A 72089-nucleotide genomic window follows, 5' to 3' on the forward strand; every position below is an offset into this window, starting at 1 on the left:
ACCCTGTAAACCATGGTACCAAACATTCAGGGAAAACCTGCGAAACACTGGCGTCAGATGTGAAGATGTCGAGAATGCTGCTTCAGATAAGACTCTTTGGAGGAAGCTTTCCGCCCTATGCACCTTGTGCTGAAGGAACCGATGATGATGGTGTTATGAATGCTTTGTTGTGCTAAGTCAATAATCTGTTATTGGTGGAGGGAATGCTTAGTGTGTTTAGGGCCTACATGCGAATGTTTTTGCCAGAGTGTGAGGACTGGGTTTTGCCAAGGTGTGAAAGTCTGCCTGGTGCCAGTTTATTTTGGCCCTCACTCTTTTTCTTCTGTATGTGTTGGCATCTTTTCTCACGCAGTATTATTCTTACTGTAATGGATCCTGGTTACTACTGCAGGCAATCCTGAGTAAAACTTTATTAATGTATAAACCTTTACATAAACATGCTGGCCGTAACAAACCGAGTCTAATATTTTGATACACTTGGTTAAGATCACATTTATACACTTTTTTACATTAGGAATCACTACATTGATTTAGCTTTGATGAAAGGTTGCATAGTTAAATGCACAAGAAATACTCTGATTTTCAGTGCTACTCGAGCTTCCGGAGTAGTTGTCTCTTATAGCAAACTTGGTAACAAACTCAATCTGTCATAATTCTTAATCACAACTAATTATATTCTAGTATATTATGGCCTGGTTTCACAGACAGGGCTTAGATTAAGCTGGCGTGCATTTTGAGCCAATTCAACAGCTCTGACATATTTTACGATATATTGTGCATGTTGCTTTCAGTTAAAATAGCTCAATAATGCATTATAGTCTGGGACTAGGCTTCAGCCTTGTCTGTGAAAACGGGGGTAAATTTGATTATCTATAACAAATGCAACATCTTAATAAAATATAACTTAGTAAAACCAGGAAACCTCAAGCTGTTAAAAGCATAGAGTCCATAACACCGTACCCTAAAACAGTTCGAATGAATCCCAGTGTGTTGATAGTCCTTTTGCAAGTGTCCAACAGTGTATACAATCCAAGTGATAGTCCAAATGCTTTTAACTGGAAAGGTAAGAATAAAACTCCACAGTCCAAGTTCGGTGATCTCCAGCACACTTGTTAGTGACCCCATAGATATCCATATAAGGCTAGATGTCTTGAACGGCATCACCGGCGGCCATCTTGTCACAGGCAGGCTTTCTGGCAGGCTCTGTGGTACCTGATGTAAGGTGAGTGATCAGCACGAACACAAATACTTTTATCTCGCTGAAATCTTGACGGATTTACAAACGGTTTGGTTTCTTACAAACGTTATTAACGTGGCTATAATATTTTCATATGGAAGTCCATGGTTATAATTATTCATATGTATATAGTGTCATAACTACATCTCTGATGTTTATAACAAACCAAACCGTTTGAAATTCGGTAGAAAATTGAGCAAGTTACGGTTATTTAAAAAGTACATGCAGCATTAAAACACAATGTTACGAATGAGCGAGCTGCCTGTGGCAAGATGGCCGCCACGTGCGGACGTCGACCTCCATTGGCCAGCAGCGCGCACGAGACATCTAGCCTTTTTTATATGATATCTATGAGTGACCCTGTTTGTTTGCCATGCTGCTTCCTTTATGCTGGCTATTTCCTGTTTCCTGTCATGTGATTAGTCACATGACTGGCAGACCCAGTAACATTTAAAGACATACAGACATTAAATGGTTAAGAGGAATAAAAATGGATAAGAAAACAATTAAAACTCTATTATACATAAAATCATTGTAATAAACAGAGCGATAAAACATGTATCTTATGTGACAGTGTCACAAGCATAACATTTTTCCCAAAATGTACATATTCTGGAATACACCGTAAGTTGCGGTGGCCACTGAAGCTACATGCCGAAGCAACCGTGCATAGAGCCCATTGCTAGTGTGATATTGCTTTGATTGATATGAATGGTGAGTAACTTACATGTTATACACAATATTGTTACAGTTACCAACAAAAATAGTTTCAAACTAATATTCAAAGCAGGACTAAATATTCAAACTAATCACTCAGGAATCCAAGGGTTGGCTAAGCTTGGAAAATGGTACTTTTCCCCATATCACAGACTTTTAAATGCCTCAAACAAACCGCTTGAATATCTTTTAAAGTTTTTAAGCTGTGAATTTCACAAACCTTTTTAAATCCAGCATTTATTTGCTCCTCTGAAGCCTCACACCAGTTGCGGAACTTGTAAACACTGCTTTTGTTTCCTGGTGGACCGTTAAAGATTCCAGCACACTAGGCTCTCGGAACACCTGTTGAAGTCAGCCAATCAGATATAGACTTTTGCCTTCGTCCCAGTTCTCTTATACTGTTATATCAACTCTCCTTAGCCAATCAGATTCAAGAATCATAAATATATGTTGTATAATTGAAGATGTTGTGATTCCGCTTGCAACGTTATAGTCAAACATGACGTCAGCCCGAACCTAAGTCAACATCTAATTCAAATTAAACACAAAGTTTCATAAAGGTATCATTATAAGCAATTAATCTGCCAGTGAAGTCAAAAACAAAGTTTGGGTGGTTCACAGAAGGAACAGGTTGTCTTTCTCATCGGGGTTGCCTTTCCTCAGTGAACAAGCCTCTAATTTAGGGCCTAGAGGAATGTGTATGAATGTATGTGTGTGACTGGGTTTAAATCAATCTGGCAGAGACAGTGCAATTAGAGGTTTTGACTTGGTTATCTGGCTCTCAAAGACAGACTGTCTCCATGACCCACTGAACAAATGCTGATAAAAAGCTGGAAAATATTATTCTTCACATAAGTGTGTCTCTGGTTTGGGCTCTGGTGACCCAGTCATATGGAGCTCAGCCTCGCCGTCTCTGCCGGTCAGGAAGAGAGATAGGAAAAAACACGCAACACTCAGATAACCAAACTATTGATCTGCATTCTGCGACGCCAGTCTCCAAAACCAACTATGTGATAGAGACACAGCGCAGGTGTCCTGATTTGATTTGCTTCCCTTGTTCAAGTATTAATTAGTCGTGTTTCCCGGGACTTGTTTATGTATACGGGGACATTTCTGATTTATTAGTCACTTTTTAGTGTGTCTTTAAAGAGCCATTCCTGCCTTTCTGGGGTCGTGACTTCTGACAGCGGCATGACAGAAAGCATGGGAGGAAAAGGTGCAGTGTGAGGAATGTTTACAGGCAAGCTTGGAAGAGCAATGTACTACAAACCTAAATTATTTCCAGATTTATTACTCGATCCACGGTTCCAAACTCAGAATCACATTGCAAAACATTTCATCTTAAACCTTTGCTCTTATAAATCTACCTAACATTTATTCAGTCCGAGTCAGTGTGTCATAAAAAACATAAAATATACAAATCTACATTTCATTTTTTTTTGTGTGTGTGTGTGTGTGTGTGTGTGTGTGTGTGTGTGTGTGTGTGTGTGTGTGAAATGGCCTACATTCTTAAACCTGCCCTGAATTAAGGGCTCGTAGTTCTTTAGAGGAGCTGTTGAAGGCAAATGATGAAAGTTCTGTTATCATTTACTCACCCTCATGTTGTTTCAAACCTGTATGACCTTCTTTCTTCTGTTGAACATAAAAGGTTTTGTGTTTTTTATCCATACAATGAAAGTCAGTGGGGTCCAAAACAGTCATTGAACCCCATTAGCTTTCATGGACAAAATATGTGTTCTACAGAAGAAAGTCATATAGATTTGGAATGACATGAAGGTGAGTAAATGATGAGAATTTTTTTTTAGGTGAACTATCCTTTTTAACTGTCCTTTCCTAGTGTGTTTGAGTAGACCATCCCAAGCGTCCCATAGTAATGCAACTGTAACTTTGATTCCCTTGCATTCCTTAAGCTCCTTCATGGACCCAGAATAAGTCTTATCGGCAGGAATGTGATGGTGAAGCCAGGCCACTGACAGCCCTCCCCTTGGGGCATGAATTACCCTGACTGGTACAAAGAGAAGATGACACACGCAGCCTCGGGCCCCGTCTGCCTGGTCTACCTGTCTCCAATACAACCTAGTGAATCAGATTGCTTCCAATTAAAGATTAAACCATCTTTTTCCCCCAATACCCACCGTGCTTTGTCTCATAGCAGAGACATGTCTTGTGGCATTTACAAAGAATGGAATGATTGTACAGTATTGACTATAGAGGGATGGGGATGTGTAGCATTGAGTGAATAGATTATCTGCAGAATCCCCTCCACCCCCACTGCATCCACGGGCCTAAGTGTGTGAACCTGTTTCTCATTAGTATCTGTCCGTACTGAACTCCCTTGCAATTTCCTCATGGAGAATTAATGCCTTCTGCTCTTTGAATATATGACTGCTGTCACAGGCTGGTGCATTTTATTGTTATGTTGCATGTACTCTTTTTCTCCACTGATTTTCTTCAAACAGTCCTCCACACACTCCTCTATAGCGTTTCTCAGACGTTTGTCTTCAAGAATATAATATATACCAAAAACGGACGGTCTCGCAGGAACACAGACCAGAAATAAGTTTTTTTTTAAAATGATTATACCCTAATATACTGGATGTAATTTACCATTATTAGTAAAGTAACATCTCTATCTATCTATCTATCTATCTATCTATCTATCTATCTATCTATCTATCGTTCTATCGTTCTATCGTTCTATCTATCTATCGTTCTATCTATCTATCTATCGTTCTATCATTCTATCATTCTATCTATTGTTTTATCGTTCTATCTATCATTCTATCTATTGTTTTATAGTTCTATCTATCGTTCTATGTATCGTTCTATCATTCTATCGATCGTTTTATCGTTCTATCTATCGTTCTATGTATCGTTCTATCATTCTATCGATCGTTTTATCGTTCTATATATCGTTCTATCTGTCTGTCTGTTTATTGTGAGTGACAGACTCATTAAAGGGGGGGTACAATGGTGTTTCATGTATTCAGAGTTGTTTACACTGTTAAAGAGATGGATTCTCATGCTAAACATGGGCAAAGTTTAAAAAAAATATTTTGGACGAATAACGGAGAATTTCTGTGCCGAAAATCTTACTTCCGGGTTGGTGCAAGTTTCGGCTGGTTTTTTTTCGATCGTGGATCTAATGACGTAGATCAGAGTGGAACTCCTTATATGAGCATTTCTCTCGGAAAAGCTCGCCCGCGCACACGTCGACCAGAGGAGAACGAGACCGCGCACATCAACGCGCTTCAACAGGAAATCATCGGCAGCGCTGCATAGGATTTGTTCAAGAATGTCTCCAAAAAAGTGTGTATTTGGATGTGAGGGAAAGCTTACCGTGTTCAGTTTTCCAAAGAACCCAGTGTTACAAGAACAGTGGATGCAGTTTGTTTTTCCGGGGCAGCAACGGAGTGTAGGAAGTGCGGTTGTGTGTTCTGGCCATTTCAGTGACGAATGTTTTATTAACAAGGCTCAGGTCGACGCTGGATTTGCAAATCGTTTGCTATTAAAACGTGGAGCGGTCCCAGTGATAAAAGACCCCATTCATGTAAGTACAACTGGATCAGATTTCTGTCTTTTGCTGGAAATCATGCACTACCGCTTGACTCTATAGCTCCGCCTCCAGGACCTCGGCTTTTCCCGGAGAGAATCGGAAAGCTGTTTTTTCTTTTAAAATTATAATAAAACTAAACACTTTTTGGAGATATTAAGGATGCACTACTACTCTATAGGTACTCAAGATTAACATGAGATTAGGTGAAACTGTGCATGTTATGTACCCTTTAAATAATTACATTTTCTTCTTCAACAAATGTATAAAAGGCCGGGACATAACACACCATTTTTCTTTTTACTTAATTTTATATATTGAATAAATAAAATATATTACTTGTTATAACTATTACTAATTGCATAAGTGTCCCATGAGGTGCTTGGACAATTGGATGGGAATGTATCTCTCGGTTGTGTTTAATTTGATATCCTCTCCCTCTGAAGTGTCAGTGCTGTACCAAGCTTGCGTGACCACTGGATTCTTACCCCGGGGTCTCCAGTGGTGCGGACAGTCTGCTTTGCTGGACATATAAGAGCGGGGCAGGGGGACAGTGTGTGTGAACAGCTGGGCCCTGTTTTCAGCCCTCTGACTCAATTACCTTGTCCTCTTTGAAGAGCTCTTTTCTTACACACTTTCACATATGCAGCAAACGTTAGGGTCAATAGAGTATACACTCCTAAAAACAAAGGTTCCGAAAGGGGTTTTTCACAGAGACCATGGGTTTCCCAAAGAACCTTTCAGTGAACAGTTCTTAAAAGAACCATTTTTGTTCTTAGTGTAAAGAACATTCTAATAATCTAAAGAACCTTTTTCTGCTATAAAGAACCTTTTATGATAAGGCTCCATGAATTCATTAAAGGTTCTTCATGGAATCATTGATGCCAGAGTGTAGAGGATTTACAGTATTTCATACTTACTACTTACAAATTATTTTAACAGTATTTTTATTGTATGAAATTGATTTATTTTACAATAAAATTTCATGCATTGTCTTTACAATATGAAAACAAAGCAAATGTATTTTGAATTTAAAACTCTAATATATAAAGCAATATTTAAAACAAATTTTTACTATGTAAAGGCAACATTTAACAGTTAACATGTAGTCATTGCAAAATTGGTATACAACCCCTAACTTTTGTAGGATAGAGGAGGAATTATTCAGCGGCAACCTCAGGAAATAACTTTTTATGATAAAAAAAAAAATGATTTTGACAACATATGTTTTTACATAAACTCACCAAGATAAGCAATTTTCAACTTTTTTTGTTATATACAAGATCATTCAACTCATTTTTAAGGTCGGTTTAATGTAATTTAATTTAAGTTGAAATGACTTAAATATCCAAATTGATTGTACTTAAAAATGTAAGTACAAAATATTCCAATAATATGTAAATTACACTGAATATGTGTTTTGTATTTAAACAAAATGGACATCATGTCCATGAAACCACTAATGTCTTTCCTTGGCCAAAAACATAATCTTAATGCCATTCCTTGTATACTTTTTTGCATAACTCTCATAATTTTCCCTTAAAAATGCTCTCTTTTCATTTATCATCAAGTGACTGGAATTGAGAAACGAAATAATCACTGCCAAAGACATTTGAATGCCAAATCTCTCCAGGCTTACATGGTGTTGGACAGAAAACAAAACTTGCTTTATCATTGTTTGAAAGGTAAAACTTTGCCTCGGGTGAAACATTTTATTTGAACAACATTAGTGTATTGCAATAGCCAGTGAATGAAGTCACTAATCATTTATCACAGAACCTCCTGCAGGCACAAAATTGTACAATATGATCATAAAGAAACAGTCGAAAAATATGGTCTGAAAATGCACTTCCTGAATAGCTTTAATTTTAAAAATAGTGGCATTTTTCAGATATCCTAGCTAAACTGCTACCTGTCAATGGACAGGTGGGAGAAAAGCTATCATTAGCACTATTATACTGTGAGTGGGGCTTTCACAGATTTTTCAGTAAAGTGTGAGAATGATTGAACATGGAGTGCAGTGCTGCAATAACAGTTTTCTTTGCCCTGTCTGACGTGTGATTAAGTTACAAAAGAGAATGTATTTGCAACAGGTGCCTCTAATACAGAGCAGGCGTGAGGGGCTCCATGCTCTCTCTCTCTCTCTCTCTCTCTCTCTCTCTAACCTCCATGAACCTGCCAGGGAAATCCGATTCCCACTTACACACAGGCAAATACTACTCTTAGTCACAGAGCAAGGGGCATAAGTAGAGGACAGGTGTGTGTGGTGTGTGTGTGTGTACATCACTGTGTGACTAATACTGGACGTTTGGGATGGTTGATGATTAAATCTGATGATTTTTCATTTATTTATAGTTTAATAAGAGTGCACTTTATGCCCATGTTAAACTGACTTACTATAACTTGTTTGACTATGATTGAGTTGTCAGTCTACATTTTATGAAGTGTTAGTAATTTTAACATTATAAAGTAAGATGTTAAATGTATAGCATTGCCTTTTTATTTTATTTTCAGTTTTGCATGTTTGTGTTTTCGTTGCATTGTTAATGTTTATTGCATTATTTTAATAAGAATTGTAAAATCACTAAAAACCACCCTGTAATGCTTAAATATATTGTATATGTATCTTAATGGTCCAGTTTTTTTACCATGAATATTAAAAAGTAAGATTTTTTTTTCTTATTTAGAGAATAGCTAGTTTCATGAAGAGTTAATCACCTAGTAAATGAAAACGTATTTGCTTTAATTTTATTTATTATAATTTTTGATATATAGGTATATTTTGGTAACACTTTATAATAACTTTCATTAATTAATCATTAACGAATATTATATAATGCTTAACAGATAATTAGTTAATATTTATTCACATAGCTAGAAATTTGAGATGATGTGCTTGTTAATGTTTACTAATAAACTTATTAAACATTACATCATGATTAACAGATCATTATTTAATGTAGACTGAAGTGCTAAAAAATGTCATTAAACTTTCAATTCATATGATAAAGCATTTTTTTTTTAAATCTTCAAATGATTTTGACAGATGGTTTACAATGATTAAAAGAATCAGTAATAAATCATTAACAAACATTATATAACGCTTAACGGATTTAGTTAATATATTCAAATAGCTAGAGATAATATGTGTTAATGTTTAAATCAACTTTTTAAGCATTACATAGTGATTAACAGATCATTATTTAATGTAAATAAAATGTTATCAAATGTCATTTAATTTCAATTAATAAATTACCTATGCACATTTTTTACATTTACAAATGTTAATTAATTAGTCGTTTTAAGCACATTACACACTATTCATGTTAATTTTCTTCATCAACTCATAACCACGGTCTACCAAGTTATAAAGTTGGTATTCATTTTTTTTTTTTTTTTTTTGTGGTGTATGCACTTATACTACTCACACTTTTTTTACAAATCATTTATTAATTATTTGTTCATGTTTTTTCAATACCCAATCTAAAGTTGAAACTATATTCATTATTTGTAAATGTTCATAAATGTTTACTAATCATTTATAGGCAGTCATCTCAATGGCAAAAGTGTCCCAAATGAATTCACCCTTTTTACACATCTTTTCAAATAATTTTTTTCATTATTTGTTCATGTTTTGAAGTACCCAATCTGAACTGTTTATCATGTGTAATGTTTATAAATGTTTACTATTATGGGCATTGGACTTTTAGCTACTGTAACAATGTTTGTGTAAAAGATGGTTAGGTAAATGCTTGCTAAAGACAAAACACATTGTTTTTGTTATTATAATTTGGGTGCAAAACATGTTTTTATTGCTATAACTTTATCCTTAAACAGGATATTCTTGGATCATACATCAACAGGAGAAAGTTCTTGTTCATTTATTAAAACAATGTTATATAAACAGTTTGAACCATGTTTCCTTAGTAATCAAATTGACCCCTGCACTGTAAAAAAATCAATAAGTTATGTTTTTACATTGCTTTAAATCATCAAAATAAGTTTTTATCATTTTTTAAAGTCAGTTTAAAGTTGAAATGAATTAATGTACTTAAAAATTTAAGGCAGCAACTTTTTTTTACAGTGTGTACACTGTTGATAAGTACATTGTACCTCAATTTTTATTTTATTTTAACACAGGTATAGTTAAAGACACCTACCTGTATATAAAGTGTGACCAGTTATATTGTTAATTTTTCAGTTGATCACTCATAGCTACCAAACGCCTTTTTGCATTTGTACACTTGCAAATGCAAGAAAGTCGATTAATATATGAACTTAAGTTTACTGACATTTGTAAGCATTTTGATTTACATTAAATAATGATCTTTTAATCATTATGTAATGTTTAATAAGTTCATTAGTAAACATTAACAAGCACATTATCTCATATTTCCAGCTAATTTAATATTTAATGATCCATTAAACATGTAATGTTTGTTAATGATTTATTAATGAAAGTTATTAAGCGTTACCTATATTTTTCATTTTAGGTTCCTTGGAGTTCTTATTGGTTGATTTGGATTGGAATTGGATCTCCTCCCACACAGTTTAATTTCACATCCTCTTGATCACTTGATAAATAAGGCTGTCAGCACAAGTCCATTGTTAAGACTGTATTTACATAGCTTGTTGCCGAATAAGCGTGTCAAATACTGTGCTCTGCTTGTTGGCAAGCTGCCGGGAAATTTATTTCATTCACTGTCAATTGTAACAACAGTGGGCGAGTCTATTTGCATTTTTTTTTGCCTCTTCTATCCAATCCCTGTCTCCGAGGGACATGTCATAAATGTTGGGGAACCAATCGGCAGGGTTTATTGCTGAACTTTTGCTACTTTGAGCAAGTTAATACACTGAGAGTCGTCGCCCCGCCTGCTCTACTCCAGCCAGTCTTTAACCCTTTATGTGCATGAGTGAACAAAATACTAAATAGCACAGAAAAGTGATAGTTTGAATATATATATATATATATATTAGGGCTGTGAAAAGATTAATCGCGATTAATCACATCCAAAATAAAAGTTTGTGTTTACATAATATATGTGTGTGTATGTGTATAATTATTTTGTATATATAAATACATACACATGCATGTATATATTTAAGAAATATTTGCATCTATATACTGTATATATTTATATATAATTTATATTATATATTATAAATGTAAATATTTTATATATAAATAACACATTTTTCTTAAATATATACATGCATGTGTGTGTATTTATATATACAAAATAACTATACACAGTACACACACATATATTATGTAAACACAAACTTTTATTTTGGATGCGATTAATCGCGATTAATCTTTTCACAGCCCTAATATATATATATATATATATATATATATATATATGTACACATACATATATACATACATATATATATGTATATATATATATATATATATTTTTTTTTTTTACACTTTATTTTAAGGTGTCTTTAACTACATGTGCTATAGGATTAGGGTAGGGTTTGGTTGAGGGTTACTTGCATGTAATTATACATCATTTACTGTTATTACTAAGTACATATTACATATGTAACAAGGACAAGGTAAAACAAAGTTTTACCATGTTAAAGGGATACCATACCAAGTAGCCTATACATTAAAATTGAAATGACTCAAACCAAAAGGTCAAAGAACAAGGTGCATTGGGTTTACATCTCAGGGTAAGGATAGTATAGTATTTTTAAGGGTTTTTTTTAGGGGTGTGTGTGTGTGGGAGGGGGGGGGGGGGGGTAATTGCACCTCACAGTCTCTGCATGACCCATTGCGAGAATTCACACCTGAATGAGAGTCGCTTGCACCTCATGAGGTCATTCTATGGAATTTGCAAGCTTCCCAGTCCACTGAAAATTCCTCATGTGCAGGTAATGCACACTTTGCGTCACACTAACAAAAACTGTTGAATCTGATTTGGATGTATTTGCCAGGTACTTTTATGAGGAACATGGCAGTTATTGATATAAGACAGATATTAGATATGTAGAAAATAAGAGCAGTTCTCAACTATAAATTAAAAGAAATGCAAGAAATTCAGCTAAATTGTGTACAAGTTATCAGTGGGACCTTAGAAGATACAAATGTTTTTACTCAGTAATTCTTGCTAATTAAAAATGTTTAACGGATAATGAAATGAATAGCACATTTGTCACTCATGTGAAACTAAAAAGCTGTTTTATTCTACATGGAGAAGGTTGCCCCTTCATGGGCACCTTCATGTTGACACCACGTCATCCAAGTGAATTAAATACTACAAGTAATAGTAATACAAATAATAATACTAAAACCGTAGCCACCACATTGCTAATTCTCTCTTTAAGAGGTCATATTTTTTTCCATATTTTCATGTGTAATATGAGAAAATATAGACAAAAAATAAAGATGGACAAACTTAATGCATCCAAGCCTATAGGTGTCAGTATAATGTCCAAAACTTATTGTACTTTTGCAGTAATTAAGAGGCTGCTAAATATAAATAAAAACTTTCTGAGTGCACCTTTAAAGACTTTGAACGGTTTGTTATTATCCTGTGCAGATCCCATTGTAGAATATCGTATGCTAAATGATCTTTTGTATTAAAAAAGAATAATTGTAAGTTGTAGAATGTAGACACATGCAAACAGCTTCCGACTCCACAAAACTCGAAATAAAGTTATGACCGCAGTGAAGTCGCATTGACATCATCTTGGAAATGTTTGTTAAATAATTCTTGGATTTTTACATTAGTTCTAATTTACTCGCAATTCTTCTTCTGCTTAGAATAAACAATCATCTTAGGATATATGAAGAAATAGAAGTAGATGGATGTTACGCCTTTAAGAGTTAAGAAACTTGAAACCTTGTTTGCGCAACAATCAGTGCAGCTCAGAGCCGCCAAAGTGTCTAGACTAGCACATGATGGTAGTCAGCCAATGGCTCCATCGCTCTCCTCGGGGGCCCTATGTGTGTGTGTGTATGTGTGTGTGTGTGACAGGGAGAGAAAAAAAGGAAAAAGGGAGAGAAACGGAGAAAGAGAGAGAGATCTGGGTTGCAGTTTGACCAGGTCTGAACACGGAACCAGAAGCACACTATAAGTCCACGGATTGTTCCTTTTTCTGGCCCCGGCGCGCGCATAAGGATATTTTTGGATCGCAAAAAAGAGTGCGCTGGAATAGTGGAAAACAACCGGAATAGTGAATTCTGTGAGGAATTGTCTGTGGATTTAATTCGCCGAGGAGCAGCTTCATTCATGTCACCAGACCCGCTGTTGAAGAGTGGATTTGAACGTGTTTCAAAGTCCGAAAACATTTGAGAGCGCGCGACTAGTGTAGCCTTTCGCGTAGCCTTTTTTTTTTTTTAACAACAAATGTATTTGCTGTAGTTAAAACCCTTAGTGCATTTAAAATCTAAAAACTTTCCAAACGGTGTTCACATGTAGGCTACTGACAGCGTTCTTCTAGGATGAATGCGTTTCTGTGTAGCCTTGCGGTTGTTTGACGTTTTCTGTTTTTAATGCAATATAACATTGTGCCTTCAAAACTAATGTTGTGGTTTTGCCACCAATATATGGTGCTCGGCTGTGTGCACGCGCTGCACGGCATTCGACCAACATTAATGTTGCACGAGCTCAGAAATAGTTTTAAATCGCTAAGATCTGAACGTAAATAACTCATCTAGAGTTTCAAGTTGTCGTATGTTCAGGACGAAACGCTCAGGTCTTGTGCGGCGACTCTGGAGAAGCCGTTTGATTCCAGATAAAGAGGGGGGCGATGGATATGGCAAAAGCGGCGAGGGGTCTCGAGACGATCTGCTTGGCACCAACCCAGAGAAAATTCCCAAGACGGAGTTCAGACCGATGACCCCGAGCGGGTCGCCTGGCGTGGACTATGGGGAAGTGTGTACGAGGAATCCCACTGAGAGCAGCGGTGGTGGCACCTCAGGGGGCGTTTTGGACCAAGATGGGGGTACGGTGTGTACGATGGGAAGCCCTCGGTCTGTGCAGGACAGCGATTGTAGAACAGTCACTTGCTGTTTATTTAAAGATCGGGACCATCATTCTGGATCTAGAAACCCGGAGCCTGGCTCGTGCCAGTTCGTGCTGAGGAACATTGGTTCTTCTCGGGACCCCGGTCCTCTTGAGAGCCAGGAGACGAAACCTCGCTCCGTCATGGAGCAGGAGCTCAAGACCGCCACCTATTCGCTATTAAAAAGGCTAAAGGAGAAAACCTTGGATACTTTGTTGGAAGCCGTGGAGTCCAAAGGAGGGATGCCGAGCGACTGCGTGATGGTATCGCGGACCGAGCTGCGGTTAGGCGGCCACATGGCTCCTCCACAGCTGCTCATCTGTAAGCTTTATCGGTGGTCAGACCTGCAGCACACGGCCCAGCTTAAAGCGCTCTGTGAGTGCAAGAGCTTCGGAGCTCAGGACGGTCCGGTGGTGTGCTGCAATCCATATCATTACAGCCGACTCTGTGGGCCAGGTAAGCGAAGATCCCTTTGGCGATTATTATGGCTAAAACTTAGGCTATATTTCTCATTATTATGCTTTGCTTTACACCTGCTGCAATGCCAAAGCTCTTTCCTCAGGGTTTCCCCAACAGTTGCATTGGAGCTGTGTTGTTACAGTGATTCATATACTACAGAATGCCATTGATAAAATTGAGTGCAGTAGCAAAGAAGAATTTAGCGTTGCTTTTCAGTGTAAAAAAAAAAATTGGCTAGTGTTCTTATTAAAAAGTAAGCAATTACGTTTCGGTGCTTTAGTATTGACAACAGTGACTTAAATAAATACATTTTGAATTTGCACATTATCCATAATGTACAAGCTCTGTACTGTACTGTTTTAATTTTCTGTTTCTTCATTGTATTTCCCAACAATCAAGTTGTTACCAGGAAACTACATTGGCAGAAATAAAATACAAACATAATTAACCTACATAAAAATGCATGGCGTTTTTAATCGTCTTAATTGCAGCTACTGAATTGAAGATTTTGTGACCTTATCCTTGATACAATTACTCTACTGGGTTTATTAATTTTCTGCTGTTCAATAGGTAATATTCTCCAATTAGTTGCCTCAAATAGTTGAGCAGTAGAATAATTGGTTAGAGTGTAGTTATTATAGCCTATAGGCTATTTTTTTAGAGAATTTTCCTTGAGAACCAAGTGGTTCAAGAAGCTTAAAAAACGTTTTCAATCCTACCAGTTCCTTAGTTAAGTCATTTAGCAATAATAGGCTATAGTCAACTGCTGGATTATTTCCTCTCACAAGGCCCATAATCACCAATAATTGTTCATTTCTACATTTCAGATGTTATTGTGACATGTTTAGTCTATCTCAACCAAATCTCTAGTCTCAAAAAAGGGGGGAAAAAAAGCAGAGTAGAGTAAAATTCCACAGATTGATGGGTTAACGGTTAGAATTCCTAGCATTCATTGACAGTATAGATTGACATCTTGTGAAGATACCATTGGAAACCTGAGGCACTTGGCAACCTATAAGTCAGTTTCTCCATAATAAATCCTCACATATTAAGAGATACTTTTTAATCAAAGGCTTCAAGCTGACAATTACACTCTTTGCTCAGCGTTTTATTGGAGTTTCTCAGAGCAGAGACGCTTGAGGGAGACAGCAGCCCCTCTCTCTCCCCTCTGTTCTCTGTAGAGACACACATAGCTCACAGGCGCTCATGCGTGTCCCCATGAAGATGGTATTTCTTTCATGCGATTGAACAACAGAGCCCTCTCAATCTTCAAACTCCATCAATGGCTGTGACGGGTTTTTTCAAGGTTAATTTTCACAGACGACGTTAAAGAGAGAAATCCTATTGTTCAGGTGTTGCCCTATGCCCGTGACAGCATTTATCACGTAGCCTAAAACAGTGTTTAAGCAAACATTTCCATGTATTTAGCAAGGGCTATAAAGAAACTATCATTTACTATCAATGTTTAGCGATACATACTTTTATTTTGCTTTGTGTTTGTTGTAGCTTTATTAGATGGCAGTGTTTAGGCTACGTTTCCTTTTTTTGCAAAGACTTTATCGCTTTGAAATGATATCAGTTTCAAGTTGAGCTTTAAAAGTCGCTTTTTTCCTGAGGAGGACCCCTCATGCTATTTAGGTGAAGGAGTGGCGGTAATATACAGTTTGCATACAACTGGCGCCAGACTGACTCGCTGTGTATCTGAGTGACTGAGTTTAGGATCCTGGCAATTACTGCCGCCACTCTTAAAGAGACAGTCCACATTATGCTTTTCTTTTTCCCCCACTACCATAAGGCGAGGTCATTACTTGTCCAGAGACTTTTTTTTCCCCTTTGTGCCGTCGAACTTTTAGTGGTTTCCATTGTTACTAGATGAGGTTTTATGATTTTTAAAAGATGAAAAACTTAATTATATACAGGCTTATACAAGTAGGCTAGATTTTGTATTAATTTTAAATGGAAAAATCTTTGATTGATGTCCATGCCATTAAATGGTGAATCACCTAAAACAGGCAGTGTTTTATTCAGCTTCAGATGAGATTTGCCTCAAGACTAAAATGAATGAAATATTTTTATATATTCCTAGGCTATTTAACTGCTGCACATTATTATTGTGTATGCGTGTTTACAAAAAGTTTGTTTACAGGCCCACCGAAATTCAGTGATAAACAGGGTTTTTTTTTATCTGAGGTTTTTTATTTTATTTTATTTTATTTTAGTAATTAAAAAAACATAGTGGTCAGAATATAGGCTATTCACCAGATAATTAAAGTTTTAAACTGAGCTGCTATTAAGATATACATATTAAGTTTGAGCATTTGAGATTTATGTTTTTCAGGTGTAATATTTGTTGCAAAATGTTGATGTATAACATGCAGCCTTACGTTTTTTTCTCTCACACATTATCTGCTCTGATTTTAGTGAAAATCTTTGTGATTCTGGGGAATTGAACTCCGGAATGGTGTTAAACATGGTAAAATGTGAATAATAATATGAATAAGAGTAGTACACTCTTAATGATATTTCAAAGAATTATAAAATTAGCAAAAAATGTTTAATAATCCTGTACGTGAGCAGGGGATGTGAAATACTTTCTATGTAGTTTTGTGTATGCAGATTCCATATGGACCTATGCATACATTTTCCACAGTGCCGTAGAAAATACTCCATGTTGTCAACATTGTGTATTTTTATTTAAAATAAATGTTTTTTTTTTTGTTTGTTTTTTGTCATAGACCCTATATAATCTATCAGGATTAAATAATATATCTATAATTAATTTCCCCATATTTTTCTATTCCAATTATAATCATACTCTTGTCATATTTTAGAGTCACCCCCTCCTCCATACTCAAGACTTTCCCCCAGCGAAGAACACAAGCCACTGGGTAAGTTTCACACACGCTCTAATTGCTGATTAAATATGTATTTAAGTTGTTGTGCATGTACATTCTGAGGGAACAGATGATCGGAGATCATTTACTGACAAATTTAATAAAGTAATCTGTGTAACAAAATGACCTAGCCAAAATAAGTCAGTGGCAGTGCCATCAGTTGTCATCCACCGGTTGAATCCCTGGCTTTACGGAGAGCCAAAGGGGAAGCAAAAAGTAGAACAACGTGAAGAATTTTAATGGTGGCAATTAGGCACAGTGACCAACTGAGAGCCAGTGGAGGCTGCAGCCAGTATCCGGCAGGCCCATTTTCAGCATGCCAATCTGGAGCCGGCCTGGGCTGGGCCCTGTATGTTGTGAGGGATGCTGGGGCCTGGCACTGGGCTGGGATATCCTCTCAGTGCCATAGCTCAACATCGGGCACACTGTTGACGACGGGAGGTGGGGTGGAGAGAGGGTACCATCTGGAACTGATGCATTGGTGGTTTGCAGCTCGGCTTGTTAATTGTGATTGCTTTCTTTTAGAGATCCACATCTCAGAAGGCAGAGAGCAGCCTGATAATACATATTTCTGCTCAACATTTATACCAATACCAATGAAATTTCTCGATACTCAATGGCAAAGCAATAACTAATATGCTAGTGAACAAACAAAAGTGTAGCGTCAGTTCTGGCAGGTCATGTTAGTCAAGCTCGCGTCAACTGACTCTCAGCTGATCCACGTCTACCTATACGAGTACGACGGCTATCACTGTATACATATATAAGCTCCTTAAGTGTTATCAGCAGCTATTGCGTTTCTCAGGATCTAATTACCCTCCTCCACCCCCAGCTCCTCCTCTCGTCAGTCAGGATTTGGCATTCTGATTCCCCTTATCCATGCTAGGCTGCATGGATGCGCAGGGAGTTCTTGCCCAGAACGGAACCATACCGCCAATCCAAAGTGTATGCTAACTGTCAATCGTATTTGACGATAGTGGTCCTGACAGAACTTTATGTAAAACGCTTTATAAATCGTACACTACTGTTCAAAGTTTGGGGTCGTAAGATTTATTAATGTTTTTGAAGTCTGTTAAGCTCACCAATGCTGCATTTAGTTAATGACAAATACAGTAAAAACAGTAATATTGTGAAATATTATTATAATTTAAAAAACTGTTTTTATATTTGAATGATTCTTCAGGATTCTTTAATGAATAGAATGTTCATAAGAAAAACATTTATTTGAAATAATTTTAATTATTGAAATTATTGAATTATAAATGTAATCAATTAATAATCAATTTAATGCATCCTTGCTAAATAAAAGTTTTATATTTGTATAAAAAAAAAAACATACTCCCCCCAATCTTTTAAACTGTATTATTTATATAATATAAATATTAACCATTTAAATCAATGGAACTTTGCTTTTTACCAGTATTTTAACAATAGTTGTATCATCAAATGAAAAATATTTTTTGAAATTTCTAATTAACTACAAACTCTAACCAGATCCTTTATCTCCACAGATCTGTCAGATTCCACACTGTCTTACACTGAAACAGAGGCTGCCAGCTCGCCTAACGTCACCCAAGGGGAATTCTCAGGTGAGTTTTCTAATTTAAAAATATTTCGGCTCTGAAATGTAGCGTTGCTCTGTCAGCATGGCCTGTGATACCATTGTCAGACTTGTTGCTGTTTTTTCCAGTCCCGGAGAGCTCATGTGGTAACATCTTTGTTCAAACAAAGGCTACGTGCCTGTGATGGTGACCTTGCACCAGATATTTACTTTTTTTTCCCTCTGCATGCTCACTTTTTTCAGTGAGCATGCAGCGGGTGTTTTCCCTTTTAGTCTCCTTTTTTGTAATACAAATCTCAAAGTTGGGCAGCAGTTATTCCATAGACATAGTTTTGCATTTGTTTGCAGGGTCAGGAAGGGGTAAAGTGCTCGGTAAAAGTCTAAAATGCAAAGAAAACAGCAAGGCATTCCTTCCCCTGTCCTAAGTTCTGCGAGTTCCCATGGAGTGTGTTTGAATAAATGAGCAAACTTTGCAGGTAATTTGGTTTTTATGTTGTGCTTTGCTCCTCCTCATTAAAGGCCATTAGGAGTGGAGATAAAGCTCTCATTGTGAGCCCAGCAGAGGTTCAGTGGGCCGTGTTGGCTGGCCATAGAGCTTGCCTCCCCTCCTCTGTTTTCTTTCAGAAATATTTGAGTGGGATCAAACTGTAATAAGATCCAAGCTCGCAGGGACACACACTCGAGCACACCGAGTCACGTTATACGCTCTGCACACAACGGCGCGTATCGGAACACGCACACACGGATCAGCCTTTATGGCTCTATCTTGACCGGAGTGGGCTTTTTTTTCCGTTCCTGTGAAAGGGCCACACTGAGAGAATAGAGGAGAAACAGTTTTGTGTCATGGTTTGAGATGAAACACTCCCCTCTTATGGAATGAAACCAACATGTTTCTCTCATAAAACTGGAACCGCTCAGTGTATGTGGAGGATCATGGCCGCAGAGACAGAAAGGCTAAGTCCTTGTTTTGCAGTGCTAGAAATAGCATTCAAAGCGAGCGGGTCAATCTGCCCCCTTTCCCAGAAGGAGCTACCTGAGCTTGTGGCTTCATGCACCCTGTCACCACCACTTCACAGGCTGGCGACACTCCTTGTGCAAACAAATGATGTGTCAAATGCTTGCTGAGATGTTTTTTCTCTGGATTGGGTCTGTGTGAACTATGATTTGCTTGTAGGTACATAGGCCTTTTTAGCTTGCATGCGGGATCATTTTCAACTATATGTTTATTATTGTCCTATACTATAAAAAATATAGGGTGCCATGTTGGTTATCAGCAAATATTGTTGATATTTAGTATGTAATAATGCATGCTCATTTCCCCTCTTTTTACACATAGATTACATTTTCCATAATCTAATGCTCACTTAACCTTTAAATTGGTTTAATATCACTGTTAAATGTAATGTTTGGGAAATGAATACTCTTTTTTTATATTGTACATTTATAATGTTGTGATTCCTAAATTAATTTGTAGAATCTAAAGCTATTCTCACCAATGACGATAACTATAATGATAAAGATATAGTTCTAAATATAAAAGAATAGCAGTCCACACCTGTAACTATAATGATAACGGCACAGAGAAATTATTTTCTTCCAGCTAATGAATGATAAAAACATTGACAGCCAATCAGAATCCATCCTGCTTAAACGAACTAGAGCATTTTAAAGCGGAAGGCGACAAAACTTCTGCGCACGATTATAATAAGAACGATATCGTTCGCTGGTGTGGATGTTGATATAGTGATCTTTATTGTCATCATTCTTGGTGTGAACGGGTCTTTACTTTTGCCATTGTCTAACGTTCACTTAACCTTTAAAAAGTTTTTGCTACACTGTTTTTTAAATGTAATTTTTAATTTTAATAATGTATTGACAAGAATATTAATACCGGTGTATCCGTACAAGGAAATCTTGTTAGTTAAGCATGCAAAAAAAAAAGTATTTTTCAGTACAGCTCATAATAATTTTTTTGTGAGGCATTATAGGTGACTCTGTCCAAATAAACCAACATAAGGTATGTAGATTTGGAGAGAGTGACCTATGGAAATTCATCCCTTTCCTTTATGCTACCTGTAAAGAAAGAAAAGAAACTTTAGGATCTAAAAGCGTTCATGCATATGGCCATCCACCCACTCTGAGTCCCTTATCCCACCCCACCCACATGCAGGAACTAGTAAAGCTCTTAAAAGTGAGGCCAGGGGGCCCGAAGGTGGGAGGGGAGCAGATTGCAGCCCCCTGGGCGAGTGTAACTCCTGCTCTGAACACTCATCCACTCTGTCTGACAATAGCAACAGAACACATCTCAACGAGTCCGATGAAAACTCCCTGCTGCCCAAGGGCAAGATTTTAGAGAATTTGGTGTCTTGGTTTGAAAGACCAAACTTGACATCTGAGGCTATTTATGTAGTAGATCTTTGATGTCTTGAGGCCTCAATGAGTTTGTTTGAAGCGCACTGCGTTCGATTTTTCAGCTCAAATTTATGAGTTTCCATAAGATTTCCTGCATTTTTTTTTATTTTTTTTTGGTGGCACATTCTGGAATCCATGTGAATATTTCTGCATGTTTGTGTTGGTTTCTGTGATGTGTGCGCTTCTGTGTGTTTGGGTACACCTCTGTCTGTTTGTGTTGTTTGTATCTGGATGTCTATAGCTCGCCGTTTCACCCGCAGTTTCTCTCGTTTAAAAGCAACTGTGTTTGTCAGTTGATGTCTACACTGTGTCAACGAACAGCTATTGATTAAGTGTTCACTATGTTTTCAAAGCATAGCCGTCGAAACATGTGGTCGTGATGTGCTACACGTGTGTCTGTAAAAATGTGTGTGTGTGTTTCAGTCACATTCTGTAGCTGTGACTGGGTTGTAATGCAGCCCACCTGTTTCCTCACTCCTTGTTGTGGCCGTGTGGAGATCAGAATTATGCTCTTTGAAGTAGGTCTCATTACTTCCTGTATAACTGCATGCATGTGAGTTTGTGTTTCCTCTCTGTATTGGGGTTTTTGTGATCTTTGAGGTTCACAAGTCCCTGTATTGGGAGGAGGTGGTCTCCTCGTATACTCTGTGCTTCTGATGCTGACTGAGAATGTCAGCATGATCATAATGGTGGGCACAATTTTGGCATGATTTTGAATTGAATGGGATACGCTCTATCTATCTATCTATCTATCTATCTATCTATCTATCTATCTATCTATCTATCTATCTATCTATCTATCTATCTATCTATCTATCTATCTATCTATCTATCTATCTATCTATCTATCTATCTATCTATCTATGTCTGTCTGTCTGTTTACTTTAATTTCTGAGAACAAATCTTTTTGCTAGTAATTCAGCAATTGAAGTAAATTGAAAAACTCTCAATTGAATCCCAGTATAATTGTTTTTCCAGTAATTATTAGTCTGTGTGATGACCAGTGGCTGTTTACAAATCATTTTCAGACCAGTCATGTGCTACAGCTGAGAGATGCACCCTAATAAACCCACCAGAATTTGTCACCGGATGGGAAAAAAAGAAGCAAACGCAACATGTTTTCATGCATATGCGTTCATACCCTGAGACGTTGCAATCACAGTGAGAACTTACTGTGGTTGTGTCATCGCTTTAAGAGAGACCCCACATCCCTCTGAGGAACCCTGTGGAGCCATTATGTTTTGTTGTGTTTATTTTTCTTGGGAAAGTAGGAAAAGCGGTCGGTTGGCTGTGCGGGTAGGTTTATGAAGAGCCGTTCTGGCCTGAGTAGGAGGAAAGGCTCAGTCAGGTATAGAGAGGATTGGTTTGGTGTTCTGTAATTTTACTCTGGGTTCTCTCTTGGTGCTTTGTGATGTTTACACTGCCCTCACTGTTTTTGGGGAGTAGATCACAGCCTGGCTGGCGTCCCTAATTGAGGTCTATCAGTGTCTTAAAAATGGAAAGCATTGACAGCCTCATTCAACTGTTCACTGAAAACCAAAGCCAGTGAGACCTCCCCCCCCCAATCAACAGAATGTTACTGCTGGTGTTGGATGTTACAATGTTACATTCTGGATCTATTTTGGTTTTGCTCAGACTTGCTGGTTCAGAGAGCAACATTTGCATCATTTTAGTGGAAAAGGAGTTAGCGTCATGAAGTATTACATTTGTTGAATCCGAACTGAGCAGAACAGGTAGCATTGCTACCTCAAGGAACCATCGGATGATCACAGCATCGACAGCACAACTTCTTGTCTTTGTTTTCATAAAAGTGCCATTTTACAGGCCAGTATGTGTTTTGTTTTGACTGATAGCCTGACACAAGCATAATCACATACTTTCCCTCTCAGAGAATCACAAAACAGACTTTTTTGTTGTTGTTGATAAACTGGCAGCACTACACACATGCTAGTCTGTCTAAGTCTGACCTGACCTCATTTCTACAGTGCATCAAAAGGGCATCTGGAAGTACAACAATTACACAAAGTAATCGAAGCATGTGACGGCGTGCTGGTTACCACTGATTTGATTGCATCCATAGATTTCGAACAGCCTTAAAAAGGCATGTGATGACTTCCCTTCTACTTATTAGCTGGCTTGCAGATGCCTGAATATACCTAGACTGTATTTCAGATTCTTTTCATTGTCAATGCCTAAATCTTTCAGAGCTTTCAGGCTTTTAAAGGGATCATTCACCCCAAAATTCAAGTTCTGTCATCCTTTACTCACCCAAATTTTAAAGAACATTTACGTTGCTCTTTTCTATACATAAGAACAAGGAACACTATCAAGCAGTAAAAAAAAAAAAGCATTGTGAAAGTACCATAAAAATCACCCCAGTATTCTGAAGCCAAATGACTGTCCTGTGTAACAGTTTGAAATTAAAGTTAATCTTGCTTTCTCAAATTTAATTTGAGTTTCTGCATATTAAAAACAGTGTTGTAGTTACTTAATAATCTTAAACTAAATGAAAATTAGAAATGTTGCCTTGGCAACTAACTGAAATAAGTTTAATTTCAAAGAATACAGTTATTAACTGAAATGAAACCAAAACTAAAATAAAAAAAATCGTAAAACTTTAGAAACAATAATTAATAAAAATGACAAAACGCACATAACATAATTACTAAAAAAATTACACTATAAATAAAATGAAAACTGCAAATATAAAAATATATGATTATTCAAAATATGAATAACTATAATAGTATATCGATATTATTAAAAGAGCACTCATTCAAACTTCCCATCATGTTCAAGAAATGAGGGTGTGTAAGTTGACAACTTGAATTTTTGGATGACAGTTTCCTTCAAACCACTGAATGTGAGAAAGATTACAGACCTTTCTGAATGTGAAGACTTTAACTGCACTGTATTTCGTCCGTTGCTGAGGTAAACTAGGATCATGGGAGTGACATCAGCTGTATTAAATCATTTACAGCAAAACTACGGATGATGAGTTATATAAGTTTATGCGTCTAAACAGTTCTGCAATGGGACTGTTTCAGTTTCCACTCTCTTTCCTAAAAACCCATATGCCAGTCCATATTACAGAAAGACAGAACAGTCCCACACACGCACACCCTGCCCTGCCTCTGTAACGGTGTTACTATGCCAGTGAAAAATGAGCCACGGTCGGTGGGGTGGACAGTGCTGGGCCACCCTTTTGCCCTCCCCCTTATGTTCCCTCAACTCGGCCAGCCTTGGTATCTCTCCCCCTCTCGCTCTTTCCCTCCTTTTATCTTTTTTCTCCCTCTCCCCTATTCCCGTTGCCTGGCACGGGGCCTCGGGTTTCCACCGCAGCCCCAGAGCCTGCCCACACTCCCCCAGGGCCCCAAGTGCTCCAGGATACGGGATGTGGAAATAATGTGACTGGAGTACTTCCACCCTGCCTCCAGAAAATCAGGTTCTGCGGATTGTTTATTTGAGGGGAAGGAGGCCTCAGCCAAACATCCTGTTTTAAAAAGCTTGCCTGGGTTTTGTAGTGCAGTGGCTGCTCAACTACCCCTTTGACGGCAGGGGGAAGCTGAGGAATGTTGAAGAGAAGCCCAGCGGTCTGGAGGTGATGAGTTAGGATGTGCTTTCGTATACGTGTGTGAGAATACATGTGTCTGTGTGGCATTCGTTTGATTTCAAGTTATGTTATGTTTTTTCATTTTGACGGAGAGATGCACAGTATGTAAATATAACACAGGCGGTACCGTGCAATCATGGCTATACCATACAGTTCTCCTTGATCGTGTGTTCCTGTCCTGAATGACCGACTTCCTCTTCCCCTTACATAACACACATAAACAAGGCAAACAAATGCTCATCAGCCAGTAGCAGACAGCAGAATTATTCACAACAAAGTGTATCCCACAACAGATTCTGAAAAAGACATGCAAATTTTGTCTCGTTAAAACTGTATTGTGTTTTTGCTAGTAGGTTTATGTGTGTGAGCACAAGAAACTCGGCCTTCTTAATGAGGAATTGGAGTTGGATTTTAGGAATATTTGATTAAATTGTATGTTTTCTATCCACATGACATGGTTTGACCGCTATACATAGATGTTAAGCAGTATTGGAGGGTTTTTTTTTTTTTCAAAAGAACTCAGACTGTCTGTCTATGCAGTATTGTTGTGATATCAGTTTCACATATTTCACAAAATCAATATCAAGAATGACTTTTTGAGTCACTATTGGCGGTATGATAATAACCCTTTCTTGTAATTGAGTGTGGCTTTCATTTCAATCAGGCATTTGCAGAAAGCGTCAAAATGCAGGTGCAATATTTATCTGTCCCCTATTTTATTCAAGTTTTTATTTAATTACTATTATTTAAATGTTTAGGCCAGGCTTACACAGTGACATGAAGCATGCTTATTTATCATCCAACATATGACCAATGTATCTGTCCATTTTAAAAGACACGCCTATGAAGATCTTGTGAAAAAATGCTGGCCATTTGTACAGGTAATCATTTCCTCACTTGCCCCCCAAGTCCACCCAGTAATGAGTGAGTGATCGAGTCCTGCAATGCGCTCTGGGAAGGCTGGGGCAGCCCATCTCTCCTCTCCCTCCACCCTGTATGCCGCTGCGCCTGCCTGCCTCCTCCAATAGAGCCATTCATTCAGTCCGGGCCACGGGGTTAGGGAAACAAATAAAGAGGCAGCCATGCCATTAAAAATGTATGGAATGTCCAACTGTTAGTTTAGTGTTTTAGCAAGCCTCCTCTCAAGGCTGAGGAAGGGGGAACAATACTCCGTTGAGCGACCGTCACCGTAAAAGCTTTTGCTTTCGGCCTCAGCTGGCCTGCGCCCCGAGGGGAGCGGGCAAAAAAAGGTGGCAGTAGTAGATGCAAAGGCCGTTTTTATTTTCCAACCAGTTTCGGATTCCCGGTAATTATAAATTCCCGAGTCTGGCACCGGGGCGAACAAGCGGTGATTTAGGCCTGCGGTTTGATTGCCTAGCTAAAATAAAGTGAAGAATGTTTTCCCCCCTTCCTCCCCAGAGGAACATTGACAGTTGTGTGGGGACCTATGGCAGCCAGTATTTTTAAAACTGGGAGAGCCAACGCATTCCTCTTGCCTGCAGAATGCACTGTGTGGATTAACTGCAGGGGCCCATGGAGTCCAACATCCTCACGTTAACCTTCATTAAGAGAGAGACATGGAGAAACAGACATGGTGTATGGGGCACAAAGGAGCGCTAGTCTTTAAATGATTAGTTCACTCAAATTTACTCACCGTCATTTTTTCGTTCATTCTTTGTGATTTTTAGGTGAACTATTCCTTTCAGTTTTGTGTATGTCTTCTAGATACTGTGTGAGTAATTTTCTGACGTAATGTTATTCTCACACTGGATACATTTGTCACAGTGCATTTGCGCAATGAGTTTTTTGACTTCTTAATGTTTCATTTCTCAATTTTGTTTTTCTGTTTCTTCCTTTCTTTCTTTCCACAAGTTTGGCCAAGCAATGATGATGTTCTCCTGTTTTAGAAACGGGTGCTACGATCAAAAGGGTTGAAGGCAGTGCGCACTTGTCAGGCTAACTCATATTGGCACTGGCATATTTTCGGATTTTTCCAGAACTCCACAAGGAGAGTTTTTTTCCCCCCCTTGTGTTTGCTGCTTAAAATTATGGAAATGTTATTCAGACTAACCAAGCAGGATATGCATGTCCAAAAGGGGGACTTCTATCATACCCTCACAGAAGTCAAGAAAGTAACTTGAATAATTGAATAATTCAATTAATTTGCCATTGACAAAATCTTTCACCAAACAGCACACAGGTATTGCAAAATAGTCAACTTATTCTAGTGACTAGAAGGATCCGTCTGCTTTTCTTAACATTTAAGAGTCCTTGATCCTCAAGCTAATGACTGCAAAACAGATAAGGGAAGGAGAGATAGAGATATAGCAAGAGAGGCAGAGAGAGTCAGGCCCGGCGATCAAACTGCAATCACTCACTCTTTCACTCACTTAGCCGCAGCACATTCTCTGATGTGATTAGTGGTATGACGAAGCACACTGTACCTGTTTTAGTTTGCCCTGTTGGTCAATCTAAGCGTGGAACAAAAGACTCCCTCAGAGACACAAAACAGGATTTGTAAGCACCAGAGAGCAAGAGGAACACTAAGTTGATCCGCACTAACTGGATGTATTTGCTCTGTGTCCAGAGTTTGGTCTCTCTTTCTAAATTCAATTACAGCCCTCAATGGGGAGTTCATGCCATACCTCAGTGGCCCTTATTGAGGACTTTGAAAGCCCACAGTAAACAAGCCTATTAACTTCTGCTTATTGTGGGATATTTCATGGATTTTGAGCTACGGTTGTCACGGTACCAAAATTTCAGTAGTCAGTACCAATACCATTTCGGTAAAATTTCGGTACCAGAGCAAATCCTGTTGAATTAAGTAGTAAAATGTCCCATTTTGTCTTGTCCATTGGTTATCACTGTCAATCAAAACAAAGTTTCCGATTCAGTCACTCATTCAAATACGGTTATCAATCCAGAAACTTTGTGGTGTACTTATCAGCATGAAAAACTAAACTTGTATTCAGATTTTGAATTGGCAATAAACAGAAAGCAAGAGAAGAGCCCACCCTTTATAATCACTTAGGCTGTCAATTTCTAAAGGTCAAAGCCCAAGCCCTGGAGCCTTAAACTGTCTCTCCATTCATGTTGACAAGCCAGAAACCTCAAAAACTATTTGAAGTGCTCACCTGTGCATTTTTAATAGGGGAACATAAACAGTTTGCTTTGTTTTAGAAAGCAGCTGCGTAGCTTTCCCGCATGTGTGTGGCTTCAAGCTTTTGTGATTGAAACAGAAGGCGAAGACGGCACGGCTGTCAGGATGCATTGACTTGAGTGTTTATGATCCATTGGGCCGATCAATAGCATGCCATCATCTGAGCTGAGTATGTGTCCATCACCTTGCAGATGAGCTGTATCCAAATACACAGCTTTCGCTCTAAATTAACCTGAGATCAAGAACTGTCTCAAAACCACTGGCCTGACTCCATACTCTGAAACCGTACCTGCTGTGTAACGCTCAGCTGCCAGAGCCCATTTTCCATTAATGTATGGCAAATATCTTTTATGACAGGGATATTTGCGGTAATCAAAATCTGGTTATCTGATAAGTTACACTTAATAGATTATAATCACTTGAATAATAGAGAGTCTGTATTTTCATACCTGTTTTCCTTCAATAACAATAAGGATTGCTCCGGAACCAGTGGGAGAGAGTTTTTGGTTAGTTGACATTATTTGGCCTGTTGGAACACTGCTGTGTAGTCAATATGTTTGAGATTAATTTATCATGCATATGTGTTTTTATGTCTTGCAACCTATACATTAGTTTTAAAAGTCTCCAAATGACTGATTTTGATAGTCTTTGCAGCATCAGTTAGAATGGGTTGAATATCATAAATCATTGCATGCCAGTTTCTTCTAATTATAGTGCATTCATTTAAGATGTTGTTGCTAAAAACAAAGTTAAAATTGTTGTAATTAGTTATTTTTTTATAAGGGGTTGATTTTTAGAGGGTGGTGTAAAAGGTCTGGCAAGATTGTAGGTTCAAAAGCTGGAGTGTCCCCATAAGAAGTATACTATGTAATTTGCTTTGGATTTAAGTTTTGACTAACAACTGACAGATGAGTGATTAGTGAAAGGGTTTCATAATTCATCAGATCTTTATGGCTTAAAGGGTTAGTTTACCCAAAAATGAAAATTCTGTCATTAATTACTCACCGTCATGTCGTTCCAAACCTTTAAGACTTTCGTTCATCTTCGTAACATAAATGATGTCCCTTTTTGATGAAATCTGAGAGCTTTATGTCCCTCCATTGACTTTTTTTTAAAGAGATCATAAAACTAATTCATATGAATCGAACGGTTTAGTCCCAATTTTCTGAAGAGATTCCATCGCTTTATATGATAAACAGATTTAATTTAGTCTTTTATTCACATTTAAACATTGATCGGCAAACATAAACAGAAGATAAACCGAACCTACTTGATGTGTGAGAACAAATCTCATTGGTTCTTGCGGAAGCTCAAACGTGCTGCGTAACACGAGAACGAACCTCATTGGTTCTCGAAACGTAAAGCAAACATGCTTGAGCTTCTGCTTACCACAACTGATGTGTGAGTTGATGAATGTTTATATGTGAATAAAAGCCTAAATTCAACCTGTTCATCATATAAAGCTCTTCAGAAAATTTGGACTAGAGTTTTACAATCTCTTTATGAAGTTTTTGAAGCGTCTAAGTGGTAGTTGCATAGCTGTCAACGGAGCGACAGCTCCAAAACTCTTAGATTTCATCAAAAAGATCTTCATTTGTGTTCCGAAGATGAATGAAAGTCTTACGGGTTTGGAATGACATGAGGGTGAGTAATTTATTGCAGAATTTTTATCCCTTTAAGTAATACATATTTTCATGGCTTCTTGGATTTTGTGCAGAATCACCTTTAATCTGCTTTATTGCACCTAGAATGTGGTAAACATTCCCATACAAACACAAACTAATAATCTATCCAACACTCTCCTATAGAAGAAGCAGCAGTGTGATGTTGCGAGCAAGCTGTAGAAGCCAAGGTCTGTATTTCTGGGAGTTTGTCCTTCACACTGCCCCGTCTGTTCTCATGGTAAAGGAATTCGGTTTGGAACCCCCAGTCCTGGCTAAGTCTCACCCGTGGAGATCAGTACACAGATCTGTGGGTCTTTGCACCGTTTGACTCGGCTGTGGAAATCATTGCTGAGGCCCAGCAATCTGACCTGGGGAGACCGCATATTCGTTCATTTGTTGCTCTGGGCTCAGATGGCCCATGTGTTGAAATGTCAACACTAGTGAGTGTTAAGGAATCCGGAGAGGCAGGGCAGCAGCGATACTCAGTGAATCTGACTAGCTAAGCTCTGCTTTATATGGGTCTGAGGTGTGAATCTTGGACACATTTGACCAAGTCGTCATTAACGCTATAGAGCCATAGCGAAGGGATTAAAATATATGCTCGCCATTTGCAGTGCAATCCGCTTGCAGTCTGTAATTCTAGGCTGTGAATTCTGTTTATTTGCATTGTAATAAATTCAAAACATATTGAGATTGCATAGTCCTTTCTTGGCCTAATTAAGGGCTGCACAAGTTATGTAATAAGGAATAATAATTATGGTTTCTGCATTGAATCATGAAAAATGTTAATTACAGCAATTCATTTTTATCTCGTCCTGCTGTGTCATAGTCTATTTGCATGTTAACCTGCATTGTAACCAATCACAGACAAGTAAATGCTTAAATGCAGTGACTAATTATTATTTATTTGAAATGTAGATTTGAAAAGTAGATTTGCAGATTTGATCTGGACAAAATAATACGTCATGCATTGCCCTACACAAAATTTTAATAAAAATTATATTAAGCTAAATTAATAATCATGATTTCAATACTAAGTAATCGACAATTGTGAATTTTGTCAGTTGTGCAGCCCAATGTGAATGTTTTTTTTTTTTTTAACTGTTTGTCACCCTTATAGATCCCATTTATAAATATGTATGTATATATATATATACACAAAGGACATATTTGAATGTTGTTTTATCTCTTGGCTCGATGAGCAGTTTTAATTTCAATGTTGATGTATTTCCTGTATAAACAGGAAGTTCACCAATTAGCTTTAGTTATGTCAGACATGAACCATGATTTTGCTCCCTGTTGGCGGTTGCAGGTGGTATTAAAGGAAAGCACATTGTCATTCTAGAGAGCATTTAATTGGGCAAAAATCTGTGTAGTGCAAAATGAGTCAGTATTTTCGGTCTGTTTTCCTGAAAGGAAAAACAACTTGTTGTATTTTAAATATGTATATCTACTAAAAGTTAAATTAGCACTTGCATACAGATGACCTCAAAGCAGCCCCAAAACGGTCATGGTGTCTTTAATCCAATAGTTTCCTTTCCTTTCAGAGAAATGGTATAGAAAGTTGTGCACTCTGCATGATTACATTGATTTTTTTCCGCCTTTTTAGATATGTTGTCTGACCACTTTATAGCCCAGCAATGGAAACAAGGAGCCTGAGAAAATAGTAAAGACTCTAAAATTAATGAAGTGAAGGAAAGAAAAGGAGAACGGGTCAAAGAGAAAGAAACCCATCTGTGTGAGAGTGCCGCCCCAGTTAGTGTGTCTGGCTGATAAAGCAGTCTTTGATGGCAGAGATAGCACAGACGCCAGCCTAAATGTGGCCCGTTAGTGTGTTGTAAGTCGCCCTGTAGTGATAGTTGTCTAAAAAATCAGAGCCGTACCAAAGAGAGGCGAGAGGGAGGAAAGTATTCCTGCATTGTTTGTTATGTTTCACTTTTTCCCCTGGTCCAGGCAACCGTAATTCCAGCTTCCCTCTCTGACCCCAGTGAGAAGAAGAATGCCCAGGCCTGTCAAGAGTGGTGTCAAAAGATGAATTCTGTCCACCATAAAACTTCACTGTTCTGTTTCTCCTGCTCACATAAACACTCTCTTGTCTTTCTCCCCCTCTGCCTGTCAGCGCAGTGGTACAGTCTAATAGCTGGAGGGAATCTAATCCTTGGCACAGGATAAGAGACTCAGACAGACTCCCCCTCCATTCCCTCCCTCTCCATCTCTCTCTCTCTCTCTCTCTCTCGCTCAGTTCAGTTCAATTCAAGAAAGCTTCACTGCCATGAATGTTAGGATCACATAATTTCCAAAGCAACAGTCTCTCTCTCTCTCTCTCTCTCTCTCTCTCTCTCTCTCTCTCTCTCTCTCTCTCTCTCTCTCTCTCTCTCTCTCTCTCTCTCTCTCTGTCCTGTCTCTCCGTTTCCCTCTCTGGTTAAAGGGTCTGGCAGGAGTGCTGTGGAGGAATGAGTTCATCTTTTCAGAATTCCCTGGATTAGAGGGGATGAAAAAGACAGGGATGTGGGCCTGTAGTTTGGTGGGAAGAGATGACAAGCTGCTGTTTTTCCTCTCGGTCTTTCTCTCGCTCTGGATCTGCCCAGAGCTCTATGGACGTGTGTTTACCCCGAGGCGGTTCTTTTCTTGCCTTTTCTCTTCCCTGCATGGTTTTTTTAAAAGCATTAGTGGATAATCACATAGTATCACCATTGAAATCAACCCCCTTTTTTGTACTTAGAGTTAATTACCTCCAACTCACCCCAAATGATGTTTTTTTGTGTGTGTGTGTGTGTGGTGTGGTGTGGTGTGGAGGGTGGGTGTGTTAGCAGATCCTGCAAATCGCTTTTTCTGCCTTTTTCTTTTAGTTGTTCCACCTCAAATGGAGTCTCGCTCCTGTGCATCTGCAAAAATGTAACGCGAGACATTGTTTGAAATACAATATGATCAGTGTATGGTCCACATTTTTTCATACATAATTCATATTCCTTCATTCCTGTTGTTTTTGCTTATAATGTGCCGCCTAAGGTCTAAACACAATGGGACGAATACATGAAACAGTTTAGCACGCTCTACTACTTGTTCACCATGCACCTACAATCTAGTTTAACCAGGTGCTAGCACATTTAATTATTTAATATACTTAATTATTTCATATTTTTAATACTTAATTTATAATATTTTTACAGTAATAATTTTTTTAACATTGTAAAAATAATAGCTAGTAAAAATAACTAGCTTGCAGCAGAGGGCCTACGCAAGTCGACTTACGCCAAAATGACGCGATGTAGGAGTAGCGTGAGCTTTGATGCCTCTCGCGGTTCAAACAAATAGGGATGTGCAACAAACTCAAGCTCCTCTTATTTCGAAATCCTATGACATTCCTCTTTAAAAATGCTCATTTTAGACTTCTAATTCCTGACCGGTGTTTTGTTTTGCTCTATCCTCTGCACTTCCTCGTTCATCAATGCGTCATGCATTTTGTCAGAGCAGAGGTCACTCTTTCGCCGTAAATCGATGTGTGCGGCCGTCTGTCGGAAGCTAGTTAATTTAGTTTATAAAGTTTTAAATGTGGATATTTTTCTTACACAAACGCATCGCTTCGCTTCAGAAGGCCTTTATTAACCTCCCGGAGCCATGTGGAGTACGTTTATGATGGATGGATGCACTTTTTTGGGCTTCAAAATTCCGTCCTCCATTCACTGCCATTATAAAGCTTGAAAAAAGCTTTTGTACATCTCCGATTGTATTCGTCTGGCAGAAGAATGTCATATTCACCTAGGATTGCTTGAGGGTGAGTAAATCATGGGGTAATTTTCATTTTTGGGTGAACTATCCCTTTAACATTTTGAACAGTAGAGGAACAGGACTTAAAAAACATATTTTAAAACCAATATTTAGCCACTTTCAAAGCCATTGTAAAATAGTTAATATACACATGACTGCGCATCAGTCGTTTTCTTGCACGATCGCTTGGCAACCGTAAACAACTAAACTCCGCCTAACATTGTACCTAACAACACCCCTTATTAATAAGTTATTCTTCGTCTTGACTTGTCTGGGACACATCCCACTCTGTGTTTTTGCATTACTCCACGTTTCCTTGTTGCACGTGTAAATAACGTAAAGCAGTCCTGCCCGCTCATTGCCGCACACTTTATATACCACAATACCGTCCAGTCCAACACAGAGTTTTTTTCTTTAATGCGAACGTGGCCGTCTGGCCTGAGAACGGACTGTGAATTGCATGTTTACTTTACTGTTCGAGTAGCACGTCCACCAGAGCATTATATACAAGCTCTGAATTTCAAAGGAAATACCTCTGTGGCTGTCTAGCTGAGCGTGTGTGCGTGTTTTGTTCGTTTCAAGGGCTGGTATTTGTCTGAAAACAAAATGGAGACTAAATAAAAGACTTTAGCCTTCTGACAAAGTAACCTTTAGTCTCATAGCCTTCTTAAGCTCTCGCTTTGTAAGTCAACAAGGCCCTCGCTGTTGTTTGATCTCGGCTGGACATGTTTGCTTTCCTTTGAGCAATTTACTACTCTAATATAATTTTTTCCTCAAGCAACTGTCAGGTTTTCGACAAATTTTCCACTTGTGGGCTGTGTGCAGAATAATACACACTCTTGAACTGTCAATAGAAGTAGTCGTATTGTTTTCATCCATGTCGTTTTCATGTGTTACAGCACACGAGCAGCATGACAGCGTGTTTGTGAATCTTTGTGTTTTTTCAGTCGTTCCAGCTGAGCTCGGGAAGGGGTCAGACGCCACCATCCCCTCGGAGCCGATGACAGCCTTAGAGATTGACACTGGCGGAGACAGTTTTGAGAATATAATAACAATAATAACACACTCTACCTTTCTAATGGATAAACCGAGCTGTTGAAAGGTGCTGGGGTTAAATGAACGCAGAGCGGCGTAATTGCTCCCAGCTTTTGTCTTCCACCCCTAGTAAAATGCACGTGCGTCGAAATAGAGAGAAAAACTGAAGAGTTCTGAGGTGTTCTCACTTAAGCTAGCACTTAGTCTGCCATTATTATTTGTACTCAAAGTGATGGACCCACAGTGCTTAAGTGTTGTTAACTAAACCGTTGCTGAGTCATTAAGGTACATGAGTTAAGATGTCCACCGCCTTTGAACTAACACCTACTTGCTGCAGTGAATGCAGCCTAAATTAGGTTTATTATACCAAAGTACCGTCATTGGCTGCGATTAGAGCCGCGGTGTCGTCTGTCTGTCTGTCTGTCTTTCCTGGTCTGTGTAAGACTGTATTTCCAGCTCTGGCGACTTGTCAGAGGCTCTTCACTGACTCATGAGTGAGGCCTTCAGGGAAGGGGAGACAGGAACTCTTGTATCCTGCTTGTTGTGCGCTTGCTGATATGCATTTTCCAGCTTCTACCTGAACACATGCACGCACACACAAACACTATCACGCGGTGCAATCATTTAAAGGTAGGGTAGGCAATTTTCGAAGTGGCTAGCAATAGCAAGTTAGCTTTGAAAGCACAAGCTCCCACCCTCCATTCAGAGCACTCTACAAAGCCATGCCTTCTTCAAAGCACAGCAGAGTTTGCAAAGCATCGCGAGACAAGAGACGGCGTTAAACTACCTCATGTCTCAAAGCACGTAACATTACAATAATAATGAACATAAACAACTTAAACAGCACTGACCTGTACCACCTGACTGCTGCAGATTCATTTCAGCGTTGATAGCGTTGACTTTGAAACGCATAAAATCGAGTCACAAACTGCTTCTATCTCTTCGAAATTACAGTAGTTGTGGATTGAACGCAGCGTAAGCTCGTTGTTTTGGTTCAGGTGGAACTGTAAAAGGCGGCTGCTGTTTCCGTGCTCGGACGATGACTGACGTCTGTCTAACTCTGCATAGCATGAGACACCGAATGACGTGTGATGTTTGCGCGAACAGGATGGACGGAGGTATGGAAATACATACGTTGACAGGCAGATAAGATCGAATATCATTGCATTCAGACCGAATATATATATATACACCACATCATTGCATTCGACAAAATATATATAGTACATATAAATACATTTAGACCACTTAACTTAGTGATCACTATCAGGATGTGAAGAGACTTTCAACCAGCATAACAAAAATAAAATTCTGGACCAAATCACCTACCCTGCCTTTAACTTTCTATCAAGGGCCGAATTTGTTTCTTGAGTTTAATTATGATTTATACTAAAAATGCCAGTTGAGTTAAAAAAAACGTTATTAAAAAATAAATGACTTAGTTTTAGCTTAAATAACATTTTTATAATGTTTAGATATTACTTTTTACCACCCTGCTCCAAAAAACAGCTTGACCACCTTGAGCTGGTATGAACTCTGGTAGGTCATTTGTTGCTGGTATACCAGCTTAGACCAACTAGAAACCAGCTACCATGTTGCAAAGCTATCTTAGGCTGGATATTTCTGCAGGGAGTGTTAAGGAAGAGTAAATCTGAAAAACAAAGCGATGGCACTGTTTGGTTTTGAGTTCTTAGATTCTAATGAGTTTGCCCGATTTGTTCTCTTCCTTCCCCGTCTCCTTTCCCACTGACACACACTCACACGGCACCGCTCAGGCGAGAACAGCCAAAACACACACTCCTCTCTCAAACACAAACATTGGCTGATATTCTCTTCAGCTCTAATATACTTAAAACACATGAACACACATGCACAACACCCTCAGGAAAAGGGCCGGTCTCTCGGCTGAGCATTGTTCGCTCCCAAGCTAAACATTAAATAGATTATTAACCTTTAATCTTTGCACCTCTGTTTAAACCCACATAGCAAGCAGTTCAGTCTCAACCACCCCCCTTTCTCTCTCGCTCACATAAAAACGGGGGACGGGGGGGGGGGGGGGGCATTAATCATATCATAGCACTTTAGCATTAGTTGTAATGTTTTGCATCTAATGGATTTGGGTATAAGTTCGAATTCAGCCCTCATTAGGCTGCATAGCTGGAAACATGTCTTCCTGCATCTTTTCCGTTAACTTAACATAGAGCTACTGACTACTGACCATACACTCACCTAAAGGATTATTAGGAACACCTGTTCAATTTCTCATTAATGCAATTATCTAATCAACCAATCACATGGCAGTTGCTTCAATGCATTTAGGGGTGTGGTCCTGGTCAAGACAATCTCCTGAACTCCAAACTGAATGTCAGAATGGGAAAGAAAGGTGATTTAAGCAATTCTGAGCGTGGCATGGTTGTTGGTGGCAGACGGGCCGGTCTGAGTATTTCACAATCTGCTCAGTTACTGGGATTTTCACGCACAACCATTTCTAGGGTTTACAAAGAATGGTGTGAAAAGGGAAAAACATCCAGTATGCGGCAGTCCTGTGGGCGAAAATGCCTTGTTGATGCTAGAGGTCAGAGGAGAATGGGCCGACTGATTCAAGCTGATAGAAGAGCAACTTTGACTGAAATAACCACTCGTTACAACCGAGGTATGCAGCAAAGCATTTGTGAAGCCACAACACGCACAACCTTGAGGCGGATGGGCTACAACAGCAGAAGACCCCACCGGGTACCACTCATCTCCACTACAAATAGGAAAAAGAGGCTATAATTTGCACGAGCTCACCAAAATTGGACAGTTGAAGACTGGAAAAATGTTGCCTGGTCTGATGAGTCTCGATTTCTGTTGAGACATTCAGATGGTAGAGTCAGAATTTGGCGTAAACAGAATGAGAACGTGGATCCATCATGCCACAGTTACCACTGTGCAGGCTGGTGGTGGTGGTGTAATGGTGTGGGGGATGTTTTCTTGGCACACTTTAGGCCCCTTAGTGCCAATTGGGCATCGTTTAAATGCCACGGCCTACCTGAGCATTGTTTCTGACCATGTCCATCCCTTTATGACCACCATGTACCCATCCTCTGATGGCTACTTCCAGCAGGATAATGCACCATGTCACAAAGCTCGAATCATTTCAAATTGGTTTCTTGAACATGACAATGAGTTCACTGTATTAAAATGGCCCCCACAGTCACCAGATCTCAACCCAATAGAGCATCTTTGGGATGTGGTGGAACGGGAGCTTCGTGCCCTGGATGTGCATCCCACAAATCTCCATCAACTGCAAGATGCTATCCTATCAATATGGGCCAACATTTCTAAAGAATGCTTTCAGCACCTTGTTGAATCAATGCCACGTAGAATTAAGGCAGTTCTGAAGGCGAAAGGGGGTCAAACACAGTATTAGTATGGTGTTCCTAATAATCCTTTAGGGGAGTGTAGATACTTTATAGAGAAAAATCTACAAAGCAAGATCTGCACAATTATTTTGAATTAGTTACAATATTCTTCATGATGTGTTTTTAGATGTCAAGGCCTGTGCAATGGTTTCATTAGACCATTCAGGAAGCAAAACCAACCTTGCAAGCTCAGAGGATGTAAGGAGTTCTGTAATTTTAACACGTAGGGGCCCAATGTGAGGGGCCATTTAAGTAAGAGTGTGTGTAAAGAGAAGTCGGTCCTGATTCCTCACATCCAAACAGTCGTGCTTGAATAGACAGCAGTTCTCGTGCATTTAATTTGGAGGTTTGTTCGTGTGCGTCTGTGTGTGCTTGCATTGATTGTCTTATTTGATTTATGGGGTCAATTATCGGGCCTCTACTACATCAGATCTTGGCACTGGTTAAAGGGGTGGTTTACCCAACAATGAGCATTCTCTCATTGTTTATTCACCTTTATGTGGTTTCAAAATCAATGCTGTTATGTTATTTTTCAACAGAACACAAAATGAGAGTTTTGAAGAAGAATCTTTATGTACCTCTTCTCCATAAAACAACCGAATACATTTATATTGACCCTACAGACAGTATACAGTATACACTATATTCTAAGTCATACAATAGCTCTATTTGAGGAACAGACCTAAATTTATGTCATTATTCACTAATTCAGGCTTTCCATTTAGTCAACAGGCACACAAGAAACAATGTTTCATGTTATCGACATCTAACCAGCGGCTAGTGATGCAGTGGTGATTTTTTATTCGGGTACAATGAAGTTTACCTAAAAAATGAAATAACCTGTTAAACATAAAAGTATAATGCAATCATGTAAGACATTTCTCCTTATGTAGAATCTTTTTGGCATAAAGTTTTCTTTAAAATTGAGTCAATAAACCTAGGGTTCTATAGAACCTCACTGAACATTTTTTTTTCTAAAGGTCCTTACACACTGAACCCGACATGGCTTTTATGACATGGCAAGAAATTCGGATTGGGTTCAAATTTCTATGTCTTTCGCATATGTGGCAAGCATTTTAAGAGGTGTTTTGACAATTCAGAGCCACTGAATACTGAATACGAAAAAACGCATACGAAAATTTCGGAGTCAGTGTGCAAGGACCTAAAGAGTGTAGTTTTGTGACTTTTTTTTTTTTTTATTAGTGTGTGATTTTTGGTCATTGTCAACCGTCGCATAAAGGTTCTTAAACTTACAGCATGCAGGTTTGGAATGACATACGTGAACTAGTCCTTTAATGACCCGAGCATTTGTTCGCCCCTGGGAGTCGCAGCAAGTGAATGAAAAGGAACCATAGATCTGGCCCTTGAAATATCCCTGCCAATAGCTTCTCAAGAGCAAAATAATGGCATCACTCAATGTGCAAGTTAATCTGAGCTGATAGCGTGAAGCCTGAGGGGTCAGGAGGTCACAGACTTGCACTAAGTTGTCAGGGAGCTGAAAGCTGTCCCCAAGCCCACAGCGGGAGCTGGCAGGGAGGAGACGCTCCCTTTCCATCCAAGCCATCATCACCATCACCCACTCACAGGAATGTGGAAGAAAATAGAGACGGGGGAGGGAGTTGTTGCCGGATATGAGCTCACAACTTTTTCCAAATCCCCCCCTTCCACAAATACTTTCTCCCCGGATCAAGAAAGAGCGGGCAGAAATATACAGAATGCGTGCCGCGTGGAAACGTTTAAGTGTGTGTGTGGCTGAGATATAAACTCGGGGTTTGGCAGCATATGCAAACTCCCAAGCCATAAAAGTGAATGGAGGGCTTGGAGGATTTTAGTTGTTCTGTATAATGTGTGAATTGCAGGTATGCTTTTTTTTTTTTTTTTTTTTGGGAGAGTATAAGATTCAATTGGAATTTTATAATGTCAAATAATATATATGTATATATCATTTTTTTTTTTTACTTGTTTTGGGACTGTTTTTTTATACTATTTCTCACCTTCAACTTTTCTTTTGCCCATAATTTACTAGGATATAACTTTAATGAATTAAGTTTTGAAGTAGTGCCCTCTTGAGGCAACACATAACAGTGCAGCATTCAACTCCACATAATATCACCTTCTCTAACCGTCTTTCTGGCCAGCACATGTTTTCATTTTGTTTGCATTATAATGTCATGGGAAAGCTTAATGACAGACCCATTGTCTTTTCTTGTTTCAGATGCCAGTCTGTCACCTGATGCCCCCAAACAGAGTCATTGGTGTAACGTGGCGTACTGGGAGCATCGGACGCGGGTGGGCCGCCTCTATACGGTGTACCAGCCAGCTGTCAGCATTTTCTATGACCTACCTCAAGGCACGGGCTTCTGCCTCGGCCAGCTGAGCCTGGACCAGCGCAGCAGCACCGTGCAACGGACGCGCGGCAAGATCGGATACGGCTTGCTCCTCAGCAAAGAGCCGGACGGAGTCTGGGCCTACAACCGCAGCCAGCACCCCATTTTTGTCAACTCGCCTACCTTGGACGTACCGGGGAGCCGTAGCTTGGTGGTGCGCAAGGTGATGCCTGGTTACTCCATCAAAGTGTTCGACTACGAACGCTCATCCATGCTCAGGCAAGGGGCCGAGTCCGAGCTGCTAGATGGACCGTATGACCCGAACAGTGTGCGCATCAGCTTTGCGAAGGGCTGGGGCCCTTGTTACTCCCGCCAGTTCATCACTTCCTGCCCGTGCTGGCTCGAGATCCTCCTCAACAACCACAGATAACACACACACACACACACATGGACTTGATCGTGCTGAGAGACTTTCGGACTCCACAAACTATCCCAAATATCATCTACTTAGATTTAATATAAAGTTTTATATATTATATGAAATATATATTATACTTGTAAATACTGGAGTCATTTTTACGATGTAATTATTTATGTATGGTGCAATGTGTACATGGACAAGAGGAAAAAACGGGAAATGCACTTTGGCTTATATATTATATATATAAATATCTATAAAGATACAGAATCTTTCAATACCAATTTGAAAAATTATACAGCAAAAATAGGAAGAGCCTGGTTTTGGTGTATAGTTTTCATATACTATTAATATCCAGATGAAAAGCTAACACCATTCACACATTGATAATAAAGTATTCGCATAATATCGTTTTGCTTTTTGTCTCATCTGCGATTTTTTCACCCATAAACAATACTCGATTCTAAATGATTCTTTTACATGAAATACAAGACAATGTGAGTGAGTACTGTACGCTCTTAAAAATAAAGGTTCCAAAAGGTGGCTTTTACAGCTATACCATTTTGGGTTCCCCAAAGAACCTTTGAGTTGAGCATTTCTTAAAATAACTGTTTTCTAAAGAACCATTTCCACTATAAATAACCTTTTTTGCAATGTAAAGGTTCCAGGGATGTTCTAGGTTCTTCATGGAGCCATAGATGCCAATATAGAATCTTTATTTTTAAGAGTGTAAACTACCATTTAAAACTGATAATAGGCTTTGTGCTTCATTTATCATATCCTCAGTTATAATTTGCACTGTGTCCTAACCAGATGCTACTTTGTGCCATCATTCTGTCCACCGTGAAATCTGATTGGCTGAGAATCCTGCTCCTCATAACAGTACATTAAACATTAATAATCTCCTGATCGCGCCTGGTTAGGAAGTGGTGTTGTGCACGACCTGCTGTTGAAATAAACTTTCATCACTGTTGGGTGAAAAGTAATACACACTTTTTAAAGTGAATTTTCAAACTGGGGCTTTGCGCATTGGCTGTCATTCTATAAACTGTTCAAACCTCTGGAATTAACATTTTAAAACCGAGGGAGGTCGTTTTGCTGGTGCAAAGTTATTTCAGGCATCAATCTCCGTTTTTTCGCTCCAGAGCCAAGCTCACATCTACATGTTGGTTGAGAGGAGGTTACAGCCAGAGTTCCTTGAGGTCCTTGAGAGCTTTGCTGGCCGATGTTGAAGAAGGGAGGAGTTTTTTTTTTTTGAAGAGAAGATGATGTATCCTCAAGCATGGCTTCATCTCTGCTCCGTCCCTGCAGCTCCAAGCCGACTAGCCTCCACAGCGCCCATGGTCAGTGGTTTATGGGCCCAGCTGTGCTTCTTTCTTCTGCGAGGAGAGGAGGTGGTGGCTCCCATCCCAGTGCATTGATATATCTCCATGAATGCACATGGCAAAACCGAGACCTTTAAAAGAAACTGTGCGCAGGCCAGTAAACTGCATCCAAGGTGGATGTGGTAGAGCTGGCATCCTTTCTAATTGTGGGTGTTGGTTGTCAAAGTCGCTGGGAGAGAGGAGGAGGGGGCGATGGACTAAGGCCCTGATATACTTAATGCTAATTTCTTTTTCATTCTTTGCTTGGGGGTAAAAAGAAGTTTGAAATGCCTGAGCAATGCTATACTGTTAGCAAACATCCCGACTGCTGAGAGCGGCGCTTAGATGACAAAATAAACGCACATCAAAAATGACAGCGGTTAGAAAACAGCAGTTAAGAAAGCATCTGTTCATAACGACTTGGATACGTTTGCACAAGCTCTGCAATTCGGCACTCCAGCACGTTACACAACAGATTACTTTAAAGCAAGCAGCTTTACAGAATTAAACAGTGTGTTCGAAAGTGTTTACCAGCTGGAGCGAAATATTCTAGAAAGTTTGCTCTGTCACGAAACGAACTCCAAACAAACTTCATTTTGGTCTGATTTTGTTCGAAATTACATCGCACCAGTTTGTTCTTCAACTTCGCTTGAAGTATATTGGGGACTAAACCTGCCAGCAGCTAGTTTGAAAACAAATAGATGTGCAACACTGGAGGTATTGCAAAATCGGCTTTGCCATCTCACACAGAGAGCAAAGCATTTTCTCCCTACACGCTGTCTGCCGCCAGCCCCGTGCCGAGTTCAAACAGCCCAAAGGAGTGGCTCCTCTAACTGCAACTGGGGGCCATTATCCTGCTCTTTTGTGTCTGCTTTATGGGAAGAGGGCCCAGATCACCACTCGGGGAGGAACTGGCAGACTATTATACTGGGCAGGGCTAGATCCTGAGACACATAGTACGCAGATTACACAAGGCACCTCAGCGGGTACAAAAGGGGGCCTAATTAGACCAGGCCTGGGTGAGGTCCAGAGAAATACAGAGAGAGAGAAAGCTACCAGGCCTGAAAACGGCAGCTCCAGCGCAGAGTGAGTAAGAGAGGGACGGATGGGGGAGAAAGAAAAGGAGAAACGGAAAAGCCATGTAAGCAGCTTTGCGAGTGTGCCACTACCTCAGGGATGGTATTGATTAACAGGGTTTCAGAGCGCTCTCGCTGCCAAAGATGTCTTAAGCTCCTATGAGCTGGTGAGGGCCAGCAAGCACGCCATTTTGTTTGCCCTGTTAATGTACAGTTCAGTGGCCTTTGTGCTTTGCAAAAACTCCTCGTTAGAATGTCCTTTCTCCCTCTTCCTTAATTGATATTTTCAAATGTATTATTTATCATTTTCTATAAATCAACTTGTTTTTCTCAAGTCTCTCAAATGGAGGAGAGACGTTCAGGAGAGATCTCAATAATGTCTCGGATTTGCCTCGGTACTTAATGAAACATAAAGCTCATAAGCTTTGAATGAGAAACGTCTGAGCATTAAAATGTTCTTCTGGGTCTTAATTTGACTCTTTTGGCATTTAGGAGTGCATATAGCTTCAAATATAACACATATGGACTTAGGGGCCGTTTACACAACACCATTTTCAACTAAAAACAGAAAACTTTATACATTTTGGCCGTTCATCATTTTTTGGGGGGCCTGAAAACAAAAATGGGTTTCAAAGTGCAAGTTTTTGAAAACGATACCATTATCGTCTCTGTGTAAACTACAAAAATTTGTGAAAACGGTGTCGTCATGCGCATGCTTCTTTACAAAGTGACATCGCCAACTACTGGCCTGGCATGAATAATACAGCATTTTAGTCATTTTTGTGGATCCGTGTGAACAATTTTCACAATGTTGTCGTCTGTACGCAAAAAACGCAAAGGAAAAACTTTTCAGTTTTTAGTACATCATTGTCGTGTAAACAACTCCAAATTTGATGTCAAGGGCTCTTTAACAACCAGTTTTTTCAGCATTACTCTACACTGACACAGTATGAAGTCTCAAAAAAGTGTTCTTAAAATTGTCTTTGAGTGTTCGTGCTTGCTCTTGAGTGTCCTGGGTTTACATCTGACTACTTCTTTCAAGCATAGTTTGGAGGCTTTGTGATTATGACCTGCTTCTTGCCAAACCCTCATTGAATTCCATAGGGCCACAGAGTTCAGGATGCTCTCCTTCCTTGAGTCTGCTCCCCTAATTACTGCTAAACACTAAGAATGGACTTGTTTTTGTCACAAACAAGTGAACTGAAATTATTACAAATGTAGTCTCGCATAGCCAGGCCTTTTACTTCCAGCACAAAGTCTGATTCTCGATGAAGCTGATTCTAGACTCGCCCCTAAGAAGAATCTGAATGAACCACACACAGTTTGTTTTGTTTTTATTGAGTGTGTAATCTGAAATGCAACATTTCTTTTACCTTTTTGTATGTCATTTTCTTCTGGTCGCCGTGATTTTGCCAAGTAAGACATGTTCCTGGATCAACATTTTTTGTTGATCCTGGAACAACATTCCTGTCCGAAAACATAGTGCAAACCTTATCCCTACCCCTAAACCCAACCCTACTTATAACTTGTACCTAAATCAGAGAGAAAGGATAGGTGAATAACATTGATAGAAGCACATGATCTGACCCTGGTTGCAAGCCTAAACTTGACATAAACTTGTCCCTCAAATGTAATTGGTTGATTGGAATGTTGTTCCAGGATCGACAAAGATGTTGATCCAGGGACATTTTGTACTTGGTGAAATCACATTCACCTTTTTCTCCTTATCCTGAATTTTAGTAGGATTAGATAGTATGATTAGATAGGCCTATTTTAGTTAGTTGATCCAGGGACATTTTGTACTTGGTGAAATCCCGTTCACGTGTTTCTCCTTATCCTGAATTTTAGTATCTCTTCACCAGGTGCAGATGGTTGCCTTACAGATGCATGCATTAGTCAGTTGCACTGCTGACATACAGTACTTATAATTGTATACTTCTAAGGTATTATTTAAAAGGTTCTCACAGAACCCACCCACGTTTGTCTTTCGATAAACTAAACAATGGTTAGACTTACTTTATGACTCACCACATACACTGAAAAAAAAATGTTAAAAAAAAATTGCTGCCTTACATTTTTAAGTACAATCAGCTTGGATGTTTAAGTAATTTCAACTTAAATTCTCAACTTTAAAAATTGAGTTGAATCTAACTTGCTTAACTTATTTTGATGAGTTAAAGCAATGTAAAAACATATGTTGTCATAATTTATTGATTATAATTTTTTACAGTGAGAGCATAGAGCTAAAAAGAATGTAACATAGATAGCACTGCTTTGATAATTTGGTCTCAAATATATTAGAATATATTATCTAATATATAGACTTTTGATTGCAGACTCTGGTTATCTCTGCAACCCTGACCACAGTGTGCGACATGAAAACTCTATGGAAAACATGTTAGAGTAATGTGGGTAGTAATAAAAAAAATAAACATTCTGTCATCATTTAATCACCCTCATGTCATTCAAAACCTGAAGGACTTACTTTCAAATCATTTTGGTTACCATTGAAAAAGACATTTACAAAAAAAATATTTTATGTTCAAAAGAAGAAAAAAGAAAAGAAAAAGTCATTCAGATGAGTGAGTAAATGATGGCGAATTTTTCATTTTTGGGTGAACAAACCTATCTGTTTAAGCTCTTATTGCAGTCTTTTTCCTTTCTTCATACTAAATGTCACTTTACCCCTTGATTTTTACTAGATCATAACACTTCTAATCCTTGATGTGTTGAGAGAATTCCAGATGTGAAATGATATCAAGGGGTCAGGTTTATTCTTGTAAAATCACTCTTACACCACTCCCAGGTAATTCCCAAGGCTGTTATCAGTGTGTTTGATGATAAAGCACTGGAATGTGTTCAGATGCTGTTTTATTGCATGCTGTCACATCCTGTGAATCACTCACTCTTTACACAGCCACAATAAAACGTCAACTTAATAGAACGGCCTCATGCATTTACTTCTTCTGCGACAACCGTTCAACAAAACTGCACTGCACTGCACCGCTTAAACTCCATGTTTAGCTCTGACAGACAGGGAGTGAAGGAGCAGTTAGCACAGTTACTGCACAGTAGCTGCTGCTGCAGTTGATGACCTGCTCCAGCCCAGCACATCTGGCGCCGGCACAAACACACTGGAGTAATAGCACATTTGAAGGCAGGCGATAGAAGAAGATTACATGGAGCGCCTGAAAGACTTCCTGCTCGCTCTCTCTCATGAGCGAGACCTGCGGAAGTCTTCTCACCTTGGCTCAGGGCGCTCTAATTACAGAACTTCACTGACAGCAGTTAGACGGACATGCACGCACACGCTTTCACGCTTGATGGTTCGGGGATGTACAGAGCAGGAGATGAGACCACACTAAGGGTATTAGAGAAGACAATGCCGGAGATGTTCCCTCCCATTATGAAACGTAAGATCGGATTAACATGCCTTGGTGTGGCTGAGGCGCATCATTCACACCCCGGATAATGGAGCTTGATAAAAATGCCATCTTCCTGTCATATTGTTCTCTCTGAGTCTTGCTTATCTGCATTCTCTGACTTGCAAGAAGGATGTTGGGTAATAAGTGTTGTTTGCAAGTACATTGGGTAATATTATGACACTATCAGCTCAGTTTGAGATCAAATTGACCTTGCAGAGTTTCATCCAAGAGGTGAAATGCCTGTGCCGAAAGCTTTAGGTACTTTTGAGAGCACTGCTGCTGCAACGTTCCTGCACTGCTCCCTCCCTCCCATCTATAATTGCAGGGTTAAGAGGGGCCTCACTGACGTACACACAGGATTTATTTTAGTGAGTTTCCACAGAGCTTAGAAGAATGCCATAGCACACCCTCCATACACACACACACACATGCACGCACACATACAAAGAGTTTTGAGTTTAACATGCAATAAATACAAATGCACTCTCATTCCACTGCATGCACTCACTCAAAAACACACACACACATACACACACAGCCTTAGGCAAGTTTCTGATCATATAAATCATCCGGTACATCTTCACAGCCTTCATCTCTCTTTAGGCAAAAAAACACACAATAGACCTTGTTTAGTTTTGCGGTTTCAGTTTGGCTGTTTACCCATGTTAAAGACCTTTGATAATTTATAGTCACTGCACAATTTCATTGAGAATTTTTCCTTTAAAGGGCTTCCTTGTTAGCGCAAGCACTGATACAATGGGCCGGCTTTGTAAACTACTCGGGTTTGTGTTTGGTTTTTTGCATTTTAAAGACTGACTCATTGTCTTCGGGTCTTATTTGAAAATGGAGCACATTAGTATGTTTTCACTCTCTCTTAACACTGAGATGCTGCGCCTGATTCCACTACAATCTTCCCATTCAGCAGCATGTAGCCATGACAGTGGGCCGTGTCCCTACTCCTGAAACCTGGCCAGGACCCCCCTTTTTCTGAAGAATGAGAAAGGCATTCCTTTTTTCAGTTAACCCCTACCAGGGGACAAGGCTCCATTAAAATGGAATCAGACTTAAATTACTTTGTCAGAACTTTTGTTTTAAAGAACGGAAAGGTGGTTTTTCATATGGATAATGGCTGGTCTGCCACAGACCATGGGTTGATCACTCATTCACGTTTTTTATGTTTGTTGTTGTTGCATACAATACAATGGAAAAAAAAGTACCTAATAATCATTCTTGACTAAAGGTCCTTTCACAGTAAGAACAATAACAATATTGTTCCTCTACGTTGTTATTGTTGTGGTGTGGACTTCATATCCTCATAGAATAAGTATGATTATATAGGCCTACTTTAGTTAGTTATCTTGGTGTGAATGGACCTGAACAATTAACTCTCCACGCCATTGACGGAATTTTCCGTCATTTATGAGACAATGCTTCCCCGACATTGACAAAATTTTCCAGATTTCCATGTTTTCACAGTAGGTTATTACACATCTTCTGAAAGAGTACAGAATCTCCTGATCAAAACACAGGCAAAAAAGGAGCAGAAACAAGTGATAAAAGCATTGCTTATGCACGTTGTAGTCTTGACGATTTTAAAGCACAGGCTCTGTTCTTTCTTTTGATATAGGCTATTGCATGTTCAGATATTCATACAACAAAATATACTGGGGGCCATTAAAATTTTGTGGAAAAAAAAAAAAGAAAAAGAAAAAAAAGAATCTGGCTTGGCTGGCAACTTTTTTTTTTAATGCTGGCAGGGAAATAGTTAATAAAATAAAACTGACAAACGCAAGGTACGAAACACGATTGTGTCTTATAGGCTATAAAACAGTTTATGTGTTAGAATAGCACGCTTTGCTTTATTAAGCAGTTGCACTTTTCGTTCCACTTCATCATATGCAGGCTATGTATGCCTAAATGCTGGAGACCAGATACGCTAATTTAAGCGAATAAGTTTTGCACTTTTTGCTGCGTTCCAAAGTTCAAGTTTGCTGAACTTGCGAATTCGTATTACGTGAAAACGTGTGACCAATAGAAGGAAAAGAAGTCTCGTTAAAAGACACCTGTTTTAAACATAAATTGACGATAATTTGACGTTTTTTCAACGTAAATTACACATTAGCCGTAAATTTACCCATACCGAAAACGCGAATTTTGAAGCATTGTTTATTTTTGAAAATGTATGCTAACTTGATAAGACATTTGGGGTGTGAGTGTGTGCAGTTTACGTTGTAGAAAAAAAGTCAAAGTATCGTCAACATATGTTTACCACAGAATGTATTTGACTTAGCCTATATAAATCGAAAAACCAAATCGGAAAATCTCGAAGAAACACTGGCATATTGTCTTCCAGGTTCAGACGTCATCCCGGCACTACTCCTGTGTAAGCAAAGCCATTATATGAACAAGATTTGGGCGCTAATTTATGTAATCCGGATTCAACAACATTTTCTAAGGTAAGAACAAATGTGCATAGGCAATTGTTGTGAAACTGTCGGATGTTTCGTTTAAGAAGGTTTTCTACGCATACACTAAATTATAGTGAATGGCCCAATGTTGTGTTCAGTTCTTGATTCCAGTAAATTTTCTTTTATTGTATTATATTTGGTTGGGCGATTAATCAAGTGACAGAATGCAGAATTATAATGCTTCACTCTTGGTGTAAAAACTGTTCCAAAAGATAATTATCAATACTTATACCTCTTTTATGCCACATAGTAATCCAAGAAAGCACTGAGGTGGCTTTATTATTGTGTGTGCTATATTAATTAGACTATAGTGTGGTGTTCATCTTATGCAGTGTTATTCGTATGACGCACTATCAGTTGTAGAGCATTCCAGAATCTGCCCACAGATTTCTGCAGAATCTGAACACCAATCATTCATAATATTCCTTTTAGACTGTAGCAATCTCAGCTAAATTTAACATATTTGACCACATTTAAAGATCTGTTCTGCACAATTAGATTTTCCATCAAAATCATTGCAGACTGAAAAAGGTTTGCAGATTCTTTCTGGGGTTTCATGATTATTAAAATGAGGCCTTTAAGGCAACTTTGCATCAGCAAACTTGGAAACTCAGTGGGTTTTGGTGTTTACGACTGGTTCTAAATTTGTCAATGTGGATTGTGGGTAGAAACAATGAAACAAAAATGAATGTAAATCGCTCAAGTCATTTTTGATGCCCTCTTCTGCTATGCACTTTTGCCACAACATTCCCTCATGTCCCATTGTTTTTACAAGGCATAGCATTCCATGATTTTAAACGATGTAATGCTGCTTTAATTTGGGGTGAACAAGCCGCTTTTCTTTTTATACTGGTCTACCAGCCTGTCCCATCAGCAGTAAGAGAGACAGTTTTTTTTTCCAAGGGGGCCTATTAAATAGAAAATGTACAATGCTAACCACCTCTCTCTTTCTTTCTCTCTCTCTCCCTCTCTTCTCCCTCCTAATATGTTCCATATTGTGAGTTTAAATAGGGTGGACTCAGGAAATGCAGTCACACTGTCTTGCCTTTCCAAGATTCCAGGCTGAGGTTTGGCCCAGTGTGACGGTGGTTCTGCGGACCCGGGCTCCTGGGCAAGCCTGTGTCGGGTTTCCTCCTCTTGGGAGAATAGGTGTCCACGTCGCCAGTTTTTGCAAGTTATATGCAGAATGGTTTGTTCTCTGCTGCTGCTGCTTTGCAATGCAATCTTTGTGCAAATTAGGTGCAGTTGTACAACAGGGTAATTGAAATGGGAGCTTAGTAATGCTGTGTTATACTCATAAAAGTCTGCAAATAATTTGGTGTGAGAATTCTGTACGTGCACAAGATCATGCCATTCATCGCATATCCTAAAGATTCCAGTCTCAGTTCTGGGAGAATCTGGAGAACTTCAAGAACACTTCAGCGAAGCAGAAGAGATCAGAGATGTTCTGTGAATACCTCCCTCTTTCTCTACTCCAGCTAATCAATCACAGAGCCTGGTTTTCTGCTGCCAAACATCTGAAGTGCTTCTTGCAGGGGAATTAGACAGAGCAGCGTTGTAGCTCTCATTCATGTCTTTATCTCGGGCTGTATCTCATGCAGAATTGCCCGCGAGGAAAGTGCCTCCCGACTTTAAATAATATTCTTATTGTGGTTTTCAACTTGGCTGTTTGCAGCTTCACCTCAGGAGGAGCGTGCATATGTGTGTGTGTGTGTGTGTGTGTAGAGGGGAAAAGGGGGGTTTTGGGTCCTTCTCAGAAGAAAAAAGATGAGTGAATAGATTCAGCTCCAGCTTAGAGGTCAGGTTACACATTCCAGGGGCACACACTATACTGCCTGTCTCCACACTAAAATACCTGTGTGCATTTGTGACTGTGTGTATGTGTGTGTGTGTTTGTTCATTTGTGCATGTAACCGTACACATACTTTTCATAAACAACTGCATTTCAATTCTCTGACGCACACACACAGTATTCCTTTTCATAAATCCACAGACGCACACTCATTTCAGATATGATATCCAGCATATAATTACAGTATTGTAAGAGGCGAATTACTCTGCATTAGTCTGTGGAGGGGTTTTTTGTGCAGAAGACTTTGACATTTCTGTGGGAGAGAATGAAGCTGGTATGAGGGCCAGGCTCCAGAGCAGTGCTGTGGAGAGGGGTAATGAGAGAGAGGAGCCCAGAGCCAGCCACTGTAATTGGGCTGTAAATGTCCAGAGAGCCCCAGGGACCAACCCCCACACATGGACTTTCCAGATGTTGGACGCCCTCTTCAATCATTCTGATATCTGAGTCACAGTAGCCACACCCATCTGTTGCATTTTTATAGAAAGTCTTCAATAACGTTTTTTTTTATTTTTTATTTTTTTTTAAATAAACAGTCGATCATATAAAGACTCCAATTTCATGGATAATTGTTTATAGATAACGCAATTGTGTGAGAATCACAGATTTTGTGGTAAACATCTGAAGACGTGTACATTCTCAAACTGATTTCATTACTGCAAGTAACAGGCTCACTACCACATGTATCTGCTAGAATGAAAGTCATAAACAATCGCATTTGAGGGACTACATGAAGGAAGGAAACGGAAAGAGAAGAGAAAAGAAGAAAAGAAGGGAAAGAAAGAGCGCTGTTCTTTTAGTCTAATTTGTGGAAAAGCTTGTGCCCTTAAAACTCTGAGGAATCCAGTAAGAGAAACCACGGGAGTGGCTTTAAGTGCTGCTGGTGCCTACTGGACTGCTGTGTGTATGTGTGTAATTGAAGAGAGAGAGAGAGAGAGAGAGAGAGAGAGAGAGAGAGAGAGAGAGAGAGAGAGAGAGAGCAGAACAAGGCCCTTCCACACTGTGGCTTTGATTAAGGCAACAATGCTGTTTATTTTACTATTTTCTGACTTCTAGGCAGAGAAACAAGATGCAACAGATGATATTTTTATTTATTAAACATACAAACCAGCTGATTTGCTGGAGATTTTAGATATTTACATTCCTTTTTTTTTACATAAGATGAAGCTTGCTGTACTTGACATGTTACATTCTAAAAATGAATTCAACACCAAGTCCAAAGAGGAAATAACACAGACCTAAGTAACCTAAGGCTTAAGTTATATAATCATTATCATTCAACAGTTAGTTCCAGTGCTCAAATTTGATTGGCTAATATTTAGTACAACAGCACTGGGACTTTGCATTGTTTATATCATTCTGCTTGTGTTTTTAGTGTGTTATAGAAAGACTGACAGTCTGAATTAGTGGTTGGGATTTTTTTTTTTTTTTTTTTTTTCAGTTTCAAGAGGTTACATTGATACACCAGTAGGTGGTAAAAAAATGACTGTATTTATGTGCGAGTTAATGAATCATTCAATCAACCAATTCATTCAGGAATGAAACAAGTGACTGGCTGCATCTGAAATCACATACTCTCAGTAGGTACTTAGTTTGAACAAGTACTTTTCAATCAAAAGTATGTTGTATGTAACATGTGTGTAGTATGAATGTAATCTGGATGTACTGCAATCGCCATGTTGTCATTATCACGTGACCACCAGCGTCAGATAGCATTGTGTGACTTCACTGCCATTCACAAATCCTCTCCCGTGGCCTCATGGGACGGCAAAGTGTCCATCGTATGCCCACTTTAGAAGTAGGTCACCGGGATACTTTTTGCCTATTACGAGTACTGTAAATTCAGACATACTCTGTCTTGTTACATACAGTTTTTCGCCTACTATATAATAGTGAAGTATGTGATTTCAAATGCAACCTGTGTTTATGAGTGAGTCCTTGAATCATTGACTCGTTTGAATCACTTTGAGAGTTTCTGCTGGAATTAGTGCTTAAATCATATTGTTTACATATAACTATGTTTCATTAAGATGTCAAATGTAGTTTGGCCTGATTAATAAACATTAAAATATATTAACTTTGGGTAAAACTATGGGCACTTTGGTTAAAAAAATAAACTAAACTTGCATATTTCCAATAGTAGGTAATCAATGTATGATGATTAGTGACTCTTTCTGCAAGTTATATCATTTCGCCAGTAGGTACAGGTGATAAGAGACCTTTGGGTATTATGATTCATTAAATCACTTAAACTAAAAACAGATTCTTTCAGGAACAAAACAACACTACTGTGTGTTGCTTGAAGATACAGTACGTGACGGTTTCTTATTTCGCTTCATTTGGAATGGTTTCCGTCAGCAGAGCAAAAATAGAGGAAATAACCGGTAATCGAGTTAAAAATGATTACCTTGTCTGATATTTGCAACAACAATACACTTGCTTGCTATTGCTTCATTTTAATAGACATAGGTTCAGCATTACAGCTTAATGCAAAAGAGCACGCTTCACTATTTTCACTCTCTGACATGATTATTGCCTGTTCAGGTACATTATTTCACAAAGTAAAGAGTAGAAGGTGAGGATATGGGCTTATCCTTCTCTTTGTGTACCTCTACTCAGCCGTATCTTCATCGGAGGAACCCGGGGCCCCCAAACTTGAACAAAAAATTCTGCTGAAGGCTTTAAAAGGCCCTGGCAGCTCCCTGTGTTAATAACCTGTCTTATTCCTGAGCCGCTGTGTAACCGAAGCCCCCGCTCGCATTCCTCTCTCTTTTGTTTGACTGCGTTTTGAGCTTTTGAGACTGCCGGAGCTCCTGACTGCTTTGCTTGTCTTGTGCCATCCTACTGGAGGCTGTTTAAGGCCTTAATCTGGACCTGTCTGTCAGCTCTGCCCTGTTAAGGCCTGAACTGATTGACTATGAATGCTAACTTCTGTCAGCGCCTGGGAGTAAAGACCTGAGGTTTGGGGGACGGAAAGGGGGACAAGTGAATGAGAGGGAAAGGTAAGATGGGGGGAAAAAGAACGAAATGCACAGTTGGCAAGTGAAGGTTTTTCGTGTGTCCTGCATTTACTGACAGAAGCTTTTCTGTTAGCTTCATTTTGAAAATTGGCCATATGATAATTGCATTACATGTATTTCAAACGGCTGGAGTTTGTAATCAGGTCTCGGCCTGATGGAGACCTTGAGGTTGTTAAGGCAGGTTATTGGAGGAATATATTACATGTCATTGGTGAGCTTTGCAGACCTAAGTGAGAGGGAGCAGCGAAGTGTTTCCATCTGGCCCTTTCCATGGCGGTTTAGTTTTTAAACCTAACACACATTTTCACAGACTGATGTCTGTAGAATGTATACCATTAAACTCGCAGGTACAACCTTCAAATGACAAAAAAAAAAAAGAACCCCAGTGTCATGTGTCACAGGAACATGGGCCGTTCCTGGCCTGGTTCTCACGGATTCCTGCGGGGAGATTTATGTAAGCGTTCTTCCCCTCGCCTGTGGCTGCAGGTACGAGTGGCGGCAGTCTGTCAGAGATGACGACGCTCACGATGTTCAAACAGTCATTAACAAGGCCAAGAATCCCTATTAGGAATGACCCTGCAGGTACGAGAGAGCAGGTTTAACCTAGGGCTCAATATGCGACATGTACAGACACATTGCTCTGAAACCCATACAACATTGCACTTGCCAGAGCGGTATGATAGTAAAAATAACATTTGTTATCTGATTACATTATAGTTTTCTATTTTAAGGTATTTAAAAAATAATAATAATAATTTTTCTGTGATGGCAAAGCTGAATTATCAGCATCATTACTCCAGTGTTACATGATCCTTCACAAATCATTCTCCTAAAGAAAAATTTCTTATTATTATCAATGTTGAAAACAGTTGTGCTGCTAAATATTTTTGTGAAAATCATTTATTTGAAGCAGAAATAGTTTTGTTACATTATCTTTGCACTCTAAAAAATGCTGGATTGTTTTAACCCAATTTTGGGTAAAATATGGACTAACCCAAACGTTGGGTTAAAAAATGCAATTTAAAAATGTAACCCAACGGCTGGGTTTGTCCATTTTTAAATTGCATTTTTAACCCAACGTTGGGTTAGTCCATATTTGACCCAAAATTGGGTTAAAACAACCCAGCGTTTTTTAGAGTGTACTTTCACTTTTTTATCAACTTAATGTGCTACAATAGCAACTTATCAACTTTTTTTTTTTTTTTAAATCTTACTGACCCCACATTTTTGAATGATAGTGTATCTGTGATTTACCATGGTAACTATGCGAAGGCTAACTTGGCATTAGCAAAAAAATAAAAGATTTAATATGGTTTTAAAATAAACATTACCATAGGAAAGTTTGGGTCTACATAATATTAGCAAATCTGTCTGAAGAGTATTGTGCATTTTTCTTTTTGCCTATGAATTCATTTTTTCCTCGTGTTTGCGTACATTTCGTCGCTGTCGGCATTCCCCTTATGTCTGTGTTTTCTTCTGCTTGTATGAACAAAATGAAGCAAGATTATTAATATAAATGCAGTAATAACTGCCCAGAGGCTACTCCAGCGTCAGTATAATAGCAGGCGCCTGAGAAGAGCGAGGGAGACAAGCGGGCCTCTGCATTCTTCCTGAGAGTCCTGCATGCTCGGGCTTGCTGCTGCTGTTTGGAAAGTGTGCAGCCTGTCTTCCTAACACGCTTCTCTGCTGTTCACACAACCAGTCAACTGTGCAACAGGTAGTCCAGCATCTAGAACGTGACTGTCATGTGAAGCCCATGTCGTGTCAAACCAGTTGGTTTGGAGAAGTAAATTGATTGCATTTAATTTGAAGTGAAAATTGTTCTTAGCCAATTGCTCATAATGCTTGATATTCAATACTGAGGTTATTACTTCACAATTCACTTAAAATGTACTAAAATTATGTTTCTGATCAGCAAAGCCAAACTCTTCAGCACTGTAAAAAGTGAACAGTTGGATCAACTTAAAAAAATTACTTCAATTGGTAACACCTAAAGAAATTAAGTTTTCTCAACTTAAATTATCACGTAAAACGTAAATTCTTTAGGTGTTACCAATTGAAGTAATTTTTTTAAGTTGATCCAACTGTTACAGGACATGTTCATGTGTTCAACACACACACAAAATTGTTTTGCCCTCAATGACAATTGTTTCTTGAAGAACATACAGAATGAGAATTTAGAATTTTCTGTAATCACAATTAATTATACAAATTAATATATCAACAGTCCCAGGTTCTGTTAATTAAAAAGTTTGAAAGCAAGCATCATTGTCATAATTACAGTAGAAATACCACAAGAAATATCTTGGAGAAATATGGAGGGGCCTACGAATATTTGTGTTGGACAATGGAGGACCATTGAGTCAAAAAGGTTGAGAACCATTGGACGATCTATGTCAACATGCAAGGATGTCTTTGATAATGGTTTTTGCATGCATAAAATGCTAAAATTAATGGAACAGGGCACAGGTGTCTTGAGATGTGACTTCACTTGGCATTTTAAAAACATTGCCTTCAGATACTAAAACAATTAGATGTTTGATGCCATTTATACAGTATATAAAAACACAAAGTACAAAATGTGTATATAAACTGCCTCTTTAAAGTTTGTCTCATGATACCTGTTCTAGCTGTTTTTGAACACAAGAACAAGTCCTGTGTGAACAGTTGATGGGCCCCAATCTATAGGATGGGGGGAAATACTATGGAAGTCAATGGGGTCCATCAACTGTTTGGTTACCCACATTCTTCAAAATATCTTCTTTTGTGTTCAGCAGAAGAAAGAAATTCATACAGGTTTGGAACAACTTGAGGATGAGTAAATGATGGCACAATTTTTGGACGAACTATCCCTTTAAGCACATGTTGCATTTAGATGGCACACTTTTTAAGACTATTATATTTAGCCTTAGCTTCTTTCAGAATATTGTGCCACCTCATTTACACAGTTACAATGTTACATTTTGCTGCAGTGTAATTTTAGCGCCGACCGTGTAGATGTCAGGGTGTACTGTACTGTATGTGTCAATGGCATCAGTGTTGCAGGTTTCAGAAGGTGTTTGCTATGAGGAGACGGAGCAGAGGGACATATAGGTCGCAGCTGACTAAGCCCACTTTATAAAATGTCAAAGAGCCATTTTTATTTTGTTTTGACTGGACAAATATTTGTGAGTCCATTATGGGGTTACACCTACAGACACCCGCTTAGGAGACAGTAGGAGTTTGTTTTCATCCTTTTCATCTTTTCACTCCCTCCGTCACTCCCCACTCGCCCTCCCTCGCTCCAGAGTTTTTAATATCAAAGTGCACTGTCTGACAGGAGTAAGTCAGGAACAAGGGGGCTTTTGTTGGATCTTTCTAGAACCAGCCAGGGACGACAAGAGCTTGTCAACCCTTGTTCTGCGTGAAAGGGAGATGCGAGGAAGAAAAAAAAAGAGACCAGGATGGAGAGAGGTTCTTCTGTGGAGCACAAAAGAGATTTTTCTCTCTCTGTCTGGTTCAGGCACAGGTTTGAAACTGAATAACTTAATTTCACTTTGTCGGGGCAGACAAGAGGTGGGTAACAAAGGTCTCCTTTTTCTTAAACCACCCCAGCACTTTGTTATTTACAAGACCATGACTTCTAACAGCATGAAAATAGCTGTAGTCTCCCAAAGGCATTTGGATGAAGAGAGGAGGGTTTTCACAGTGGTTAAACGGTGCCCTGGTATATTAGAGATGAAAAGCATACTTCAGCACGACTGATTAAGTGAGACCTGTGTTGCTGAAAAGTAAAAAGCTGCTCAACTGCCAGGCGTTGCCCGAGGATGTGGTTTGTGTTGTTTTGTACTTTGCACAACCGCTAAACAAAACTCGGTGTAAGGATGTTTTTGTGTGCTATACAGACACAAAAGGAGCGAAAGCAACATCCTTATTTCTTCAAAGCTCCTCGGGGTGTGCAGCACCTGTGTGATGAGAACAGAATAAGAGGTTTACCTTCCTCCCAAAAACATGTTCAGAGTAGCTCCTCCTTTGTATTATTTATTGTCTGTAATTAAAATGAACAATCTCATGTCACGTCAGCTGTATTTCACCATGGTTCTAGGAAAAAGAGCAATAAGAGTTTTGTTTCCCTTTTGGTCTTGTCTCTGAAGTCAAATTTCCATTCAAAGTTCAATTCAATTAAAAAAAAATTTCAACTTTCCCAGCACCTTCATTTCCAACTAAAGCCTTATAAATCTCAAATTATAGTATATAATTGTTAGACAAAACCAAAGATGCAACTAAAATGGACACAAATGCTATAAAAAGCTTTTAAATGTAATCGAGAAACCTTTGTGTGCTTCCAAATGCTGTTTCACCAGATATCATCCAACGAAACAACACGAGAATTGATGTCCAACTCGAAGAACAATGGCTGTATCTGAAATCGCATACTCTCTGAGTAGGTAATTGAAAGGTATGTACTTCACAGCCATTAAAAAACTTTGTACTTCTGTAGAGTAATGTGTGTATTATGAATGTAATCCGGACATACATTCGGCATCTTGTTATTGTCATGTGACCTACCAGCGTTAGTTGTGTCTCTAATATCACACTACCATTCACAACTCCTCTCCTATGGCATCATGGGACAGTAAATTATCCATGGATGTGTACAATCTCACTGGAAGTAGTATGTCATTAATGTACTTTTTGCCTACTTTTATACTGTGAATTTGACTCCTGATGCAGTTTTTCAAAAGGATTCACAACTGGTTGAATCAAACTTGCTCAGTCAGTGAATTGTTCCATAACCGACTCGTTTTTTCTCGGATTCTAGGTTAATCTTGGTTATGTCTTATTTGAAATAGTCAAGTCAAGTTTTAGAAATTCAAGTCAAGAAACATGGAACCGAACTGTGATGTATACATTTGTCACGCTTAGTCCAGAGGATGATGATAAAGATGCAAAAAAAAAAAAAAGATCCAAAAAAACAAACTCAGGTAATCCACAGATAAAGAGCAGGCAACGTAACAGCGGGTAGACGCAAACACACGACAATACCGGACAACTGAATAGAGCACAAAGAGGAACTTAAATACACAGTGATGATGACAAAATAATGAACAGTTGTGATGATTGAATGAGAGTCTATGACAACTAATGACTAGCGGGAAGGAAACAGGTAACTGAAGAGAAACAAACTAAAAGTCCATGAAAATGAAACTAAACGTGATTGTGACAACGTTATGTCCGTGATTCGTTGTTCATACTGTACATAACTGGTATACCATTATTTTATATTATTATTAATAATATTATTTAATATTATTGTTGTACATATAAGATTGATTAATAATAATGTTTAATGGACTGTAAGAGAAGTTTTTTCTTTTTTTCATTTTCATTATTGGTCCTTGCCATATTTTCTGCCTGAAGCCCTGCTTAATGCATGTTGGTTGGTTATTCATCATTACATTTTTTGCATCGCAAACATTTAACAGATACCTTTAAAAGACTTACATGAATTCAATATATCTGTAACACTAATGATCAAGAGACCAAAAACGTGTTGAGTTGCTCTCAAAGAAGACATGTTTCATCAGCCTGAATGTAGCCTAAGGAATATGACTGTGTTGACAGATATCCTCATAAACATCCTGATAGCATAGACAATGTATGCTGAATCCATCGCTCAAGGTGCTTCTCATTTTCAATGTTGCAGATGAAATATTTTCATCAGCTCTGACAAAAAAACATTGATGGAAGACAGTGATGATGTACAATGACAACAGCAAGTCTGCTTTGAAGTGCTTCACAGTGCATATCTCGAACATCTAAAGCCCTGGCCTGTCCCAAATGGCACACTTCATGTGCACTTGCGGTCTTGTGAATTTACAATGGTCCACAATAAGTCCACTAGGGACTAGGGCAGGGTTCACCAATCTCGGTCCTGGAGGGCCGATGTCCTGCAGAGTTTAGCTCCAACCCCAATTAAACACACCTGAACCAGCTAATCAAGGTCTCACTAGGCATACTAGAAACTTTCAAACAGGTGTGTTGGAGCTGGTTGGAGCTAAACTCTGCAGGACAGCGGCCCTCCAGGACCGAGATTGGTGAACCCTGGACTAGGGTGTCTCATTTGGCATTTTAGGTTTCAGAAGGGTGCTTTGTGGCCGATATGCGCTCTTGATGCATACTTTTGCCGAGCCCGCAAGTTTCTACCTGACAAACTTCTACCCGACAGTCAAAGCGGCATTACGACACTAAAGTGTGGACCCAGAGGAAGATCACAGGGGCTTAGGGTTCCATTTAGGAACCCATTTCCGTTTTAAGTAAATGTTTTATGCCCTTCTAACTTCCCTCCGTTTCATTCACTCAGATGTAATCCGCAATGGATCTATTATTTATTATTTACAGTTTTTTCCCCTTATGAATTTGTTCTATGCACTATTCTATAGGCCTGTATGTATGCTTGGGCTGTTGGAGAAAATATAAAAAATTAGCCCGCGAGCTCCGCGGCAAACTTCTACCCAACAGTCAAAGCAGCATCACGTCACGAAAATGTGGACTTAGAGAAAGATTGCGAGGGCTTGGTTCCATTTGGGACACATGCTCCAAATGCAAATGTTAGTGCACAGACTCACTGAAGCCACATTGCGAATCATAGTGCCAAATGGGACACATTTTGGGGGGGTATTTTGAGCTGAAATTTCACAGGGGACATCATAGATTTATATTACATTTTGTGAAAAGGGGAATAATGTCACCTTTAAGATATTTATCTGACAAAATTATTTGGCAAAAAAGGCAAACTATAGCTACAGGTTTTATTTTACTGTAATAAAAAATGCATAGAAAAAAGCTCACAGGAAAAAGTATATGTTTAATATACAACATAATCAGTTATTAATATTTTGTTGGTTCTCTCTTTTGTTTTTTGCATCTGTTTTATGACAGCCTGGCCAACAATTAAGTCCGCACAATTTATTACAAATAAATCAATCGACTACGCAATATGCTTACAAAATCTTTAACAAATGTTTGATAAAATTTCGATAAAGATGTCAATTTTCCTAGTCTGGACATCACTTTTGGCCACTACTGTAATACTGAAATTTACAGTTAACGTGCATTGCCATTCACAACCCATTTAACATCCGTAATGTATTTCAGAGTGAAACAGGATATTGGTAACACTTTACAATAATGTTACTCTATTTAATATTAGTTAATGCCTATTTAATGTGTTTTATAGTTGTTTCATAGTTAGAACAATTTACTACATTTGCTTAAAAATTATAAAGACAAACTATTTTGTACACTGTTCATTGATGGATCACTAAGAATAGGACCAGAAGCATGCAGTTAGACAGTAAATAGACTCAACTTTGATTTCATGTTGACTTCCAAAAAAATCTATGTAACATTATAGGTTCATAGAAATAAAGCGACAGTCTAAACCAGCCCAAGTGTAAGTTTGGTTTGATTGAGTGCCGTGTGTTGTTGGCAAGGAAGAGCTTTAAAACTCGCTTTGATATGGATAGTAGCCATCAGTCACTGAGCCCTGCACTGACCTCTGTTGTGAGCTATAGATCCAAAGGCATTACAACTGACTGAGCATGAAGGGGAAGCAGGCAAGAGTTTTAGGGGGCTGCTGGCCAGCTGATACCCCAGATGTGCGGCTCTGTTTGGGGCCATGTCTGGCAGTGGAATCATGTTCTTACAATAAGGACTTACCCTGAACAGACCCTGCTGGTCTGCCGAGCATATGACAGATTTCATTTGATATTCTCTCCTGATCTGGCTGGTTACAAATATGGGAAAACATTGAATAGATATGGAAAAACCCTCACCTTTAAAAGTCAAACTACTTCACAAGGGGCTCTTGTCTCCCATTCGTCTTCTTAAATTAACATCTACTGCTCATTTATTCAACAGAACAACATTTCCGCAGCTCTGCACTTCTTTTTCCATATACAGTGCTCTAAACAAAGAAATGCTAAACAAATAGACACAGAAATAAGCTGTGGTGCCTTGTTTATCATCCACATTTACCTGAGTTCATGTAAGGTCATGTTGTCTCTCTTTCCCCTTGTACTTCCCACTTCCTTCTCATCTCTCTTTCCAAATTCTCCCCCCTCAGGTCCCGCACTGAAGGACACGTGTCCCTCTTCTCCACTTGGCCGAAGCCTTTTCCATGCGCTCAGAGAAGTGGCACTACTTCGGTTGTCCTTTCCCATAGAGATCGTAGAGGTCTCTCATCTCTCCGTATGTTTACTTTCCACTGCTCAGTATAGCAACCTTAACTCCAAGAATGAGTCCACTTACTATTTCTAGAACATACAGCTGAAAAAAGGTACCTTCTTCCAAAGGTTATGTAATGACAAATACAACATTTTCCATTTTGGATGGGATTTTTTTTTGTATGCCCTTCCACTTTTTTGTAAATACTTTTATTCATGTTGGTCTGTTTAAGAAGGTTTTTTTATGAGGCATGGGGCTGGATGAAAGATGTGCTCTTTACTGTCCTGGAAGCGCCTCAGTTGCTGACAACTGCACACTGAGTAGCAAAACTGTGTGGAGCGCTTCATGCTCTAACAGGGGCGTCTGGTCACGATTAGAGCTCATTGGTTTCTGTCAGAGTGTGGGGCTACTCGGCTGTCCTGTGATAGATGATTTAGCGTAACTGAACGAGGCTCTTGTAGAGAGCCCTCCAACTAAAGATGAGATTCACACTGACAGTATAATGTAATGTGTAATTTCCGTGGCACTACTGTCTAAAAGAGAAATTGCACAAAAAAAATTCAGGTTTCCTGAAATGGCATGATGTCTTCCATTGGTCAGACATACAAGATAGCTCCTCCTCAAACTCACGCCATTGGTTGAGCTGATATTGTTATGCTGGGTTGGTCGGGATACTCTCTTCAACAAATTTGAACATATTCAATTAGAATGTTAACTACATGCAAAACATTTTAACAATAAACTATGCAAATTAACTGTTCCCTTTTTTTGTAGGTGCATTTCATGATGTCACATCTGAATTACAATACATTCTTCCTTCCCTGTCAGGCCACAAGGGGGCCCCCTATAACTGTCAAATGTACTGTCAAATAACAGCTACCCAAATCTTACTGGCAGCTTTTAGTATGTGTATTTGTCATAGGCCAGTTAGAGCTGTGCGAGTAAACCTCACTCCCCTGATCTCAAGAGGCGCTCTAGCGACTGGCGCTAAAGGCTGCGGTCTTTAGCCTCCTTGTAAGACCCCCCACCTCCCACGCCAGAGATCAAGGTTTGAATCTTGTTTGGAGTGGGTTTAGCAGAACCGGTTACATTTGGTGCCATGATCCGGATGGGAGTGAGGTTTAAGGGGGTGAGTGTAACTGTCGTAGGCCAGTAAGAGCTGTGCATGTAAACGTCACTCCCCTGATCTCAAGAGGCTCTCTTGCTACTGACGCTAGAAGTTGCGGTCTTCAGCCTAGTTGTTAGAGCACCCACCTCCGAACAGTTACATTTGGTGCCGTGACCCGGGTGGAAGTGAGGTTTAGGGGGGGGTGAGTGTAACTGCCGTAGGCCAGTAAGAGCTGTGCGTGTAAACCTCACTCCCCTGATCTCAAAAGGCGTTCTAGAGGCTGTGGTCTTTAGCCTCCTTGTTAGAGCGCCTGCCTCCCACACCGGAGACCATGGTTCGAATCCCATTTGGAGCGTGTTGAACAGGACCTGTTGAACAGGACCTTGAACAGGATTATCATATATACCTTTGGTTACAGTCAAACTAAAATTTATTCAGACACCTTGCAATCCTGACCTAGCTATTCAACATAAATGAACTATAGTGTCCTGCACCCACTATAAAAAAATATCAAAAATGATATATGGTGTGTTGGTGCAAGTGTAAGTAATGACAAAGGGGATCTTTAAAAAATATATATTTCTCTATTATTATTTTTAGTAATAGAGATTTTCTCTCCACTTCTATTCAAATAATTACACACATAAACACATACATGACTGTCACTGTGGATAATGTATGTTGCTTTTCTAAACAGAAGAGATAATGGCTGAAGAAAGAATGTAGAGTGCTATAGAGTCCTCTCTCTCTCTCTCTCTCTCTCTCTCTCTCTGTCTCTCTCTCTTTCTCTCTCTCTCGCTCTCTCTCTCTCTCTCTCTCTCTGTCTCTCTCTCTTTCTCTCTCTCTCTCTCTCTCTCTCTCTCTCTCTCTCTCTCTCTCTCTGGCCTCCCCAAGGGGATCGGATGTTCTCAGCAGTTATAAGCAAGCAAAGCTGGCGGCCGGCAGACCGGCTGGCTCCACAGCAGCCTGGGCACAGAGACAATGCCAGACCTTCTGTCATGAGGCTCGCTTTCACTGAGGTCAGCTAAACCAGCCTGCGGGCCATAACATAGACATACACACCCACAAACACACACACATACTAATACACAATGACATAAACAGCTTTGCATTTAGCATATTTGAAATGTTAGATTTATTATGTTTTGGATCATTGAGCAGTGCGACTAGTAAATGACCAAGCAGCGTCAACATGTCCCCATTATCTCTCTCATATAATCTGACAGAAATATTTATAAAACAACACTGTTTTTTTCTTTCTTTTTTTGTTTTTTAGTGACAATAACCCCAGTCTTAGGAATTCTCTAGTATTTATAAAGACATTTACTCAAGTGAAACATGAAGCTGTCCGCTTTCCCCATGTTGCAGCCTGTTACTGGTATTTTTATGGTGGAAATTATAATGAAAAGGGAAAAATTATACTTTTAAATAAATGTCATGAGGAACTGGTAGTTTTTTTTTTTCATTAATAATAATAATAAAAATGTCCTGAAATCTGTCAATTTGGATCTTTCTACAGATGTAGGTGATATGTGTTCAAAAGATAGGTTAGGTAAACAGGTCTTTTAGATCAATTGAGTGTTAAAAGTCTCTTCAAAACTGCCTCTAAGTACCAAATGTATAGCAGAGTGCCATAGCTCACAATATTACCACTGTATCTAGCAAACTACATGTTGGTTTTATCATTTTGATGTCTGTAGATAAATTTGTCTATAGTTTGTCAATGGTTGTCCAGAATGAGCTATATGCACCCAGATCAATCAATCTATCTATCTAATCGTGCTCATGTTGCGTTCACGCCATGTCATAACCCTAATTACGAGATGGTAATCCGTGATGTTTTACGCAGAGCTGTTCATGTCAACATTATCAATGCCGAAATGAATCTGCAGGATGATCACAAAATGTTATTATATAACCGGGACGAGAACATTTGTGAAAGCCAGAGCCAATTGTCATGAAATTGCATAAAAACACTTATTCAAACTTCTTTTTAGGCCAAAATAATGTTTACTGTAATCTGAGCCATAAGAGACAAGCTATTGAAACTTATAGAACTCCAGTGACAGCTCATAATTGATGTATTATTTAAGAGGGAGGCACATACCGTTTGGATCAACTGAAGTGCTGATAGTCAAGACTAAGTCAGTGTATTTCTTTCTCCATAGATGTCAGTAAAATCAGCATGGCTCCTGAGCCGCAGTGTTAAGGAGTTGAACAAGGTAGACAGGATTTGCCCTCCTGGCTTTTGGGACATGCAGGCAAATCTGCTCACACTCAGGATAGAAAGAGTAACTTTTTAGAGAGAGTTATTCCAGCTGAGCCTGCTAGCAAAGATGTCTCGGCTGGTTTTAATTTGACCCATCTGCCGCCCACACCCCCCTTTATCATGCCCTACCTTCCCCGGCTCACACACATGCACCTCTCCTGCCTGTTTGAATTCTGACATACACCACAACAGGTGTTTACACTTCCCTATCTGTCTGCACAGGTCTTGTAGTGATTTATAGACGATAAAGGGAAATTAAGCATGAAGAATTACTTTGTGTATAAGATACTAGCGCTGTTGGCGTGTGTGGTGTAAGCATGCCAGTGCTGCAGCTTCTGGCACATTTATGTGTGAAAGCATTCAGCTTCTCTGAGTGCATGTACATAAAACATTGGTAAAATATGTGATGCCACACATCTTCCTGTACACATTCAAGTTTTATTATAATACACTTGCCAGTGAAAAGTTATTCTACATTATTCTTTTTAATATAAATGAATAAATATAACAAGTGAAATGAATGTATTTTTTTGTTTGTTTTGTTTTATCATTTAAAAATAACACAAATATAATCTTATTTTTTAGATTAGATTTTAGATAGATTAAGTGTATATTTCATATACACTTACTAGCCACTTTATTAGGTAGAAGATACACCTAGTACTGGGTTGGTCTTGGTCCCCCTTTTGCTTTCAGAACTGCCTTAATTCTTCGTGGCACAGATTCAACAAGGTTCTGAAAACATTCCTCAGAGATTTTGGTGCATATTGTGCATATTGAGATTTGTCGGCTCCACATCCATGATGTGAATCTCCTGTTCCACCACATCCCAAAGCTGCTCTGTTGGATTGAGATCTGGCGCCTGTGGAGGCCATTTGAGTATAGTGAACTCATTGTCATGTTCAAGAAACCAGTTTGAGATGATCTGAGCTTTGTGACATGTCACATTATCCAGCTGGAAGTAGCCATCAGAAGATGGGTACACTGTGGTCATAAAGGGATGGACATGGTCAGCAACAAAACTCAGGTAGACTGTGGCGTTTAAATGATGTTCAATTGGTACTAAGGGACCCAAAGTGAGCCAAGAAAATATCCTTCACACCATTACACCATCAGCAGCCTGAACCGTTGATACAAGGCAGGATGGATCCATGCTTTCATGTTGTTTACGCCAAATTCTGACCCTACTATCTGAATGTCGCAGCAGAATCGAGACTCATTAGACCAGGCTACGTTTTTTTCCAATCTTCTATTTTCCTGTTGTGGTGAGCCTGTGCGAATTGTAGCCTCAGTTTCCTGTTCTTATCTGACAGGATTGGCACCCGGTGTGTTCTTCTGCTGCTGTAGCCCATCTGCTTCAAGGTTTGAAGTGTTGTACGTTCAGAGATGCTATTTTTCAGACCTCGGTTTCACTGTTGCCTTTTTGTCAGCTCGACCAGTCTGGTCATTCTCCTCTGACCTCTGGCATCAACAAGGCATTTTCACCCACAGAACTGCCACTCACTGGATGTTTTCTCTTTTTCGGCCCATTCTCTGTAAACCCTAGAGATGGTTTTGTGTGAAAAACCCAGTAGATCAGCAGTTTCTGAAATACTCAGACCAGCCAGTCTGCCACCAACAACCATTCCACGTTTAAAGTCACTTAAATCACTTTTCTTCCCATTTCTGATGCTCAGTTTGAACTTCAACAGATCATCATGACAACGTCTACATGCCTAAATGCATTGGGTTGCTGCCATGTGATTGGCTAGATATTTGCGTTAACAAGCAGTTAAACAGGTGTACCTAATAAAGTTGCGCTATGTGTGTGTGTGTGTGTATGGAGGTTTTCTTACTATTTTAAATAATACATGTGTTAACAAAACTGTATATTTTACAAATTCATACCTGTACTCAGTGTATACAAATTATTTTTAAGCTGTTTTTGACATATTTCTCTGTGGTACAATGCACAAATGCATGTAAAAAATGTGCTGCTGATTAAAAAGATAGATTTTTGCATTTATGCATTTATGTTAAATTAATAAGCAATTGCACTCAGACTGTTCCCGAGCTCAGCTGCAAAAATGAAAATAAGATGGAGGAGAGGAACAAAATGTGAATGGAGAGACCTTGAGGAGAGTTAAATCATTGGTTTGTTTCTCGGTGTGACCGAGAGAGCACATCAGCGTGTGATTGAGCAGTCTTTAAAGCATGCCCCAGAGAACGGCAGAGAGAAAATAAACTGTTTAGTGTTTCAGTGGAAACTTTTTTCACCTCCCCTCTTTCCTCTCTCTCTCCCTCTCCCCCCCATTTCTTTCTGAATGAGCGGCTGAGTAGGAGTGCTGTGGAGTGCTAAGGTCTATCAGAAACATATGTGTGGAGTTCAAGGGCGGTTGGAGGAAGAAAGCGGATAAGTCTCTCAAAATGGTCTACATTCAGTTCAAGTCTTACTCTCAGAGAGGAAAAACAAGCGCTGAAATGCCATCTCCTTGTTCAAAAGAAACTAGTGGAATGCTTAAACCAGCTGAAACCTTAAACAAAACTTGCCCTCACATAATTTGCAAAGAGATTTGTATTTTTCTCTCACTCTTTCCTTTGTTCTCTTAGCTGTCTACAGGGCTCTTGTTTCTCAATTGCTCATTTGTGGGTTTTTGAAGGACTAACCATCATGCAGTTTTGAAATGGGATGCATATGTACATTAAGTGTACATTTTTCATTTTAAAGATAAAAAGAGATGTAGAAACTCAGAACAGCGAAGAGTGCTGAGGTGGCACTCTGTCTTGTGTTTGTTATAAGTCAGTGGCAAACACACATCGCATTGGGGACGTTTCGTTACTGACACATGTTACCAGAGTACCATAGCTCCCTCTTTTGAAGGCACACTTGTAGAAATCCTGCTTTAAAAGGAGATTTTATCCCCACCTTCTGGTGGTTTAGCACAGTTCATGTAGTCCCTTTTTATGGAAGTAATATCTTTACTTTGTTTCCATGTAATGCAGAACCATTATAATTTCTACTGAATAGGTGACATTCCACTATTTTTTAAGGAATTAATCATTTTACTCAGTAAGGACACATTAAATAGACAGAGAGTGACAGGAAAGACATTTATAATGTTACAAAAGATTTATATCCAAATAAATGCTGTTCTTTTGAAATTTGTCAAAGAATAATCGAAAAGGTATTACAGTTCCCACAGAAATATTAAGTAACTTTTTTACCATGGTAAGAAATGTTTCAAATCAGATTGTTAGAATGATTTCTGAAGGATCATGTGACACTGAAGGCTGGAGTAATGATGCTGAAAATTCAGCAATCACAGGAAAAAATGACAATTTATTATGTATTCCAATAGAATACAGTTATATTTTAAATGTTAATATTCCACAATATGTCTTTTTTTATCAAACAAATGCAGCTTTAATGGACATAAGATCTGTTAATCTTACAGACCCCAAACTTTTGAACGGCAGTGTGTGTGCATATATGCAAAAGCCTCTAAGTGCCATCTGAAATTTTCTTATAGAATGATCATTTTTATCAAGCTTGTATATTTAAGTTAAGTAATTAATAGGTAATTTGCATTGCTTAACTTAAATATACTTAAATATACGAGCTTGATAAAAATGATCATTCTAGAAGAAAATTTCAGATGGCTTTTGCATCTGAACTCTTCATATATACTACAAAATATATATAATATTAATTATAAATATGTATACACTGACAGTGTAAAGCGATATTGACCATTCATGTTGTTCATACACAATGTGTATTTGAATTTCATGCCTCTGTCTTGCTAAGCATTGTGAGTTTTTGGTTTGCCAGTGTGTATTTGGGTTGAGCACGGGAATGGAAAAATCTGTGGCATTTAGGTAGAGCTGTGTCATAAAGGCTGCGCTAATGAGGCCAGGCTTTTGGGAAGGGGGAAAATGGTTTACATATGGAACCGAGAGCATACAACCATCACAGCTATGCAGTCTGTGTGTAATGAGACAGAACAAGCTCACACACGAGCTCGTTCTAACGTTTATGCAAAATCTAACAAACAGGAAAACAGTTAGAAATGGAGAATGAAAAATCCATTTCTCCTCCTCAACTTCTCCCCCTGTCGCAAAATCTAACGCCACATCGCTATATCCACATACATCATTGACCAAACCAGCCGAGTTTTACAGGTCTCTTGCTAAAATAAACAGTAGAGTTGCAATAACCAGTTAAAGTGCTCTCAACCTCGAGCTGCTTTCCTCCAGGCACCGTAGTTCAACCTCTGACCCCTACATGCAAACACATATGCTCTCACACACACAGGCTCTCATGTAACTACACGCTCGCAGGCACATATCATGTCAGGAAATACCATTGACTGCTCATTGCTCTGCCAGAGGAGGGAGATGAAGGCAACGGCAAACCGCCCATAAAGCAGCGTAAAGAGGATAACTGTGGTGGGCAGAGCATCGAAAGGTCATCGCCCTCCCTTTCAGCGGGGAAGAGGAACAAATGCGCTCATAAAAAGTCAATTAATGTACTCCGAGAGCGGCTCCTCGGGCAGCATTAAAAGAAGAAAGTGGATGTAAAAATTAAATAAGCTTAGAAAATCTATATTTTCAAAGCTACTCGCTTTGTAAATAACTTCTCAGTTAACCAAAGAGGAGATATTATTGATTCAGAGACTAGATTAAACCCATCACTACTAGCCTACCAGCAGAGCAAGACAGAATTAGTCTGGTATACTTTATAGACACCCAAACCCATTTCAATATGCAATAGGATGAAAGCAAAGCAATTTACATCCATTGTGTTTATTAAACCATAAAATAGTATTGGTCTTTTTATTGCCATAGTATTTTTATTACATTGCCTGAAGCTTTGGAAATCAATCAGATTAGGGGAACAATGCATTCGTGGCTCTTTTGTATAGCAATCAACTGCTGTAATGTCTTATTGTGGCTGACCAATTTACATATCAATTAATTTTTTTTTGAAAATAATGATTATTGATGCACTGCTGCATCCGAATACCTCTCCAAGCCAGCGAGGCAGAAAAAAAGCTGATGAAAGATATAAAATGAGAGGGTAAAAGTGTAGTGATAGCTTAAGGGATTCTTTAACACTTGTCTATAATGTGTTTTTATTTATTTGCACCGACATTACCATTTAGAAATGTGTTGTTTCCATAACTTAAAGTAGAATTTATCTCAAAGCAAAAATGATGGTTTAGTTTTGCTGTGCCGTTTAGAGTCAAATCTAAACCTGCGGTGACAGGCTTGTCTTTGCCAATAATCGAATAGTTAGTCAAACGCAGGACACACAATTACACAATCCGTGTTGTTTTAGGGGGGGAAAAAATGTTATTACAGCCCTCCGGCAACTATGAGCCATGAAGAAGCTCTGCCGTTCACACCACAGAGACATTAGTCACCACACGAGGAGACGTCCCCAGCCACTGCCCCTCCAAAATAAGCATGTTTTAATGTTCATGAGGAATGCTTAATTATCCGTAAATGGCAATTTACAAGCGTCTTGCTGTAAGGCACATCCACTTCAGTAAGGAGACAGGCCCTAATTTAATGGAAAAAAGCATTACTGGGTGTGCAGTGGAATTATCCACAGCATTACCCCCATTTCATAACCCACTTTAACATTGGCAATTTCATGCATATGGAAACTGTGGCTCCTAGCATGGGGCGAAAGGGGGATGAGGTGGGGTTGATTGCACTCAAAGTAATTTCACAATGATTAGGTTAGTTGGGTAATTTTGCATATATGTATGTGTGTGTGTCAGCATACGTGTCTTATTGCATCACGGTGTTTGGTGTTTTTCGATGGCTCGGCGATGTTAAATGTCATTGACGCCCATTAATCACTTGTCTTGTCTTGCCTGAAGGTAAACGCACTGTCATGCGCTCATTTACCATAAAGCGTATAAGCTGATGCACGCATTAACACGATTCCTATCCTTTCCGACTCCTCCTGGGATATTACAGTGTGAAAGGGCCTGTTCTGGAGATGGATAGGCATGATCATTGACAATTAACATCTGAATAGTGGTGTTAAGTTTAAAATGTCCCCAGAGAGAGACACGCTGGCTCATGAATTAAATGTGGTTTAGCACTTGATCTTTAGAAACACTGTGTGAAAGTAGGCCTAGATCATGGGTACTGTATATCTATAGGGTACATTTTCCTTCTATTAACGTAATTCAAAATAGTTTTCGACACGTAATCAAAGGAGGCTGAGCTGTCTGTAGGGCTTCAGTTAACGATTATGTTTGGCTAATTACTGAAAAAATCATTCCGGAGTTAAAAGCCTCTGATTGAGGTTGTATCGATTGGTTGATTGTGAAAGCTTATTTAAGTAGGTTCATATCTGTTTAATGTATGAAGGTTTATGAGTAACTGCTCACAGTTATAAGCAAGTCATGATCTTTTTGTGCAGTTTATGCTGGCCTATGTGTAGTGTGATAAAAAATTCATATTAATCATTTTATAAATTTAGTTAGCCTTTTAAAAATGTTTTTGAAGGAAGTCTCTTATGTATTTAATCAAAAATACAGTAAAAATAGTTTTTTGTTTTGTTTTATCTATTTTAAAATGTTATTTATTCCTGTGATGCCAAAGCTGAATTTTCAGCATCCGTCACATGATCATTCAGAAATTATTCTAATATTCTGATTTGGTGTTTTGTTATTATCAATGTTCAAAACAGTTGTGCTGCATTCATATTTTTGTGGAAACTGTTTTACTTTTTTTCAGAATTCTTTGATAAAAAAAAGAATGCATCCTTGCTGAATGAAAAAAAAAAAAAGATGTACTCTCTCCAAACTTTTGAACAGTATGCAAATGAAATATTTACATTTAAAAACAATATATATTTAAATAACAATTCATAAACATTTTAATGACAGCATTCTCATTAAGGGGATTAAAATATTATGCTTATTTTCTTGTTGAAAAAAAATGAATGTAATATTTTTTAAAATATATGTTTAACATAAGAAAATATTGCAATGTTTTAATTGGCCAATAGGTGGAGACATATCGCTTTGCAACAGGATGACTTACATAAATTGAGTTTT

At 38.9% G+C, this 72089-nt stretch overlaps 1 protein-coding gene across 1 annotated transcript; it reads left to right on the plus strand.

The window, feature by feature from the left end:
* The first annotated feature begins 12392 nt into the window (after positions 1–12392).
* Positions 12393–40823, plus strand: smad6b (SMAD family member 6b). Its single transcript, XM_079874076.1, has 4 exons — positions 12393–13982; positions 16817–16873; positions 18391–18468; positions 39712–40823. Exons 1-4 carry the CDS (start codon positions 13196–13198, stop codon positions 40251–40253), a joined length of 1464 nt encoding a protein of 487 aa, XP_079730202.1. The 5' UTR covers positions 12393–13195; the 3' UTR covers positions 40254–40823.
* The last annotated feature ends 31266 nt before the right edge of the window (positions 40824–72089 follow it).

This window comes from Squalius cephalus (assembly GCF_949319135.1).
Source record: "Squalius cephalus genome assembly, chromosome: 6".
NCBI classification, from domain to species: domain Eukaryota; kingdom Metazoa; phylum Chordata; class Actinopteri; order Cypriniformes; family Leuciscidae; genus Squalius; species Squalius cephalus.

What these genes read in the sequence shown, in the direction of transcription:
- smad6b (XM_079874076.1), top strand. Translation starts at nt 13,196, where the DNA reads ATGTTCAGGACGAAACGCTCAGGTCTTGTGCGGCGACTCTGGAGAAGC. An exon ending in CGAAGAACACAAGCCACTGG is followed by an intron (nt 16,874 to 18,390) that starts GTAAGTTTCACA and finishes TTATCTCCACAG; the next exon opens with ATCTGTCAGATTCCACACTG. An exon ending in CACCCAAGGGGAATTCTCAG is followed by an intron (nt 18,469 to 39,711) that starts GTGAGTTTTCTA and finishes TTCTTGTTTCAG; the next exon opens with ATGCCAGTCTGTCACCTGAT.